Here is a 71,254-nt window from a genome sequence, read left to right on the forward strand (position 1 = left end):
CAATTTGATCGGCCACTCTAGAAGTCTCCGCCAAATACTGACGGAATTGATCATCCGTACAATCAGCTTTGGCTCCTTGTCCAAGAGCGTCCATACGAGTGGTTGGCCAGTAAGATTTCACCAGCCCAAGTACGTGACCTACATACTGGCGGGTGATGGAGACAAACCTCTCGAAGGCTCCGGGCACTTTATGAAGCCTCCCTGCCAGCATCAGCGGTTCATCTCCATCCCTTTCTGGGATATCCATGGCCTCGGCTACCTCCAGGGCGGCATCCTTGACTTCTCTCAGCACCACGAGTTCTCGGTGCATCGAGTCTCGTGACTCTGACAAGGTCTTGACCTGTTGCAGAGTCGACGCTGCCTCCCGATCAGAGTCCTCCTTGATCTTCTTGAGCTTCTCTATTTCATCTGCATTTTGGTACATAAGAATCTTTAGATCCAGTACCAAGCTTTCTTGAATCTTTAAGGATTCCGCACAAGCTGTGTACTCGATTAAAAGAAAATCTTATAAACACCAAGCAGATCTACTAGTCGAATGCATAGAAAATGCTAAAAACTAACATTTCTTCGACTGGGAGAGCTTCTTTAGCTTCCCCTTGAGAGCTGCCTTCTCGGATGAGAGTCTTAACCCTCTCTTTCAGGGCACTCAGCTCTGTTTCATCCTGGGATCGGCCACCCTCCCGTCCCATTGCCTCCTGCAAAATAACAAGATCAGTACACTACTCGATCTACTTCAAAAAATACTCAAAGTTTTCGACTACTTACATCCAGCAGCTTGACAGCAAGCTCCACCTTCTCTCGCGGCAAGACACTTCCCGATGTGACCTGGGAAGTACTAGCCAGCACCTCAGATACAGCCCTTTTGGGCACATCTTCAACCCTCCCTAAAGTATTCCCTGCATTTTGGGAATCTAGAGGAGAAATACACTACTTAATCATATTAAGAGCAACAAAAAGATACCTTTCTTACAAGGTGCTACAAGCTTACCTGCAGGGGTCTCCTCGGGCTGTTTATCACCGCCTCCCTCAGGAAGCTTCTCGTCCTCCCCCTCTTCTGGAAGCTTGTCGCTTCCGTCATCTTCCGGGATTTCCTCATTGCCCCTCTCGGAGTTTGGCAAAGGAGAATCCCGAAGCATGGAGTCGACCATGGCCTCCGCATCTTGAGCACTCATATCAGGAGTGTTCGGGGCTTCTCCAGCTCCGATTTGGAGGCCGAGTTGTCCTCAGCCTCCACGTTCCCTTCCAGGATTGCATCTCTGCAAAGACAAAGTAGTTAAAAACTACTAAACTCAAAATCAGATCCTATGGCTACAAGTTCTAAGGAACTTACGTAGGAGCTCTTCTTAGAGCAAGACCCTTTATGCCAAACTTACGGGCAGGCTTTACAATCATGGCCCGCTTACCCGCATCAACGGTAATATTTACATCGGAACTACTCACCGAAGGAGTAGCCCCGATCCCACTCGACGGGTCCACAGTGGTGGAGGGGACAGTCTGTTCCACCGCAGTATCATCCCCAGAAGATGATATCCGTGGCATTTTAGCCACCGGACTTGAAAAGCAAAATACAAATCAGCAAACCGAAAACCAAAAGTACTCGATTCCAAAATAACTAGCTACTTACTTGTCGCTAGCAGTTTGGGAGGAGCTGCGACGCTTCCTCGCCACGGATCGAGTACCCTTGGGATGCCCATTTTGAGTATCGGTACTCGGAGAAGGGCTGAGATCCCTATCGCTCCTCTCCCTAGCTTCTTCCTCATCTGCACAAACAAGATCATACGTAAGTACTGTTTGTATGATATTTCATATGAACATACTTAGACTTGGTTAGCAGATCGAAAAGTTTGGAAGAACAAAAGGGCGAATAAATGCCTGGCAGTGAAGGACTACTTTTAAAGTGCTCCACGTCCTCCTACAGAAAGCAAAATCCTATCAAATTTATACATAGTATAGTACTCAATTTCTACGCATCGACTACTCTTATCAAGTACCTGCTTCGGTGGATTTGCAGCAGAAAAAGTATCAGGAACAATTGGGACTTTCTTTACGTTCCTCAGCAGTCGTTGTACTCGACTAAATGCTACATCATCCGAGATCTCTTCCTTCGAGTATCTTGATGGATCAGATGTTCCTTGATACTGGAATCCAAACGTCTCCCAAGCCCGCAATGGCTGGATCCTTCTCCTCACCCAGTCGAATACGACTGCTTTTCCAGTCAACATATTTTGCCCTAAAACGGCAATTCGATCGAGTAGTTCAGAGATCTGACTCTCGTCGACTAGCTTTTTATTTCACTCAGGCCATTGGATTGGAGGGCCTGGAGTAATTGGTGGAAAGCTTCCCGATTGGTTCTCGACATAAAACCACTTGGGCTTCCACTCGATTACTTTATTGCTAAGACTATAAGAAATGTATTATCTATCCTTTCTTTGCCAAAGTTGGAGACCCTCACCTCCTACTACATCTAAAACGAACCCGTCGGGTTGCGGCTTCAAATGGAAAAGAAATTGGAAGAGCTCAAAATGGGGCTCGATGCCCAGAAAAGCTTCGCACAAATGCACGAAGATAGAAATATGAACAAAGGAATTGGGGGTCAGATGATGCAGCTGGATCCTGTAGTAGTGCAGGAGCCCAGAAAAGAAAGAAGAGCAAGGAAAACCCAACCCTCGTTCCAAGAAAGAGATGAAAGCAACAATTTCCCCCGTATTTTCATACAGATGATCTCTCCCCAAGGCAGGACGCCATTGGATAACAGATCTGGGAGACAAAAGGCCCTGCTTCACCGAAGATTCCATGTCAGATTGGGAACACTTACTTGTGTTCCAGCCTTCATCACGGGTTGGCTCCACAGCCGCACCCTTCCCCTTGGTCGCCTTCTTGGGTGCCATCCGAAAATCTACAAATCCTTTCACGCGCATAAACTGGCGGAAACCCTAGGACGAGAGTGGGGAACAAAGGGAGCAATAACTTTTAGATCTGGAGGTTTGAGGGCAAAGACAGATCTAAAGCAGTAAAAGCAAATGGCGGCCGGTGGGGTAAAACCTAAGTTACTGTTTCATTTTATAATGGCGGTGGCAAAATGGTAAAAACACTCAACAGGCCAACAGTCCGTTGCAAATCGCAGAAAAAACGGGATTTAGAGACATTCCTTTTTCTAAGATTACATTCTGGAAAAAGAAAATACTCACATTCCTAGTCAACTACTCGACTCTTCTTTCCTTAACTGGGATTACATTCCAGAACAAGGAAAAGTACTCGACACAGTACAACTACTCGATATTACAACTCGGGTACTTTTTCTTACATAACTTTACAAACGACTCGGGTCTGCACGCACACTTTTTGGCTTCCTGGGAAGCCTGCTACAGCTAGATCGGCCCGAGGCTGTGACAAAGTACAAACTTTTTATTTCCATCAAGGGAATAATGATACTCGTACCCTGGGAGAAAAGTTTCAAGAGTTTGGAGGAAGATTACAGTAATCACCTCGCAAGTCCTCTTGTAGCATCTTCTATAGAAATTTCTCCTTCTCCCAGAATACGTTGTGACAAGATTAAGCCTTTCCGCCAGAGATATCAGTTCTTGGGCACCCAGAAACAGGCAACCCCAAGGATGTGACACAACAAGACCCAACCAGTCCACAGAGAACTTGCCTCATTGGAAGATGCTAGGACATGATGTCCAAAATGAATCCAATGAGAGCAAGAGAGTGGCAGGATGAGGTAGCAGGGACTTTTCTTGTTACTCGCAAGTTCTCTTCTAGCATCTTTTGCTGGGACGAACTACACAAATCTCAGGAGGGCGAGAGCAAGAACACTAAGGATAAACCATGGCTGCTACACTTTGGTGCTTCTGGCAAAGGCCTCTCCCCTGCCTTTTATAGCCACAAGGGGGCTTACTGAAGGTTGGAGAACCTGTGACTCAACAGTGCACGTTTCACGGACGCATTCATGGCAGTGTTCATGGCGGCATTCACGGATGCAGTCAAAGATGCAATAATGCAGATTCTCCAAACAGTAACGTTCCACGTGGGTACTGAATAAACAGCCGTACATCCCGGGTTTTATTCCTGAAGTTATTTCGGGTACAATCAGTGTGGCGTATCCAATTGCATCATTTTTCTGAGATTTTGCCCGAAAAAGAGATCTTTTCGGATACCGGATCTGATGAATCCTGCAAATAATCTGAAGGATAAAATCTGATGCCACGTCTTAAAATCCTTAATTCCAAATCTACGCTCGGGGGCTACTCGCAGCAAAAGAGATTTTGATTTAAGGCTCGGGGGCTGCGGGATATGTGCATCAAAGATTTATTTTTCAATTTTTTTGAAAAATAAACAAGAAAAAGACTGAAGTGACCCTCAGCCTGATTCTGCGATTCAACCTAAGGCTAGGGGGCTACTCCATATGGAGCGCGAGTACTTCGCGCACCATATATGATCAAAATTTTGGAGCTTGAGCACCTCACAGCCTCGAAGCAAACGGAAGTATTTGGAGTACTCGACGTATTTGAAGGAAGGGCTAGAAGCAACCAAAAGGAAGCTCTGACTACTTGAAGTACTCGAAGACGCCCAGCCAAGTACTCGACGCCTGCAGGACTCGGCTACAAAGAGCTCGAGGGCTTGTCAGACCCGGGGTAGCGGGACTGTTTATAGGCATAGAATGTTCTAGAGTAAGAGGTAGACCATGGATGTACCTTACCTCTTTTGTAACTATTCGAATAGGCGTAGAACTAGCTGCAGTACAAAGAAAACTACCCGATTGTGTTGTAGTAGGACTCCAACTGTACTCGGCTAGGACTTTCCATGTAACCCTATCCCCCGGATATATAAGGGCAGGCAGGGACCCCCTCCAAACATTCATCAATACTTAAGGCAATACAAACCACACAGGATGTAGGGTATTACGCAAACTCGCGGCCCGAACCTACCTAAATCTTTGTGTTCCTTGTACCATCGAGTTCCAAAGCAGTCGATCCCTATCTACAAACCCTACTGCTAAGGGTATCCCTGAGCAGGCTTGGCAGTAAACACCGACAGCGGTCACAACCGAAATTGATGGCACATCAAACCCGGCTGTTCCACTAATGCAATCATACTAGCATTAAAAGTCATAGCTTCTGTCTATACTTCTTCAATTTAAACTTATATATATACATGGAAAAAGTCTTGTTGAAACAATATACTCTGTAGGCATGGTTAATTTCGTATCGCATATATAATAGAATAGAATTTTTAAATTAAGCCTAATATTTGCAGAAAACCTAAGGCAAAACTAAAATCAACAATGTATATTGACTCCCGCTGCTATTTGCTTTGTGAATTGTCATTGTGTGACTAAATAATATATACTGTAACTAGCAAGTGCACGGTCAATAAAAATTAATAAAAATTGACAAATTTTTGTACCTACAAATATATCAAAATTTGTTTGGCCTCGGCCTCTTTTAAATTTCTTTCCAGTTCCGCCACTGCCTATAGTTCCACCTTGTGTTTTGAAAGGTGAGAATAGCTAACTTAACTTAAATAGTGAGGTTGTGCTCGCCTCTCCAAACTATGTGTGTGCGAGAGAAAGGGAGCCCCACACGCGCGCTCGCCCGCCTCGCCTCGCATGGTGTGGCGTGATACGCTGGCCACGACGTCCGCGGGAATGGTCCGCCAAAATCCGGCTCCTGCCTTGCGGGGGCATGACTTTCTTTTGTTGTTTTATTTTTTGGTTACTTGTGCTCTAAGTCTGCGAGATATGAAAACCTAAACCGACTTGAACTCCAAGTCTGCGAGATTTGGAAATCCTAATCAAAAGTCGGTTTGGCTTCCCTATATAAACGACCCGTTGCCCTTCACCAGAAAAAAATCAACTCGAGTGAGGGTTTTGCCTCCTTCTCGCTGCTGCGCCACCTTCATAGTCTGCACCATTCCGAGCGCCGGCATGCACCGACGATCGGGAGAGCATGTCTTCGAAACCTCCGTCCTCGAAATCCTGCACCGGAAGAGGGCGAATAAGATTTTTAAAAAGCGCCCGGCGCGACTGCTCCAAGATCTTCATCACAGCTCGTCCTTCGTCCAAATCAGGCGCTGCTACGAACCATCATCTGCGGCATCGGCTACTGCACTCCATCAACAGGACCGTCTTAGTCCGGTCAACTTTGTTCGTCTTTCCAAAAGCCAAGGCTCAGTACATAAACTATTTTTCCATCCAGTTCTTAATCATATTCTCAGAGTTAATGATCATATTGTGCCTTGCTACTAGTATGATATAGTTATTCATGCAAGATATAGTTATGTTTATGATTTATTTATTTCGGAATTTAATCATGCAATTGCCTAATATTTGTAACCTCTGACCTAGCAGCGCACAGAACTGAAACAGGAAACGAACAAAGAACTATTATTCTCCATTTTTGTACAGCTGATTTATTGAACGAATACATACTACATCAACAATGTCTAATAAGAGTTCCTTTTCAATGGATTCTACTTCCTGCTCGTATGCGATTCAGCTAAACCTAGTTAGTCGCAACAGATGATGACATGATGACGACTAGTACAATTTTACTCTCGTATCAATGGGCCTTCGACAGATTGGACAATCTGCGACTTGTGGTCCACATTCCGAGCATGTCTGTATGAAAATAAAGAAAAATATAGTTAAAGCATGTAGAGCATGTCTGTATGAAAATAAAGAAAAATATAGTTAAAGCATGTAAAAAATGATGCATGAAGCAGAACATCTGTCCAGTGAATCGCTGTAGGTTTCACCTGGTGGCCACAACCAAATGCCATGTCCCGGGGTTTGGAAAGGCAAACTGGGCACATCTACAGATAGTAAGACGAAGAATTTGTAATTAGATATTAGTTATATTACAGTAAGTCGTACACATGCCATAACAGTAGAAGAAAGTTTACTGACATGTGTCCTTCAGAAAATGGGTTAAATGCCAGTGGCGGAGGAATTTATCCAAGAATGAAAATATAGGAAGTGCATAAGTGACACGAGAGCTACATGTTCTGTATATTCTTTTTAAGCAGGTAAAGCAATGTAAAAAATAAAACCATATGAGTTTATCGAGGAATGAAAACATAGCAAATACACAAACACACAACAGTTGTGTGTTTCCAAGATTTCTTACAACAAGTAAAAATAAGTGTAAACTAAAAGTCTAAAACCATCAAGGATCATCAGGGGGGTAGATTCTTGTGTAAAGTTGATGTAAGATTGAATCAACTAGTAACACCTAACACGAGTTCAAAGTGCTTTAAGATAGGTTAATGTTTCCAAATTCGGGCTAGGAATCAGAACCATTTTGCTTCATCATCAAAGTCTGATCCTTAAATTTTAATTTAGTTGAACAAAAAACAGTCCCGACTCGTAATTTAGTCAAAACTATTTGTATCACATGCTAACCGGACAAACATATTGATCTAATAATTTGAACTCAAGAAAATAAATATGTTACTGCTCCAAAAATCACAACTAACTTTCTCCTGTGTATGTTGCGCTCCACTGTAACCCTGGGTTCAAATTCTTCATTATCAAACAAAATCATTCATCAATTTAATTATTCTAGTTTCAATAAAACTGATCAGAAAATTCAAATACCATGGAAATATTTTTCTCATGTTGCACCAGAAAGAATGGGTGCCCATTTTTTCCCTTTTGTGAATTACCAAAAGTATTCTACAAGGGATAGAATTTGCGGTACCTGGGGTTCTGAAACTCTACTTTCAACTGCTGGTGGGGATGTGACTGATGCTGTGATTGTTGAATCTACAGTTGGCTCCTCTCTAGGACGTGAAGGCACGCTTCGGTAGCTATTTGCTCGAGATGGTGGTGCTCTTGAAACTGTGCTATAACTTGCAAAGGGAGGAGGAAGTGGAACTCGATCAGGCGACTTTGCAAGTCGCCGTCTGGTTATAAAAAGCAAAGATAACAGAGTGAATTAGGTCAAGGACCAAGCAACAAATATGTATAGGTAAATGATCATCCTTTTATTTTTTCCATACCCTAAAATTCCAAGCTCTAATGTTGCTTTGTACTGCAACGGAATTTCCATGAGTGCTGAAAGGGCAAACTCTGTCTCCTTTTTGCTTTGACTTATCTTTTTTGACATGATCGCAGTGAAGTTGACAAACTATGAGAGAAAGTGTCAAAATCACTATTAGTTATTTTTCTTAACAAGCCAAAAAATGTTCCTGTAGTTCTGGAACTTACCTGGAAATTGTCAAAAGACCTAGCTGGTATGTTGTCATCAAACTCCTTCATCATATCCCATGGACCATCTCCAACTCCAACGAGAATTATAGACAAGGGAAATTCGCTATAACAAAAGAAAGGAACATAGTAATATGAGGTATTGAAGCAATGCTATTTGATGAGTTGTGGTATCTAAAATACTACTCTATAAATTGACCACTTCTTTAATATAATGAGATGCAGCTCTCATGCCCATTCAAGAAAAAAATGTAGTACAAACAGATCTTTGTGCTGCTTGTGCAAAGGAAATGTCTAGCTTGTAATCTTGCTGCAAACCTTGTAATCAACTGTATAATGCCTTTCTTGTGGCACTGTGGCTGCACAAACTTGGTATTACTTTACAACAATAAATCCTTTTAATCAAGCAAGTTGAGGTAGGATAGAGATGAAACCCAATGATCTATAGTCAACTTTCATGTATTTTCAATATCTTATAAGTGACTCCAAGAAATGTTGACCAACACAATAAACAATACAGATTAAATCCTTAGAAAATTTACTATTTTCAATATCATATAAGTGACTCCAAAAAATGTTGACCAACAAAGTAAACGATGCAGATTAAATCCTTAGAAAACTTGCCAAAGGTTGTTAGCCCAGTTGGCTGTGGCACAACCGGCGGCACCCGCAGGTAGGGGGTTCGAACCCCCACCGGGGCAGATTTCCCTGCCTGCGGGAAAAAAAAATCCTCGCTATGCTCCTGATGGCTTGGGCTGTGCGACCCGGCCTGGTGTTACAGTAGTACGCTCGTTGCGGTCCCGGCCCAGGTAACGGGTCAGCAGACCCAAGATCAGTAAAGAGCCAGGGTTCGGGGGGTTTTCTCGGTCGGTGTTCGGACGGATCTTCTTCTTAATATAACACCGTGGGGCGGTCTTACCCCACCGGCCGAGTTTTTTAAATCCTTAGAACACTTACTATTGTTTCTCGGAAGTCAGTACCTTAGTACCAAGAGCATTTTAGCACCATAGTGTATAGTCATAATCAGAGTTATATGCCCCGCGACTAAGAAATCCCAATAATATGTTGATTTAATTATAAACACTTCCATGTAAATATATGTGCTGTGTAATCTTCTGTTTGGCATAAAAAATGAAGCACTGCATGTGTTCCCATCTTCTGTTCTCAAGCATTACGAAACATAAACCCCAGGTACATACGCATTACTCAATGACATAAATCATTATTTCATTACCTGGCTTGTACAATAGCATCAACTGTCATTTGCTCCTGGGTACTTAACTGACCAAATTCGGTATCTACACTTCGTGTCACCTGTACAATGATAGTTCAGACACTGGCGTAATAATCGACAAATTCTTTTCAATTTTTCCTCATTCACAATAAGGCAATAATTTGAACAGAAATATTAGTGAAAAAAAAGGGATGGACCAGGGTATACCTGCCCATCAGCGATGATTACTAAAACATGGTATTGGCCACCACTTTGCTCAACAATGGTTGTGGCCATTTCAATTATTGGAGCGAATGATGTAGGACCTTGAAAAATGCCAAAATTGCATGTTCGAGAGTCAGTCCCTCAGTCTTAATTACAGAAGAGCCCAGATTTGATGCAAGAAGTGTTAGAATTGTATATGTGTGTGTGTGTGATAGGGCCCAGGTGTGCTGTGCGCCTGGACCAGGGCCGGCTCATGTGCCGAGCCCAGCTGATTAGGTCGGGCAGGCCATCCCCTGCCTATAAATGTAACCCCTGTGTTAAACCCTAATCAAGCAATCATTCCACGCAATCCTCTCTACTTTCATGGTATCACGAGTCCGGGATCCCCACGATCCCGCTTCCGCACCATAGCGGCGTGGATCGTCGCTGCCGATGGCCAGACTCTCCCCCTCCGCCGCCGCCGCCGCGTCCAAGGCTACCGCAGATGCCACTGCCGCCAAGGACGCCGCGGATGCCGCCAAGGCCCAGGCAGACGCTGCCACCGCCAAGGCTGCCGACGCCCTGGACGACAAGGACGACGCCCACTCCATCGCCACCGACGCTTCCCTTCCCAATGGCGAGGGCGATCTGAATAGCGCCATGTTTCTTCATGAAGCTGCCGCCGTTCTCAATCTGCACGCCCAGGCGGTCGCCGTGCAGAGCATTCGGAGCCTCATCCCCGTCGTCCTCGACACTGTTCCGGCAACTACTCCAGATGGAAGGAGCAGTTCCTCCTCACCCTAGGGAAGTACCAGCTGCAGGATCACGTCTTCCGTGATCGCCCTGCGCATACTTCCCCCGACTGGACGCGGATGGACTGCGTCATACGATATTGGCTCTACGGCACCCTCGCCAACGATCTTGTCGACATCGTCCTCTCCCGAAGCACCCAGGGCGCCACCGCCCGCACCACCTGGCTCGCCATCGAGGCTCAGTTCCTTGGTAACAAGGAAGCGCGCGCTCTTCATCTTGACGCCCGGTTCCGAACTTTTGTGCAGGGCGATTGTCCATCGCGGACTACTGCAAGCGCTTCAAACGTATGGCCGATGACCTCGCCGATCTTGGCGAGACCGTCACTGACCGTACTCTTGTTACTCTTGTTCTCAACGTCCTCTGCGTCCTCAACGAGAAGTACGCCTCCATCGGGCGTCATCTTCGCCGAAGTCGTCCCTTCCCCTCCTTCCCGGAGGTCTGCGACGACCTCACCTTGGAGAAGCTCACCATGGCGGAACAGGCGGCCACCCCCTCCACTGCGCTTCTCGCCGAGACGTCCACCCCCTCCCAGCGCCCTCCTGCACCCACCCAGCGCCAGTCCAGCCAACCTGGCTCCGGCTCTGGCTCTGGCTCTGGCAAGGGAAACAGGGGGGCGGCAGGTCCGACGGCTCCTCCGGCAAGGGCGGCCGGGGCAAGTGCTCCAGGGCGCCCAAGGGCACCAACTCTGCTCAGCCCATAGCAGGCGGCGGCGGCGGCTCGAGCACTCGGTCTTCCACTGCGCCTTCATCGGCGACCAATGCGCAGTGGCCGTCCTTCTACAACCCGACGGGCGCCATCCAGATGTGGCCCGTCCAGCGCCCTCCCGCTCTGCCGCCTGCGCAGCAAGCTGTCGCCCCCGCGCCGAACCAGCAGGCGCTGCAGGCTCAGCAGCAAGCGTTGCAAGGACAGGTTCAGCCTGTCTTGCAACCCTACTACGGCATCATGGTGCCTCAGCACGTCTACGGCACTGCTTCCTGCTCCTGCCCCACAGGCGCCCCCTGGGTTCACTAACCCCATGACGGGCACCTCCTGGGATCAGCAGTCGCTGGCCTCGACCTTCAGCACCATGTCGCTCCATCAGCCCCAGCAGACCGACTGGTACTTCGACTCAAGTGCTACCTCGCACATGACCTCTAGTCCTTCCACTCTTTCACATATTTTACCTCTGCGGTACCCTTTTCCTTCATCAATTGTTGTCGGTGACGGTTCTTTACTTCCTGTCACGGCTACTGGCGCCATGTCTATTCCCGGGCATCTCTCTTAATAATGTCCTTGTTTCTCCTAGACTTATTAATAACCTTATTTCCGTACGCCAGTTCACCTCTGATAACAATTTCCAATTCACCTCTGATAACAATTGCTCATTTGAATTTGACCCCGCTGGTTGCTCTGTGAAGGATCTGGCGTCGCAGAAGGTGATCCTCAGGTGCAATAGCTCCGGCCCCCTGTACCCTCTGTAGCTTCCCTCGGCGCACGCTTTTGTAGCTGCTTCTACCCCCTCGCTGTGGCATCGTGGTCTTGGTCACCCGGGTCATGAGGTCTTAGCAAAAGTTGCTTCAGTCATTCCCTTTTGTAATACAGCACATAGCCAGACTTGTCATGCCTGTCAGCTAGGGCGCCATACTCGTTTGCCTTTTCAGTCATCAAACTCGCGTGCTACTAGTAATTTTGATCTTATACACTGTGATTTGTGGACCTCACCAGTTCCTAGTGTTTCGGGATTCAAATACTATTTACTTATTCTTGATGACTGCTCTCATTATTTGTGGACATTTCCTCTCCGTGTTAAGTCTGACACTTTTTCCACACTGGCAAACTTCTTCTCTTATGTTCGCACACAGTTCGGCATGGTGGTCAAAACCGTCCAGAGCGACAACAGGTGTGAGTTCGACAACTCCAGCGCGCGCACCTTCTTCCTCACCACCGGTGTTCATTTGCGCATGTCCTGCCCATACACCTCGCCTCAAAACGGTAAAGCCGAGCGCATGATTCGTACCATCAATAACGCTGCTCGCTCCCTGCTATTTCAGGCCAGCATGCCTCCATCCTATTGGGTTGAGGCACTTTACACCGCGACACACGTGTTGAACATCCTCCCGACCAAAACTCTGCAGTCTGCCACGCCTCACTTTGCATTGTTTGGCGCAGCACCGTCTTATGGTCATCTTCGGGTTTTTGGCTGTCTATGTTATCCTAACCTCTCCACTACGGCAGCACATAAACTCTCTCGCCGCTCAGCCGCGTGTGTCTTCCTTGGATATTCCGCTAATGGGTACCGTTGCCTTGACATTCAGTCTAACCGGGTCCTCATCTCACGTCACGTTGTCTTTGATGAGACTTCGTTCCCGTTCGCCTCACAGTCTACCCCTGATGCCACGGATTTTGAGTTCCTTTTGGATCAGACTGACCCTGTGACGTCTCCAATCGGACCCGTACAGTCTTTTGCCTACAGGTCCACCCATGGCCCCAGCTGCACTGCCACGTGCGGCCACGACAGGCGCATCGTCTTTTGCGCCGTCCCAGCAGGCCGCTCTGGGGCTGCCTCCTGTGTTGGACGCCCTTTCACCAGGCTCGGCCCCTGGCGCAGCGTCTCTGACCTCGGCCCCAGCATCCTTGGCTGGTGCTCCTGCGGCGCTTGGCGCGGGGGGCGCCCTCCCCTGGTGGCGCGCCCGGCGCGGCCGCGCCCTCCCCGACGCCCCTAGCCTTCACGTCGCGGCCTGTGCCTCCAGCTGCACCGGCCGCGGCCTCTCCGTCCACCGCTCCTCGTCTACGTCCGCTGCGTGAGTACATCCACGTCTACACTCGTCGGTCCGTCAATGGACCGGCCCCTCCTCGCCCTCTTCCACGTGGTGTCGTTCCGACGCAGCCCGTGTCTAACCAACATGGGATGATCACACGTGCGAAGAGTGGGCTGCGGTTCCCATCCATCCACACCGCCTCGACGCTCTCTCCGGTTCCTCGCTCCTACCGAGGCGGTCTTGCTGATCCAAATTGGCGAGGCGCTATGCAGGAGGAATTCGATGCTCTGTTGATGAACCATACCTAAGATCTTGTTCCACGGCCGCCGCACTGCAACATTGTGAGTGGCAAGTGGGTGTTTAAACACAAGTTCAAGGCGGACGGTACACTGGAGCGCTACAAGACTCGTTGGGTTCTCCGCGGTTTCACTCAGCGTCCCGGCATCGACTTTGATGAGACCTTCAGCCCAGTGGTCAAGGCAGCTACAGTTCGCACAGTTGTGTCTTTGGCTCTTTCTCGCAGTTGGCCTATTCAGGCATATTCATCAGTTGGATGTCAAGAATGCCTTTCTCCACGGCAACCTGTCTGAGACAGTCTACTGCTCGGAGCCGACAGGTTTTGAGGACCCAGCTTATCCCGGTTATGTGTGCAAGCTCAATCGGTCACTTTATGGACTTAAGCAGGCGCCCAGGGCCTGGTACAGCCGCTTTGCCTCCTACATCATTCAGCTTGGTTTTGTGGAGGCCAAGACAGACTAGACCTGGGCATCCTCCGGGCCGGGTCGGGTTCGGGTCGGGCCAAAAAAAGCCCGGTGTTTTTTCTAGCGGCCCGTGCCCGACCCGACCCGGTGGCCGGGCCGTAAAATTGAGCCCGCACCCGACCCGACAGCCAGTCGGGTCGGGTTCGGGTCGGGTCGGGCCGGGCCTATGTAAAATGTCGGGTTCCTTCGGGTTTTTCGGGTTTCGGGATCAATTTTTAGCCCGTGCCCGGCCCGTCAGTCATACCGGGTCAAAAATTTTGACCCGAGCCCGCCCATCAAACTCTTCGGGTCGGGTCGGGCTATTTTCGGGCGGGTTGGGTCGGGTCAGTCGGGTCGGGCAGCCCATGCCCAGGTCTAAGACAGACACATCTTTGTTTGTCTTCCACCAGGGCAGCGACACTGCATATCTTTTGCTCTATGTTGATGACATCGTCCTCACGGCGTCGTCACCGCAGCAACTTCGTCGTGTCATCAGCCCTCCAGCGGGAGTTCTCCATGAAAGATCTCGGTAAGCTTCATCATTTTCTGGGTATACATGTGCAGCGCAGTGGTTCTAGTCTTCTTCTGTCCCAGCGCCAGTATATGATGGAGATTCTTCAGCGTGCCGGTATGTCTGACTGCAAGCCTTGTGCCACGCCAGTTGACACAAATCCTAAGCTTTCTGCGGATGGAGTTCCTGTTTCAGACCCTACTGATTTTTGCAGTCTTGCTGGAGCTTTGCAGTATTTGACTTTCACTCGTCCAGACATCGCCTATGCTGTTCAGCAGGTTTGTCTCCATATGCATGATCCTCGAGAGCCTCATCTAGCTGCTCTCAAGCGGATTCTGCGGTATGTTCGGGGCACTCTACACCTGGGACTTCTACTGCGCCCGTCTGCTCAGTCTGATCTTGTGGTTTACTCAGACGCTGATTGGGCGGGCTGCCCTGATACTCGCAAGTCCACCTCCGGCTATGCTGTCTTCCTTGGCGACAATCTCATCTCTTGGTCCTCGAAATGACAGACTGATGTTTCCTGTTCGAGCGCCGAAGCAGAGTATCAAGCTGTCGCCAATGCTGTTGCTGAGGTCTCCTGGTTGCGCCAACTGCTAGCCGAGCTACATGTGCCAGTCAGCCGAGCTGCTTTGGTCTACTACGACAATAGTATACATGTCTGCCAACCCCGTTCAGCATCAACGCACCAAACATGTTGAGATCGATCTACACTTTGTTCGGGAGCGTGTTGCTACAGGAGCTGTCCGCGTTCTTCATGTTCCTACGAGTTCACAGTATGCCGACATCTTCACCAAAGGCTTGCCGTCTTTAGTGTTCACGGAGTTCAGATCCAGTCTTAACGTTCAGGCTGCCGACGATCAGACTGCAGGGGGTGTTAGAATTGTATATGTGTGTGTGCGTGATAGGGCCCAAGTGTGCTGTGCGCCTGGGCCAGGGCCGGCTCATGTGCCGAGCCCAGCTGATTAGGTCGGGCAGGCCATCCCCTGCCTATAAATGTAACCCCTGTGTTAAACCCTAATCAAGCAATCATTCCACGCAATCCTCTCTACTTTCAAGAAGTAATCCTAGTACTATAAATAAAGGTGGCAAGAGTCCCAAAGGGTTACGCACAATTGTTCCCAGTTTTCAAATTAGATCCATGAAATGACAGTTAAATATTTCCAGAAAATAAAAACTAAGTTGAACTTTTCATACCAGAAAGGCGAAGGTGAGGAACAATCTCTCTGTATCGAGCTAAAGCTTCCTGAAAACCATTGCATGGTCTTTCATCAGGATAAAAGGCAAATACATCTTGGTCATGTGTAGATGCTGCATTTTTCAAACAAGAACTATTAGACATGTAATTCCTCTGTATCCCAATAAAAGTAGCAGCATATTACCATCTCCAAAACCATAGCAAGGAATTAAATTATCCTCGTCAAAAGCTGATAAGGTCTGCCCAATGATCGATATTGCCTGTTCATAAGGATTTGGGGTGTCACCAATATGATGCAGGCTCGTACCATTGAAGGAATTCTTTCCTGCAAATGAAAATAGTCAGGTATTCAAAATCCAAGAACAAATGTTTTCTTTCCTTGCAGATAAGTTCACACAAACTACCTGTCCATTCATTACTTTTTGTGAAATCAATTCCTATGATTAAATTGGAAGACTCCAGACCAGCTTGTGCTAATGCTTCGATAACCTGCATTTTTAGTACATGTTAGGATTTGCCAAAACCTAACGCAACTCCGCCTATGCTGACTGGAAGACTCTCTCCTGAGTCGTCTCAGCATAGCCGGTCCCAAGCCCGGGTAAAGGAGGAGGGTTGCGTTAAGTTTTGGCAAACCAGCATAAAAAATAGCCACTCTAATTTTCGGATTTCATCTTTAGCCTACCCCAACTTGCTTGGGAAAAAAGGCTATGTTGTTGTTGTTGTTGTTGTTAGGATTTGCTTTTCACGCCAATGGAACAATATAGAATGAGAGAGCTATGGAAAAGTGAAAGTGTGTTCAAGATGATTCCATAGTGGATGGGCGTAATAGAACACGTGGGCATGGACTCGGCCAGTTAAATGATACTCAAGTCATGTAAGTTATGTTGAATGTCGATATGGACTAGGCCAGTTAAAGGCCGTTTTGTCATGTGGTTAGCTGCTCATAACTGCTGCTGGACAGCTGACAGATTAGCAAGGCGAGGGCTTCCCCATCCAGCGGCCTGGTGCCTGCTGTGTGACCAGGCTGAGGAGAATATAGAGCACCTCCTTTTGGGGTGTGTTTTCTCCAGGCAATTCTGGTTCTCTCCTACAGCACGTCGGCCTTCCCCTGCTGGCACCGACTACTGGCAAATCATCCTTTGACAACTGGTGGGCAAAAGTGGAAGCCTCTGTTAATAGGGATGTACGAAAAGGCCTAAACTCGCTCATTATCCTTGGGGTCTGGAGCATATGGAGGCATCGAAATGATTTTCTCTTCAATGGGGCTACTCCAAATGTAGTCATGGCAGGAGCCTTGCTCGGGAAGAAGTGCACAAGTGGAGTCTGGCAGGAGCTAAGGGCCTTTCCTTCCTCACTGCCAGCAGGGTCGCATAAGGGGCCTCCTTGTGGTCTAGCTATCTAGGCTCGCAGGTGTGCTCCTGGTTGTTTGTGTGTGCGTTGAGTGTGTCGTGTGTGTTTCGTGTGCCAGTGTGGGTGTGGGTTGTGTGTGTTCTGAGTCATGTATTACTCTTTTTCTTCTACTATTAATGCAACCATACACAACTCTCATGTGTATTCGAGAAAAAAGAAATGGTCCCAAAACACCGAGCTGACTACAATTATCTGTTGTAATATTTTTAGGGAAAATTGGCTGTGTAGCATCAAAAAATGACGACTTCCGGAAAATACCACTAGAAGAGCTTGTTCACGTGAGATGCCACTAAAAGATCGAAATGGTAACTGAAACTAGCACTCTGTTAGATTTTGGCACAAACGGTGTTTGATCCAAGGTGTAGAGCCACTTTTTCGAGAAGTTTAGTAGTGCTTTTTGGAGGTGCCTTGCGGAAAAGTGTGTGTTAGTATTGTTGTCTCTTCAATAGCACGTTCCCAGTACATTCATTACATATAGATGGACATACTTGATTATGTACTAGGTACTTTTATGCCTTATTTTATTGTAGAAAGTGAGCTCACAAAGCAGTAATGCAGTCCAATTGCTCAAAAATGGTGCATGCCTTATGTTAATTCCAACATAACAATAATCTCCTAGTGGAAAATTCATGTTTCACAAACTATAAATAGAATTAGGACTTTCACAATGTCAAACTATTCATGTGCTAAGGTTAACCTTATAAGCCCATTTTTTATTCTCAAAGTGAGATACGTGGGAAAATATCCATTGAAACTTTCTAGGAGTAAATGTACTGTAGTAAGTTCAAATACTAGCACCACCAGAAACTTGAAAGCAAATACTCTCTAAACAGCCATATCCTAACATGGCATTTCCTGCTTGCAAGTTTCTTCTCTAGATAGCTCTGAACTTTTAACTTATTCCACTCTTTCTGTGAAATCAGTCAGTGTAAAAAGAAAAGCTACAAATGCTGATTGTGTAAACTATCTAATCAGAATATCGTATCACCAAAGCAATCAGAATCTCTCTCCAGACTTCACCATAAAAGGTCCTTATCATCATCAGTTAAACAGTAAACAGAACACGTGTGTCAGAATTTATGACCCGCTTCAATACTGGAGCTTCAGTTCCGTCCAATACCAACAAAATATTAAAATAAGTTCCAAATCCATGTTCATTTGAAGCATCATCTAGTTTGTCAGTTGACACTAACCAAACATCCCAATATTAATCCCCCTAGATTTTGAACATTTAAGCATCATCGCATACCACAATTAAACGTAACAAATACATACCTCATCCAGGGAGCGGTACTGGTCAACAATCTTGGAGTACTTCCTCTCCAGCCTGGGCCGCTTACCCCCAGCTGCCACCGCCCTCGCTGGCATCGCCCGCGTCTCGATTGCCCTCAGCGGAGGCGCCGACAAGGAATATGCATGGGCCGCCGCCGGCGGCGGACGCGAGTAGGCACTCGAGGACACCACTACGTCCTCAGCCGGCGGCGGCGGCGGCGCGCTACGCCGCCGGAAGCTCGAGGACGAGGAGTACTCATCCGCGGCGGGAGCAGAGGGAGAATACGGCAGCAGAGGCGAGTCCCAGAGCTGCTGAGGCGGCGCCGACGCCGGCTCGTAGGGGTCGCGGCGCGGCGAGGCTGTCGGCGACCTGCGGCGCGCTGCCGCCGCCGACTCTTGCAGCGGGTCCTCCTGCTGCTCGGCTGGCCCCGCGAGGAGGTTGCCGACGATCCGGGTGGCCGTTTGCAGCACCAGGAAGAGCACCCAAAGCAGGAAGGTGCCGATCTTGCCGACCACCACCTAGCGATTTCGCGAAAGGAACAAGAACGGCGCGCAGTCAGCCAAATCGAAATGAAAAAAATCCTCCGCCAGCAAGAACAGAAAAATCAAAGCGAAGCTCAGCTCCCAAGAGCAAGAAACAGTCGGAGCCCAGCTTCCAAGAACAGGAACCGTGTCTTGCCGCGCCCTTGGGGAAGGAGTTCAAGCGCCCAGCTAGTACTTACCAAGAAGCCGCTCATACCGAAGAGGAAGAAGAGGAGGACCGCCGTTTGCTCGGATTGGGGGGGACTGATCGCCAAGTTGGGGATTTGGGAATGGAGTGCTGGTGCCGGTGGTGCGGGCCGGGACGGGTTGTCAGAGCGGTGGACTTGACTAGCCGGCCGAGGAAGAAGAGGACGACGACTCCCTCAAATCTGTGAGCCCGTGAGGAGAGTGACGGTGGTTGCTTTCGGGTGCAGCTACTTTTGTCTGGCCAGCGTGCTTGCGTGTACTCATTGGTTAGCTTAGCTAGGTTGCTGATTCTGACCTATCTTACTGCGTAAGTGCAGGGAAAACGGATTTTATAGGTGAATGGTATCAGAAAGAGAGAATTCCTGTATGCCATTAAAAATTGATCACTCCTTTACTTGCTACTGAAATTGTTCACTTCCTTGTGTGCTATTACACAAAAAATGCATTCCCCTCGATACCATTATCGTCAATTCCGTACCAAAATATCACTATTCTGGTTGTAACTGTCGTCAAAGTAAACTTGAAATGTTATTGTTGCCCCTCCTCACACTGACGAGATTGGCCCACACAAAGACCCCCAAATCCTCCACCAAGGTAATAGCATCTCCAGCAATAGCTCTTAAATTAGACCCTCTAAATGTTAAATAGGGGTTGCCTCTATTAACTCCAACAATAGCCATCAACCTAACACATAATTGAGGACTACCTAGAGACCCCTAGGAAGATGGGGTAAATTTGAAGGCCTCCCCAAAACAGAGGGACAAGTAGATGGTCTGCTCTAGCTTAGGGCTCTAAACTTGAGTTTCAAGATGTGCTCGATTTGGATGGAAGAAGGCTAAAAAGCGATTAATTTGGATGTCTAGTTAGAGCAACCCCAGCAGACCCTGTAAATAGCTCACTATCTCTGCCCATGTCGGCGGCAGCGCCAGCGGCGGATCAAGGCAGGGCGCTGGCCTGCCACATGCGCGCGGGCCGCGAGTGCGGGCGGGTGACCACGTCGGGGTAGGCCAACGCTATAAGTGCATTTCCCACCCTAAGTGGTTTTTGGTGTTGATGACGTACATAATTAAGGAGCTAATAGTTTTATTGAGCTATGAGCAGGTTCAAAAATCATTAAAATAAAAAAGAGCAATTAATAAAGCCATATTTGCTAAAGAGACGGTGTTTGAGCTTCATTGAAGATCTTTTATTGATTCTATTTTGAATTTGAGTATAAAAAATATCGTACTATTAAGAGGGGTGCAAAAGATTGCTTGGAGATGCAAAAGTATTTAACTGAGATGCTAACTATCCTTAAGAGACACTTTGCACTCTTTTGAGCACTTTTTCAGTAGGGATCGGAAGATCCGACCAGGTGTCCGATGTTCCAACCCCCTTCGAAAGCTGTTTACTTCTTTCGATGAGGGGTTCTCGGCCGGCTGAAAAATAACTCGGCCGGAAGTTGCGACAATCACATAGCCTGCACCGCAACGACTAGTTTTTGTAGCTCGGCTATAAATACCCTTTCAACCCTCTTTTGATGTTGACTCCCCATGAACACAACACCTTTTTGACTTCCAAGATCTCTCTCCACTCTCTCCAAGAGCTAATCCTTGAGCTGATTCGAGTTAGGGCTTAGAAACAAGATTAAGATGTGAGCTTAAGTCTTTGACTTGTAAGTGCAGCCAACTTCATCTCAAGAGCACTAGAAGCATCGCCATCCATCGATTCGCATTTGTTACTCTTAAAATTTGCTTCTAGACGATTAGGGATCACCCGTGGAGCGTCCTCTCTTATGTGTGCGCCCCCGGAGATTTGTATTACCCCGTCCTTGGTCGTCTTTGATAGTGAGTGACTCAATCCTCCTTTGTGGTTGACTGAGTGGGGGAAAGGGTTAGCGGACAACCCTGCTCTTGGTGAGCTTCTCAACGGAGAGGTAGCTCCCTTAGTGAGGATGAGCTTTAGGCAGTGCTGGTTACCACGTCTACGGACCCTCTTCTAGGCAGTGCTAGCATGAGAGCCTCGACGACAGCTACACCCCCAGTCAGTTCAGATCCAGCAGGCAGTTCTGACCAGCTGCTCCCGTCCGTCACCGAGGGTTCACCGTCCGACGACGACGACGACGATGACCCGGACCGCTTCCTCGCCGTACCGCGACAGCCGGACCAGTAGCTCGCATTTTTGGTGCTTTGATGCCAAAGGGGGAGAGAGTCAGGGGGAGTTGGAGTCAGGGGGAGAGTAGAGTTAGAGAGAGCTCGTAGTTGCAGGACCTTGATGTTTTATTCTCATTTGATGTTAGTTCATGGATATGTACATTTGACTCTTGAGTATGCCGTGTGTTGAGACATATCTATGGATTTCGTTTGAGCCGTTGAGCTCCTTGGTTCTCTTTCGAGTTTGCTTGAGTTTATCCTGTTTATCTTTCTCGCTCTCTCGTTATTTTTTATGTTTGTGTTGTCATCAATCACCAAAAAGGGGGAGATTGTAAGAATCTAGGCCCTCAAGGTATGTTTCGGTGATTAATGACAACCATTATTGTGACTAATGAGTTTGTGCAGCTTAATGAATCATTACCGCTCATTTGGTCGTATGTCAAAAGAGGCCCCTAAATTTCGCTATCCAAAAAGGCGATCTCGGTATTCAACTCAAATATATAACAAGACTAAGGATCTTTCTAGTCCTAAGTGTCGTAAGGTTGAGAAGGACACTTAGGTTAGTATAGGTTTTATAGTTTTGTAGTGATCGCACTATTAAGAGGGGTTAAGGTCAAGTAACTTGAGCATGGACATGATCAATCAAAAATGGATGCACACTATGGTCACTCAGGTTCTAAAGAAGTTCAAATAAGTGGTTTTCAACTTATATCTCAAGAATATTTGGATTTCACTCAAGACTCAAATAAGAAAAGGCAAAATCAGAAAAAGTCTATACACCAGTTTAACCGACGCTTCCATTTTTCTATACGTCGGTTAAACGAAGTCAGTAGAGTCTGGACAAGTCAATACACCGGTTAAACCGATGTGTTTGAATTTAACATCGGTGCATTAGTCCAGAGTTGGTTTTTCCAGGGTGTTTCAAGGTCTATACACCGGTTAAACCGACGATGTTTGAAATCAAACGTCGATGCAATTGACCAGTGAGATGGTTTTTCCAAGGATTTCAGAAGTTGTACTCACTGGTTAAACCGACGATAGATTTGAGTTAACGTCGGTGCAGTTGTTCAGAGACTTGGTTTTTCTGTTGATCAGTGGACAACTACACTCACCGGTTAAACCGATGATACGTCGGTTAATCTGCCCAAGTTGTAACGGTTAGTTTTCAGAAGGGGCAGTTTACATTCAACGGTTAAACCGACGCTGGCTATTGGAGGATCGTCGGATTAACCAGCGCTACGCAGTTTTCTGGCAGCTTTTCTCCAACGGCTCTATTCGTGTGAGCTGCCTATATATACCCCTCCAATGGGTCATTTTGCACACTCTTGACACCAGGCAACATTCATACACTCATATATTGTTGAGAGCCACCTTGAGCTTCATCTTCCACATATTTGTTCATTCAATCAATCACGAAGCAAGACTAAGGACTTGAGTAGAGAGAAGCTTGTGTGCATCCGTTCTTGGTGATCGGTTCTTGCTCAAGTGAAGGCCCTAGCTTGTTACTCTTGGTGATTGGCAGCACCTAGGCGATCTTGGTGATTGAAGGTGTTTCTTCCGGAGCTTGCCAAGGATTGTGGGAGCCCGAAGAAGGTTGTACGTGGCTTGAGCTCCACCACGCGCGGGATGGTGAACGGAGATTCTTAGTGAGCGCCCTCGTCTCGGTGACTTGGGAGGTGACAAGACTCTTAGTGAGTGTCACAACGTAGATTAGGGGTGTGTGCCAACACATCGACACCACGGAAAAAATCCGGTTGTCTCTTGCCCACTCTTTACTTTCAAGCACTTACTTTCATGCAATTATTCATGTGCTTGACCTTAGAGATCATAGCTTAGCTCTACCTTACTTAATTTCATATCTAGTTGTATCTTTGTAAACTTGTCTAGTTTGCTTAGCTAGCCAGTTGGTGAATTGAGCCTTACTAGTATTGCATAGGTTAAGGTTGTTTTACTTTGTTTTAGAAATTTGAAAAATGCCCAATTCACCCCCCCCTCTTGGTCCATCGATCCTTACAATTGGTATCAAAGCCTCGTTGCTCATTTGGATCATTAGGCTTCACCGCCTAGAGCTGTGGCCAAGATGGGAGGTTCGCCACCTCACTTCGAGGACAAGAACTTTGCCTATTGAAAAGTTCGTATGGCCGCATACCTTGATGCGATTGCCCCCGAAGTGTGGTTGGCAATAAAGACCGGGTTCACCGGAACTCCCACCTCGGAGCAATTAAAATGGAATGCTAAGGCTAGAAATGTAATTTTCGAAGCCATTAGTGTGGATGTCTTTGCTAGAGTAAATGGCATGGACTTAGCAAGTGATATATGGAAAGAGCTATTTGAAATTCATGACGGCTCTACAAAAGTTCGTGAACAAAAATATCACTTGTTTAGAGCTAAGTATAATTCATTTAAGATGCTAGCTCATGAAAATTGCAATGATATGTATTCTCGCTTGAATGTCATTGTCAAGGACATTAATACTCTTGAAGTTTCTAAAATTGACAGTGGCTCCATCAACCGCAAGATTCTCATGCTCCTTCCGAAGCCCAAGTATAACATCATCAATGCTATGCTTCAAAAGGAGAATCTTGATACGATGGAAGTGGGAGAGCTTGTGGGCGAAATTCGCGCTCATGAAATGGGTATCCTCGGTATGTCCGAAGAGCCAACTACAAGCAAGTCAATTGCTCTCAAAACCAAGGCAAACAAGTCCCGCAAGCTCAAGATGGTTAAGCAATAATCAAGCTCAAGCAATGAAGAAGAAGATCATCATGAAAGCTCATCCGATGAAGAAGATGATGGAGAACTTGCTCTCATGATGAGTAAGTTCACACGCTTGAATGACAAGATCAACAAGAAGGGTTTCAACTTTCACCCTAAAAGAAGAATGTTCTGGCCATGGGGAGATATCAAGAACAAAAATTGCTACAATTGTGGAGAAAAAGGTCACATTGCTCCAAATTGCCCCAAGCTGGACAAGAGAAAGAAGGACAACAAGAGCAAGCATCGCCATGATTCAAGCGATGATAATGAAGACGAGAAGAAGAAAAAAAACAAGAAACTTGGAAAGAAGAAGAACCATGACAAGAAGACCAAGCTCTTCCCAAAGAAAAAGGGCAACACCAAGAGAAACTTCTTGGTAGAAAAACAAGAGTGGGTGACCGATGTGTCATCAAGTGAAGAGTCAAGTGATAAGGAAGAAGATATCATCACCATCGCCCTCACCAATGAAGAATCATCGCTACCTCCACCTACCATGTGCCTCATGGCAAAAGGTAAAACAAAGGTATGTAAGGAGGATAGTAATAGTGACAATGATAGTGATGAAGAGCTTGACCCTTATGAGTTTACTAACCTCATTAATGAGTATACATCCGTCATCAAGAGGGAAAAGGGCAAAGTCAAGGTTCTTGAGAGCACTCATGCCAAGTTAGAGCTTGCCCACTCCGACTTGCTTGGCAAGTACAATGACTTGCTCAAAAAGCACAATGAGTCACTTGTACTTGCTAAGCAAGTTGAAGAGAGCCACAAAAAAGCTTAAACAAGAGCATAGAGAGTTGGCTCACAAATATCAAGAACTAGAATTTGCCTATGAAGCAATTGACCCAAGTCTTGAGAACTTTGTCAATGAAACTATTGAAAAGGTCAATGCTTCTACTTCATGTGATGACCTACTCATTAATGCAAATGCCACTAATATTGTGCACGAGCTTGCTCCTTCTAGGGAAAAGGAATTGATGGATAAAGTGGCAAGCCTCAAGAGTAGTGTGGAGAAGCTCTCAAGAGGAGAATACATCAACAAGGAAATTCTCTTCAACAATGCACGTGACTATGGCAAGAAAGGTCTTAGTTCATTTCCGGAGCCAAATCAAGGCACCACTCCTTCTCCGGAGATCAAGACTAGCTTCATCAAGGAAGTTGGTTCATATTGCCAACATTGCCAAGTCACCGGGCACCACACTAGGGAGTGCACCTTACCATCTCGCCCTCTTCCAAACTTACCAAAGAATTACTCATCAATGTTTCAAAATAACTATTTTCTTTTGAGTAAAGTGAAGGGCAAGGTGAAGGCCAAATTCATTGGCAAAATTGCTAAGGAGTCAAAGAAGAAGTTCCCCAAGCAACTTTGGGTCCCAAAAGCTCTTGTCACACATGTGCAAGGCCCAAAGCTTGTTTGGGTTCCTAAAACTCAAAAGTGAATTCTCATGTGTGTAGGTGAACTACAAAGCCGGTGGAAAATATTGGGTACTTGATAGCGGTTGCTCTCAACACATGATCGGCAATGATAGCATGTTCACCTCTCTTGAAGACCCCGGCGATCATGAACATGTCACATATGGTGATAACTCAAGGGGGAAAGTCTTAGGTTTGGGTAGAATAGCTATTTCAAAAGATTTATCTATTTCTAATGTCTTATTTGTAGAAGCATTTAGTTTTAATCTTATTTCTATTGCTCAATTATGTGATCTTGGACTAACGTGTACATTTGACAAGAATGGTGTTGTAGTAACTCTTGAAGAAGACAAGTCATTGGTATTCACGGGGTTTAGGCATGGCAACATTTACTTGGTGGACTTCTCTTCAAAGCAAACAAGCTCTATGACATGCCTCTTCACCAAGTCGTCTCTTGGGTGGCTTTGGCATAGAAGAATTGCTCACATTGGTATGAGTAACCTCAAGAAAGTCCACAAGAGAGGGATGATCACCGGCTTGAAGGACGTCATATTTGACAAGAACAAGCTATGTAAAGCATGTCAAGCCGGGAAGCAAGTTGCAACACATCATCCCATCAAGACGAGCTACTACACATGGATCTTTTTTGGTCCAACTACATACAAGAGCAGTGGTGGTAACCTCTATTGCCTAGTAATTGTCGATGATTTTTCAAGTTACACTTGGGTCATGTTTCTAGGCGATAAGGGTGAAACTCCGGAAGTCTTCAAGACATTTGCAAGAAGAGCTCAAAGGGAGTACAACTCCCCAATTGTGAAGATCCGGAGTGACAACGGCACCGAGTTCAAAAATATGAAGATTGAACAATGGTGCGATGAAGAGGGCATCAAGCATGAGTTCTCCGCCACCTACACGCCTCAACAAAATGGAGTGGTGGAAAGAAAGAACAAGACACTAATCACTCTAGCAAGAGCAATGTTGGATGATTATGGCACGTCCGAGAAGTTTTGGGCGGAAGCAATTAATACGGCGTGTCATACATCCAACCGAGTGTACCCCCACCGACTCCTCAAGAAAACTCCATATGAGCTCATCACCGGGAAGAAACCAAATATATCCTACTTTCGAGTCTTTGGTTGCAAATGCTTCATCTATAAGAAGAAAAGGCTTGGTAAGTTTGAAAGTAGATGTGATGAGGGTTTCTTTCTTGGTTATGCGTCAAACTCCAAAGCATATAGAGTATTCAATCAAACCTCCGGGTTAGTTAAAGAAACATGTGATGTAGAGTTTGATGAATCTAATGGCTCCCAAGAGGAGGTTGTTGGCTATGACAATGTACGTGATGAGGAGATTGATGAAGCTTTGAAGAAGATGTCCATTGGGGATATCAAGCCGGAAGAGGTGCATGAAGGCAATGATCAAGGGGGAGGACCTTCCTCATCTATACCAAGCACCTCTACGGCACCCCAAGTGGATGAAGATCAAGAAAAAGATGATCCACAACCTCAAGAAAATGTGCCAACGCCAACACCCCAAGTCCAAGAACAAGAAGAGTAAAATGTTCCACCACAAGCACAAGTCACCCATGATCCACCCCAACAAGCATCCACGCAAGTACCGCTAGTGAAGCATGGTCGCATCTCCAAGGATCATCCAATTGGTCAAATCATTAGTAGTCCTTCCAAGGGAGTAAGAACTCGCTCTAAGCATGCTTCATTTTGCGAATATTACTCGTTTATTTCTTGTATTGAACCCACTAGCATAGAGGAAGCACTTGAGGACTCGGATTGGGTGATGGCCATGCAAGAAGAATTGAACAACTTCACCCGCAATGAAGTTTGGGTCCTCGAAGCTCCTCCGAAAGACAAGAACATTATCGGCACCAAGTGGGTCTTTCGGAACAAGCAAGATGAACATGGGGTGGTGATACGCAACAAAGCAAGACTTGTGGCAAAAGGGTTTTCTCAAGTCGAAGGTTTGGATTTTGGTGAAACTTTTGCTCTGGTCGCACGACTTGAAGCTATCCGCATCCTTCTTGATTACTCTTCACATCATAATATTAAGTTATATCAAATGGATGTGAAAAGTGCATTCTTAAATGGCGTTATTAACGAACTTGTTTATGTTGAGCAACCTCCCGGGTTTGAAGATCCGAGAAATTCTAACCTTGTTTATAGGTTGCACAAGGCACTCTATGGGCTCAAACAAGCTCCAAGGGCTTGGTATGAGAGGATTCGTGACTACCTAATCATGCAAGGCTTCAAGATCGGGAGGGTGGACACCACATTGTTCACAAAAGACGTCAACGGGGATCTTTTCATTTGTCAAATTTATGTTGACGATATTATCTTTGACTCAACTAATGATTCACTAAGTCATTAGTTTGCTACCATGATGTCTAGGGAATTCAAGATGTCCATGATCGGCGAATTGGCTTTCTTCCTTGGTTTTCAAGTCAAACAATTGAAGGAAGGGACATTCATCCATCAAGAAAAATATACTAAAGATATCTTGAAGAAGTTCAAGATGGAGGAGTGCAAGCCGATCAAGACTCCCATGGCAACCAATGGGCATCTCGACTTGGATGTGGACGGTAAACCGGTTGATCAATCCCTCTATCGTTCTATGATAGGGTCTTTGCTTTACCTTACCGCATCTAGACCCGATATAATGTTTAGTGTGTGCTTGTGTGCCCGCTTTCAAGCTAACCCAAAGGAATCACACATCTCGGCCGTGAATAGGATCCTTCGGTATCTAAAGCACACCCCAAGCATAGGCTTGTGGTACCCCAAAGGCGCTAGCTTAGATCTCTTGGGATACTCGGATTCGGATTTTGCCGGAAGCCATGTGGATCGCAAGAGTACCTCCGGGGGTTGCCACTTGCTTGGGCATTCTCTAGTTTCTTGGTCGAGTAAGAAGCAAAATTCCGTGGCTTTGTCCACCGCGGAAGCGGAATATATAGCGGCCGGTGCATGTTGTGCCCAAATTCTATATATGAAGCAAACCCTTTTGGACTTTGGTGTGAAACTAGATAGGATCCCACTCTTTTGTGATAATGAAAGTGCCGTAAAAATTGCCAACAATCCGGTTCAATACTCTCGCACAAAGCACATTGATATTCGCCATCACTTCTTGCGTGATCACGAAGCTAAGAGAGACACATCTCTTCAAGGTGTGAGATCCGAGGAGCAATTGGCGGATATATTCACAAAACCTTTAGATGAGAGTACTTTTGTTAGGCTAAGAAATGAGCTTAATGTGTTAGATGCGGCAAACGTCATGTAAGTTGCCATGTCATATAGAAAAATGCATACATATAGGACACTTGTCTAACCATGGTAAGATAGTGATGAGCGAGGGTTTAGCTAGAGGTGGTGGTCCACTTGTTTTCCTCTAGGCTTGTAGAAAGGCTCATCATGAAGAAGCTTCACATGGGTTCAAACTTGACAAGTAGATCTTAATTTCTTGTTATGCATTTCTTGTCATATAGATGTGCACTCCATGTTTATTTTACTTTCGCATGTGGTTGTAGTTTGCATTATCATTGCATGCGTAAGGGTCACAAAGGAGATCACTTGATGAAAATGAGACTTGCTTCATATACAAGATCTTAATTCATGAAAAGTGAAAAGAGCAAAGTGTTAGGTGCGTTATTGCCTAGTGAGCAATGTCATGATGAGTTTGAAGCTTTCTATCTTCAATATTCCTATGACATGGCTCATACATTTTATTTGGCGCTTTGTCTCTCTTGCGGCTTTTCCTTATGTTTGAAAAGAAAATTATTTAAGCTAGTGTGCTATCCTATTTATTTTGAGGGGTAAAGTCGCCTATGCAAGTCCATTAACTTGAGTTTATTTGAATCTTATAAGTTTATTGGACTAAGCATAGAAGAGTGAGCTGAGTGAGGGGTTTTTCGGCTTCACCGGTTAAACCGACGCTCAATGGATTTATAACCATCGGTTTAACCGGCGTTACTAAAGTTGGGTCTCAGCTCAGGCAGTTTCAGGCGTTTAACCGACGTATACAAAAGTCAGAGCATCGGATCAACCGGTGATCACAAACACATAGCAGACCTGTCAATCAACCGGTGTGAGCTGCCATCAACCGACGAGTACAAATTGCATATCATCGGTTCAACCGGCGTTCAGTTTCAGATCTGCAGGAGTCTCGGGTGAACTGCACCGACGCAATCAACCGGCGCTCAAACCCTAGGCGCCGGATCGACCGGTGTTAAAGAAAATCGCGGGTCCCACCTGTCATATATGTGTCTTGTCCGCGGACGCCTGCCTCTCTCCTCTTGTTTTCCCCGACTCCGCATCGCCGCGACTCGATCCTCTACGCGTCGCCGCCTTCCCATCGCGCCGCCGCCGCCGTTCCACCTCGCCGCCGCCTGCACACCGCCTCAACCGCCACATCTCGCCACCGCGCAGCAGCCCACCTGCTCTGCGCCGCCCGCGCAACCGCTCTGCGCCGCCGCCTGCGCGCGTAGCCACCGCCGCCGCCGCACCATGCCCTCACCGCCACCGTGCGTCATTGCCACTCCGCGCCACCACCACGTTCTGAGCCTCTGCTCCCACGCAGTACCGCCCACGCAGCCGCGCCTCCATGCCTTTCACGCAGCAGCAGCACCCGATCAGCGCTCACCAGGTGTTCGAGGATTTGACTGATAGAGATGGGTCAAGAGAAGAGGAAGGGGAAGGAGGTCGTGGTCGAGAAGCCCGCTCGCAAGCGGACTCGTGCTGAGAAGGAGGCCGAGAGGGCCGAGATGGTGGCCAAGGCCGCCGAGGAGCAGGCATCAGGCCGTGCTCGTCCGTTTCAGATCAGGGAGGACCCCAGAGGCAGAGGCAGAGGCAGAGGCAGAGGCAGGGGGATGGGCAGAGTCAGAGGTGCCAGGGCCACCAGAGCTGCGACAGCAGCAGCAGCAGCGACAGATTCAGATGGTTCTGACTCAGAGGCAGCACAGTCAGAGGGGCAGAGTTCTCCACAGCAGTCGTCTGAGGGAGGTTCCCCGCCAGCGACAGAACGTCGCACTGGACCGAGGACTCGGGGAGGACACCAGCCACAGGAGCCCCGCAGGTCTGCAGCAGCAGCAGCAGCTCGCAGAGCCGAGGCCCTAGAGGCCGAGCGCGCAGTGTTCCGTATGGACACTGTTGTGCGTCTGGAGCCAGGTGTGATGCTCCAGAACTTGACCCGAGCCAATGCGGCCAAGGTCAAGAGGCTCAGGTGGAGTGTTGAGGAGGAGGTCTGGTTCCCAGTGACCCGAGACAGCAGAGTCGACAGGAGGTTCTGGACTCTGCTACAGGCCAGCTTCTACGAGACTTACAAGCGGAGGGGCCACCGGATCTTCCCGCACAGGGTACTTGACTGGGTCTCACTGAGGACAGCCGCAGGGGGAGCAGACGTGAGAGCACACTTCGCTCACTTCAGAGGACTGCCCAGGCTGCTAGAGATGGAGCAGAACCGTTATATCGAGGACTGGGTCAGAGTATTCTACGCCACAGCTTGGATAGCACCCGAGCGCAGAGCCGTGCACTTCATGTTTGGAGGGCAGGACTTTGGATTGTCGAGGGCGACCATTGCTGGTATACTTGGAGTTGACCTGGTCGACGTCTCACTGCACGAGAGGGTTTACGGGGACTCAGATCCACCCCGCAGGGCGATGGTTGGCGGGATTGCTCCTTCTCACGAGGCGATCTCTCAGTGCTTCCGCCAGCCGTTCCCAGCCTCTTACGCCAGAGTGCCGAGCTTGCTGACTCCAGAGGCATACGCTGTTCACATGGCACTCCGGAGGACTCTGTTACCGAGGAGTGGCTACCCAGAGGGGTTCACAGGTTTGCAGCAGCTCTTGCTCCTACACATCCTCACTCACGAGCCATTTGACATAGTTGACTTTATTCTGGCTGAGATCGAGGATGTGATCACTGATGGGATGGGTGTGGTGCGACAGTTTCCTTATGGGCACTGGATCAGTTACATATGCTCTATGATAGTGCCAACAGAGTCACCCATCAGCGCCCCTTACCGTCACGACGAGGCTCCCAGGTTCCCTGTCTACCGACCCACAGCTCCACAGGACAGGAGGAGGGGCAGACACGCAGATAGAGCTGCGATGGCACGACTGTCACCAGAGGTACAGGCACGAGTGGCAGAGGAGGATGAGGCACTCCTGGCAGCCGAGGCATAGCTTCCCGGGGGAGATGATGAGATTCACTGGTCTGAGCTTGAGTCAGACTCCTCCAAGGACGTAGAGTACTTTCCTCCAGCTGCCCCAGCCAGTCACGACCACGAGGCAGGAGGGTCCGGAGAGCCAGCTCCTCCGACTTCAGCAGCTGCTACAGTCTCTGAGTCCCAGGTGACTCAGCCGTCCGAGCTCACTGCACTACTACAGCAGCTCGTGACTCAGCAGAGGGAGGACCGACTTGCTCAGGAGGAGGCCAGGAGAGCCCATGAGGCTCAGATTGCAGCTATTCAGAGAGAGGCAGCCCGAGAGCGTGCAGCAACAGAGGAGCGTTTTGTCGGCCTCATTGACAGAGTTTCACAGAGGACAGACGCTCAGTTCCAGCAGATGCAGCATGGCATGATGGTGATGTTCGGGATGATCTCTCAGCTTTACTCTCACACCGGACTCGCCCCACAGCAGCAGCAGCCCGGACTTCAGGGTGTTGGAGCACCTCAGCTTGCAGTCACACCAGCTCCTCCTCCTCCAGTCCCTACTGCAGCTCCAGCCACTATAGCGACACCGGAGACCACGTTCTCGATGTCCGCACTCTTTGGATCTGCCGGTCGTCCGCTCTTTTCACCACTGCCAGTGACCACACTCTTTCAGGACTCTCCGTCAGCAGTTCAGTCGGTCGCCCTCCCTACCTCACTTCAGGCAGCACCTTCAGGGGGAGGAGCAGTAGAGGAGTCCCTGCTTCCATAGTCGACGCAGCCGGCAGCCTCAGCGGTCACTTCTTCAGATGTTGATACTTCTTCTGCTGGCCCGGTTACGACTTCTACGGATCCTCTACCAGGCAGTGCCAGCACGAGAGCCTCCACGACAGTCACTCCCCCAGTGAGCTCAGACCCAGACCAGCAGCTTCCGTCTGTCACCGAGGGTGAGGGTTCTCCATCCGACGACGACGACGACGACGACGACCCGGACCGCTTCCTCGCCGTACCATGACAGCACGACCCGTAGCTCGCCTTTTTGGTGCTTTGATGCCAAAGGGGGAGAGGTGTTAGGGGGAGCCACAGAGTTAGGGGGAGGGTAGAGCTAGAGAGAGCTCGTAGTTATCAGGACTTTGATTCTTTGTATGACATTTGGTGTTAGTTCATGGATATGTACATTTGTCGCTTGAGTATGCCGTATGCCGTGCTTTGAGACATATCTATGGATTTCGTTTGAGCCGTTGAGCTCCTTGGTTCTCTTTCGAGTTTGCTTGAGTTTATCCTGTTTATCTTTCTCGCTCTCTCGTTATTTTTTATGTTTGTATTGTCATCAATCACCAAAAAGGGGGAGATTGTAAGCATCTAGGCCCTCAAGGTATGTTTCGGTGATTAATGACAACCATTATTGTGACTAATGAGTTTGTGCAGCTTAATGAATCATTACCGCTCATTTGGTCATATGTCTAAAGAGGCCCCTAAATTTCGTTATCCAAAAAGGCGATCTCGGTATTCAACTCAAATATATAACAAGACTAAGGATCTTTCTAGTCCAAAGTGTCGTAAGGTTGAGAAGGACACTTAGGTTAGTATAGGTTTTATAGTTTTGTAGTGATCGCACTATTAAGAGGGGTTAAGGTCAAGTAATTTGAGCATGGACATGATCAATCAAAAATGGATGCACACTATGGTCACTCAGGTTCTAAAGAAGTTCAAATAAGTGGTTTTCAACTTATATCTCAAGAATATTTGGATTTCACTCAAGACTCAAATAAGAAAAGGCAAAATCAGAAAAAGTCTATACACCGGTTTAACCGACGCTTCCATTTTTCTATACGTCGGTTAAACGAAGTCAGCAGAGTCTGGACAAGTCAATACACCGGTTAAACCGACGTGTTTGAATTTAACGTCGGTGCATTAGTCCAGAGTTGGTTTTTCCAGGGTGTTTCAAGGTCTATACACCGGTTAAACCGACGATGTTTGAAATCAAACGTCGGTGCAATTGACCAGTGAGATGGTTTTTCCAAGGATTTCAGAAGTTGTACTCACCGGTTAAACCGACGATAGATTTGAGTTAACGTCGGTGCAGTTGTCCAGAGACTTGGTTTTTCAGTTGATCAGTGGACAACTACACTCACCGGTTAAACCGATGATACGTCGGTTAATCTGCCCAAGTTGTAACGGCTAGTTTTCAGAAGGGGCAGTTTACATTCATCGGTTAAACCGACGCTGGCTATTGGAGGATCGTCGGATTAACCGGCGCTACGCAGTTTTCTGGCAGCTTTTCTCCAACAGCTCTATTCGTGTGAGCTGCCTATATATACCCCTCCAATGAGTCATTTTGCACACTCTTGACACCAGGCAACATTCATACACTCATATATTGTTGAGAGCCACCTTGAGCTTCATCTTCCACATATTTGTTCATTCAATCAATCACGAAGCAAGACTAAGGACTTGAGTAGAGAGAAGCTTGTGTGCATCCGTTCTTGGTGATCGGTTCTTGCTCAAGTGAAGGCCCTAGCTTGTTACTCTTGGTGATTGGCAGCACCTAGGCGATCTTGGTGATTGAAGGTGTTTCTTCCGGAGCTTGCCAAGGATTGTGGGAGCCCGAAGAAGGTTGTACGTGGCTTGAACTCCACCACGCGCGGGATGGTGAACGGAGACTCTTAGTGAGCGCCCTCGTCTCGGTGACTTGGGAGGTGACAAGACTCTTAGTGAGTGTCACAACGTAGATTAGGGGTATGTGCCAACACATCGACACCACGGAAAAAATCCGGTTGTCTCTTGCTCACTCTTTACTTTCAAGCACTTACTTTCATGCAATTATTCATGTGCTTGACCTTAGAGATCATAGCTTAGCTCTACCTTGCTTAATTTCATATCTAGTTGTATCTTTGTAAACTTGTGTAGTTTGCTTAGCTAGCCAGTTGGTGAATTGAGCCTTACTAGTATTGCATAGGTTAAGGTTGCTTTACTTTGTTTTAGAAATTTGAAAAAGGCCCAATTCACCACCCTCTTGGTCTATCGATCCTTACACAGGTTTAACTTCTCTGAAGAATTTTTCAAGTTTTACAGGTACGCCTATTCACGCCCCCTCTAGACATCATCAAGATCCTTTCAATTAATATCAGAGTCTAATCTCTTGATTAAAACTTAACCACTATGGGATTTCGATGCCTCAAAGCGGGGATGATGTCGACACCGCCAAGATCGCTGCACAAGCCACTACCGCTCTACCAGCTACCGATGTTGGTGTTGCCGGGAGCTCCGGCAACCCCTTCACCTCCCCGTCCACTCTCCAATTGTGGTGTCACATCAAGCAATAATTCGAGCTCAAATGATGAAGACGAGGGTGAGATGTCCATGGCAAGGAGAAGAAGAAAAGAATTGATGAACGTCAAGATTGAGAAGAGGGCACGAAAGTTGATGAAGAAAAAAATCTACTACTACACAAAAAGAACGAAGTTCTGTTTATCCCTCCGATGCATCTGCGATCATCCCCTATCCGATCTGCGCCTCTCACCCCCACTCAAAATGGCGATGCAAATCTTCAGGCAGGCTCGGCCCCTGGCCATCGCCGTCGCGCCCTCCTCTGATCCGGTGTTGGAAACATCCGCGATCTGCACACCCTCGCCCAACCCTCGATCGGCGATGCAATCTACACATGAAACCGATTTTGGATAATAGTAGTCCTTGTCTCATATAACTAGCTCCGTGCCGTGTGTTAATGCCGCTCATACTTTGCTATCCGCATGATTCATCCATGTGACCATACTTTGCTAACTCGTTAAACATCTGGGTGTCATTACTCACTAACTGAATTTTGTTTTTTTTTTCAGAGGTTGGCACCTTTTCCAGGTTCAATTGGAAAAAATGCACAACTTTTTATAGATAGATACGTACCAAGAATCATGCAAAGCACATATGAGATAGAAATCAGCTTTTGTTTAGCTGGCTCCGGTAATGTTATTCATTGCGTCGATCCTCATATAAAGACAACTACAACTTTTGCATGCCTGTAATCTCCGTGTTGCCAGCTAAGAGCTAAACTCTCTCAAAGACACTGAAGCAAAAGAACGTTAACCAAACATGAAGCAACGGGACCCAATAGCATCGTAAACATCAAATAGGTTTAATCTAAGTTATTAAATGTGTTTTACTACATTTTTATTTGGTGTGTAGACATCATTATATTTTCTCTATACTTCCTCCATCTATAAAAGAATGCAATTATAGGATCCATGCTGGTCAAACTAATTCAAGTTTAACCAAATTTATAGTAAATAGTATTAGCACTTGTATCTCCAATAAATCCATTATGAAAATATATTCTATAACTAATCCAATGATACTTATTTTGTATCATGAATGTTATTATTTTTTTATATAATCTTAGTTAAAGTTCAAACTATTTGACTTGTGGAAAAGCAAGAATTGCATTCTTTTGTGAATGAAGTACTTGGTTAAAGCTAGAAATGTTTTAGTTAGGACAAAATTAAAACCTCATATTTTAGAACGGGGGAGTGAGTGGTAGTTACTACTGTGTAGCAAACAGTTTCAACCTCAGTCATGGCATATGAACAGCAAGCGCTCTGCCTATCGCATCCATCCCTTGCTAACGAGCAGCATTAGGTCCGGTTTCAAATAGACCCGAAGCAGTACCATAATAAATTTTCCACTGCCAAACTTTACATACAAAACATAAAGCTTCAACTTGCTCCTGATCTTTCTCCAAAAGAACGGACGAGCCCGCAGTTACATAGGAATAAACTTGGGTTCCTGCCGGTATCACTTCCCATTCTTTCGATTGGGTGGTTTACCCCTCTGGTTGTTTTTGCCCCTCAACATTGCCATCGTGGGGCCGAGGGCACTGCTCCTGAGCGCCCTATAAGACCAAGCAGACGTACTAGGATTTCGTTTCCATGTTCCCCAACCATTCCCCTGAACATCAGTTTTGCCATTGGAGGGCTCGACATTTTCCCAGACTGTATTCTTCGTCTTTTCTGCACAGCATGTTTCTGAATTAGTGTGTAACAAAAAATGCTCGACATGGAAGCAAGATACTTAAAGTAGCAATCAGTACCTAGTGTGACTTCTTTAGTGTTGTTTGGCACTGTGCCTGGTTTCTGACAGTCAATGTGACCTTCATTATTGTCTAAGGTAACTGTCTTTCCAGCCATTGATCCACCTTCTTTGCATGTTTCTGCAGAGGGAGTCCTGACAGTCCCTGGTACCGACTCAATACCCTTCAGTAGCCTTACATCAAGAAGTGACGAGTACTCGATCTGCAGAAGATATTAAGCATGATTTATACCGGGTTCGACTAGCTGGTAATAAGTTTATAAAGTGGAGAAATATTGATTACCTCCAAGGAGCCATCTTCCTTGTAAGGTGACAAGTCCACAAACATACCAGACTCATCCTCAGGTTTGTTTTCCTCAGTGACGATCGGATACTCGGGAACAGGTAAGAGAATGATACGCATTGATACAAGATCATATATCAGAACTTTTCCGACCTGAAACAGCAGCATGAGACATGCCTTAGTTTTGCCCACAATTTAGCACAGACAGTTAGTCTAAACTCCACAATGCATTCCTTTTCATATTTTCCCAAGCCCCAAGCATGCAAAAGTTGCTCAGTGGGATTTGGATTAATATCACTTCCATTTCAAACAACTGACAAAAGTAAAAGTATTTAGACAGTGCTACTGGAATTATGTCATACACGGTAAGAAGACAGCTCTGGACACAATGAGGAAGACAGCTCCACCAATCGATATGCAATGAAATCTCCCTCCTGAAAGGTGCGGAAGACAGGTTAACCACGAACAAGAACAAAATTGATAATAACATAGATACTAAGATAGCAGATTTTTGCAAAGCATGTTATATGACCTTATTATCTTTTTTTTCTAAGTGCATCCATTGATATTCAATGATGCAAGAGAACAATTGCAAATCACATGAAAGGCAACGGATGCCAACTGTGATGTTACCCCATTGTTTGCTTTCTCAAGTATATATAAAGATTGGATGGAATATTAATCAGTAGTACCATTTAACATGTTATTTAACTGAATAGAGCAACCAACAAATGAATGCAATTATGTACTATGGAACCAGCATTGTCTTTCTGGGTTTATATATTAATATATCAATCATAATTAATTGATGAACAGCGGACGTAATCAGTAGCCTCCTATCCAAATTCTAACGATTGAAATACCTTTGGAAGTCGCGTTAGGGGGTAAAATCTCTCAAAATCCAAGGGTTCACCATTAAACTTCTCTTCAATAATCTTCACACTTGACGTATCAATATTATTGCTTTCATCATCCTTTTGATTACTGACAGCACAAGAAACATTTTCAGTGATCTTACAGTCCATGAAATGATGGTTAGCTTCCATGCTGTTTCCATTTTTCTTGTTTGAGCTATTCATTCCCCACTTCTGGCCCTTCTTTTTGCTCATTGTTCCACTCCATTCGAAATTGCCCTGGAACCACAAGCAAAAACATCAATGAGAATGCAAGTCTAAGCAGTTGCTAATCATTTTCCATGCTTTCATATGAGGAAAGAAATTTCCATGGTTATTTCTCCAAGGCTTAAATAAATTTTCCATTTCATTTATTTACTTTAGGTATGTGCAATGAGTACTTATTTAGTTATTTGACATAGATGTTTTGGTTGCTCAATCGTCCAATTCTTCTTTACCCCAGCCATTCCTTAAAAATTATCTTCTGAAACAAATGAGTAATATGGTATCATTAACTGCAACTATATCATTATAAGCTAGAGGAAATATAAGGCATACAAGATTATATAGACGAACATGTACACAAACTTAATCTTGTACAATAGATCAAACTTTGAGTGGCCCAAGTGAGATGTGAGAATTCCTCCATCCCTCTTATTTTCACCTTTTTATTTGACTTAAAACCAACTGGTCCTAAGTCTGCAAAAGACGGATGATGGAAGGCCGACCCCTACTCAGACCAGATCCAACGTAAAAGATTTGAGTTTGTGCACATATTCACCAATATACTATTTTGTCTATAAGATAATAATGCCAATTTCAAAAGAAAAAAAAAACTGCACCAGCACATAAGAGATTAATTGAGCACAAGTTATCTTCTCACAGAAATGCATATTTTATCAGAATAAATTTAGTTCAAGTGCTAGATAAAAGTTTCGGTAGTAACATCCAGAGGCCTATGGTGAAGAATAAAAGAGAAGGGAAACAGCGAGGAACCTGCATTTCCTTTGCCGGTGACTTGTCAGGTTGTCCACCTAAAAGCAGAGTATATATTGAGTTGACTTTAGAACAACACACAAATATCAAGTACCAACTGAAGATTTTATAGCGGCATGTTATAACACAAGAGTTCTGCGTTAGCCAGAACCATTAGCAAAGTAAATAGATGTAAAATAAGCATGTCACGAAGGGAAAGTGGAACTTCAGTTCTAATGGTTATATAAGAGAAAGTTATAGCTGCAATCATCACATACAAAATCAGTTTCTACTGTGTTGGTGTCATCGATCCCAACTATAAAACCAATTTGTTGAACTATCGCCAGTTTTCCTTCTTTTTGCGCATTCATACTAAAACTAAAACCAAGGTAGAACAAGCTGGAAAAGAAAAACAGGAGATCATGCAGAATCTCGAGTGCGCACTTGTGTCAACAACTGGCCTTCTATGCCATCTTTTTATTAATATTGCGTCCACTGTGGCAGCCTTAAGAACAGCCTTGACCTCGAACTCTCATTAAAAAATACTACAATTTTTGCACAGGCACTACTTGAAACTTTTTTTTCTTAATTTCAGTTGTAACACATGCACTATAAATGCAGATATAATTATCAGAATCATGAGGTCAGGCTATGAAAAAGTCTACATAACCCCCCGAGAAGTATTGGAGTTCGTCTACTTAACCCCCTCAACCATAAAACTGGATATTGTACACCCTGAACTATTCAAAACCATCTAAATAACCCCTTAGGCAGTTTTGAAGGGTGCTTTTGATGATGTGGCCCTTATATGGATGCTGACATGGCAGTGACTTACCGAATGACATGTGGGTCATCCATATCAGACAAAGAGAGAGCAAATTTATTGAAAGTAGAAGGCACAAATATCTGATTTCAAAGTGTTATGTTACACTTTGTAGATAAATTTATGCATGCTACGTACACAAGTCTATCCATGTCACCATGCCACCTAAGCAAAACCACCCTTCAAAACCTCCTAGGGTGTTATTTAGACAGTTTTGAATAGTTTAAGGTGCTTCTTTGCACCATGTTAAATGGTCAAAGTCTGATAAATTTGCCTGTCGCCTTCCCACATCTCAAAGTGGACTACAGAATCTTAGGAAGGCAGCTATGAAATATTCCAGAAACAGCAGTGCACAGTGCAAGAGAAAGGCTGAGGGGGATTTTTCAATTAAAGAATAACAAGACCAACATGTTTAACCGGTGATAATAATATAGGTCACCAACATTTGTACTTCAGGCTACTGACAGAAACACAGAGATAGCATTGCACTTCATCATAAAGTCAAAGTAATACATATGCAGACATAATCATGTGCCCTGTAAACAAATCCTGCCTAGCAATGCATAAGCTTGGATTAACATAGAAAGGGGAATGCAAAACCATACCTGCTGGTTCAAAGCGAATGTGACCGGGCCGAACCACAACTGGAACAATCTCATCTGATGTATCAGATTCTTCCTCATCTGTTTTATGGCTTGAAAAAGGAGCATGCAACCCGTTTTGATTGCTTGATGGACCAGGCAAGCCATCTTGATTGCTTGATGATGGACAATCAGCAGCTATTGGTGAATCCTCATGCACATTCTGCAAAGTATATATTGTAGATGAATAAATTGATCAGCAAAACATAAATATAGCAGCTTAGTCAACACAATATCTGTCAGCTATTGGAACGCTGTTCCAAGTGCAAATTTGCCACCCATAAAGGCCTTCATCCAACAACCGGAATACAATAGAACTCATGCTCATCTTAATAAACTGCAACCATTTTGCCCTAATAACGCTTCTCTGTAAACGAAGAATCTAACCTTCAATCCCACCCCTCAAAAAAAAAAAAAAAACTTCAACCCCCACACGTCCAACTACAACTTTTCCACCACTGTTTGGACATCCCAACATATAGTCTCCTTCACTAAGGGGGTAAGGTAGTTAGGTGGTTAACTGCGAAGAGGCAGTTTAGGAAGACAGGGCAGTGAGGCAGCCATCTTGTTAGTGAGAAGAAGGCTACAGAGGTCAGATCAGGGCTACTAAGAAGAAATGGGGAAGCGATGTTTGGTTTCACATATAGCTTCAAAAACTAGCTTGACAAGCATTTTGAAATAGTCCCTATGGTGTTTCAAGTTCAATCAACTAGCTTCATTTTAATATTGTGTTACTGATCCAGCAAATCTTGCCAGTTGCCAACATTCAGATTCAGCATGAAAGATGACCATATAAAAGCTAGAAAGTAACATAGTTATCATCCTTATCAACCGATACCTTTTCTGTTTGCAATTTCGCTTTCTGCCTCATTTGCCTTTTGATTTTCTTGCGACGAGCACTTCGACTCTCCAACTGACAAGATAAAATATAAAGCAAAGAGAGATACATGTGTTAACTAAATTAAAATATACAGACGTAACATCATAAATTAAGAATCAATTTTTCTCTATGTTGATTAACAAATCAAAATAAAGGGGGAAATAGATGAACAGGATTAATCCCAGTGTGAAATCTTTGTGAAGCTGGAAGCATAGACTGAAGGGGAGAAAAAGATAGAGATTGACAACTGTCACAATCATATGGGCCTCAATGTGCATTTGCAGGAATGAACCAGATAGGACTATGACCAAAACTTAGCCTTACCAATACAATAAGCAAAGCTACAAACAATAAAATGAATTAGTCATATTCCAATAGCCAAATACAGGAAGCACATGAAAGGGTTTTGGAACAATAGAAGCGTAGGTTTTCCAGTGACAGATGACATGGCCTAATAGCACACTCAAGATATATTCATGGGAATGCGTGACTACTGACTTCGGCCGCGCCTAGCATTGCTTCGTTAAAACAACATATATAGCAGTCTTCTTGGAAATATTGGGTAATTAGCAATAGCAGACTATCTTATAGATGTACGCAGAAACTTCCACTACACTTGTTAAAACGATATAACTGTATTTCACAAAACTAATTGCAAAACAAGCTAAGGTCAGTTTGACTTTGCTCCAGGTTTTTAGAAGGACCTTTGTTGTACTTTATTTTGCACTTTTGCTAAGTAAAAGCTCTTTTAACCAACTAGTCCCAGCAGACAAACAAAGAATTGGATATAAGTAAAATGATGGACCTAATACAACGTTAGCTTTCATCCTGATTAAAACCCAGAGCATACTGGAATCAGAACTTTCAAGATAAGATAATGGCAGTAAATATAAGTAATGACGGGAATAATTGCTCTATTCCTCCAACCCTAGATGGGGCGGCTAGGACCACCGCAGGGGCGGCGGCGGCGCATCCAGAGTCCATGGCGGCCGCACCCTGGGCGGATCCCGCAGTTCCCGCCGCGCCCGCGCCCGGCCCTGGAAGGGCGGCGGCTCGGGACCAAGCGCCAGGACGCGGGCCAGAGGCGGCGGCGGCTGCAGGGAAACCGGGCGGGGCGCCCAGATCCGCGCGAGTGGGAGCAGAGGGGGAGGGAGGGGAGGGGAGGGAAGGAGGAGGGGGGAAAGAAGGGGGCCGGCGGCGCCGGCGGCCGGCCGGCCATGGCCGGCGGCGGCGGGCACCAGGGGCGACGGCGGCTGGAAACAGATGAGGCTGGAAACAGAGGAGGCGTGAAACCCTAACCTAGGCTAGTGATACCATAATGACGGGAATAATTGCTCTATTCCTCCAACCCTAGATGGGTGGGTATATATAGATCCAATACATGGGCCTCTACACACATGGGCTCAATATACTCCAACAATAAGATGATTGAAAGTCTGACACAAAGGCCCAAAAACATTATTACTATTATAAGAGAACCACTGAATTTGATGGAGGGAAATCCACACATGAAAAGATATCATAAAAAATTAGACACGAAAGATATTTGATATTGTGCATCTTTTGCAATGAGGTAAGATAGATTAGTTATCAGCACCACCATGGATTATATCACAAAAGATGACTAACATCTATGAATATCAAAATTGATGATTAGGTACATAACACAGAACCAGGAATGTTGATACAAACAAGAGTGGTGTCATGAATCATGCATACCTTTTTTGTGTCACCTTGAGCATTACAGTCTGACACCTCCATCTCACATTTCATCTCAGTTTGATTGTTCCTAAAAAATCACGATATGAATTTTCTGCAGGGATATGATAGAACAAACGACGACTAAAAGCTACATAACCCCTTATAGATCCCTATACTGTCACTTGGCAATATGCCCCCACATTGTATTTTTGTTTACTGATCACACCATGCACATACACTCCTTAACCCCCAAAAATGAAAAAAAAAACACCTTCCCATGTGATTTTATTTGCCATTCCTGTCATATTTCCTCACTCATATCTTCGTTTGATGTTGAAGACAATCCTGCATATTTTATCTTTTTTCCTATGTTCAAGAATATGTGCCTGTTTGGTTCATGCCTGATCTTACAACAACTAAACTTAGGGAGCACGGCACACAACACTTTGAGGCGAAAAAATCATCGCCACAATTGAGTCTAACTTGGGGAAGAAAATGAAAATGAGTTTCTGGTGTGTAGGACATGCCACATATATGACAGTGAACCAAAGAGCTGCCTGAGAAAGCCAAATCAGGGTTTTTCAGGAAAAAGAATAAAGTCAAACCTGCCTTAACTCGAGCTTGGAAAAGTTTCCTCATTAACCGAACTATCCAAAATGACAAATGTAGACTTATAAGCATGGTTATTAGTAGCTATCTATAGATTTTTATAGAACTTGTTGTGAAGCCACAAAAACAACTGAAATACTAAATATCTACAAAGTAGCAAGCCATGTTTCACTATATATGCTACAAATAGCTTTTTTCTGGATAATGCGGTGAAGCCACAAGAACCACAATTTATAATCTCGAATATAAGAGGGTATATGGATATACACCATTCTAATACACAAAAATTACTTATTTTATGCCAACTGTTTGAGCAATATTATGATTAATTGAATTGTTCTCATATTAACATGGTTGATGATCAAAATAGAATCAAATATTCAACTACAATGCAAACTCATGATTACCGTATCACTGAGACCAACTATGGCATCAATAAGATAACAATATACTTCAATGAGGTCTTTCACTAAAAAAAACTCGTTAATAAGACCATTACAATTAAAAATCTTGTAGATATAACCAAAAAAGTGGATTGTTACATGTACCTAGCGCTGGAAATTTGCTGTTTATGGTCAATTTTATTGAAATGGGCAACCAATTTGCTTTACAAGAACAGAAATAACCAGTTTTACATCAGAATTTAAGTAGCAGAAAGAAGATACCAGAGGAGAGGCATTGGAACAAAATAGATAACTCTAGACTGATGACTAGTGGCAAATTCATCAGGAACAAACTGCTACATGTTTTCTTTTTGTAAATTGTCACATAATGATATGGCGATAAACACCAGAGCAATAGAATCAAACTGATTATGGTCAATGGGATTATAAAAATAAATTATTTCTCAAATAAGAGTGACACAAAAATAATCTCTGGCATAGCCGCATAGGAGTTCAGATAATACCTCTCTATTTTTTGCTGTTGCACCAAGGGAGCGATTTCAGGTTGTAGTGTCTTAGTTTCAATATCAATAGCTGATGACTTCAACTTTTTAGATACACTCTTATCCTGACATTGATGAACATTATCCTGCTTGCCGTCATCTATGTGATCTCGAGAATTTGTCACCTCCAGCTTCTTTCTCCTGCGTTGAAACACCAATGAGAGAGCATGGACATATCACTGAACAGAATAGACACACTGACACCAACCTATGCTTCTAATAACAGAAAACTTTTATATGAGCATAAATTAGCTTGTTCAGGTGAGCAAAGCCACAGTTTAGGGTGTACCCAGTGCCGTAGGCAAAGCCAAAGTTTAGGGGAATTAAAAAAATCAGATACAACCCTGTAAATAGGAAAATGGAAAGGACATCCTACCAAAGTGATATTCTATATTTGGCAAAAAGAAAAATGCTAAAACAAAAATAGAGAAGATACTTCATCTCAGGTACTCTTGCAACGTCATCATGCCACTTTCTCTTTGAACTTGTACCATTATTTTCTGTGCTGTGGCTAACAGTTGCATTTTCTTCAGGCTGGCGATCACCATGTTCCTCTTCTTCTTGGTTCTTACTGTCATCCTTTTGATACTGGATGGCAAGGATTTGGTAATCAACTGGATGTGCCCTCTTCTCTACTACCTCAGGATCTTGAATAGATTGCATATCAATGTGCCCTACCAGCTTCTTGCAGGATTTTTGTATAACCCTGGCAATACAAAAGAAAATTAGGAATTGCAGCCATCATTTCTGCAAGAAGAGGTCCACTGTTGTGTGATAAAAACAGATGCATAATGCATGGAAATAGTAAATCAAAAATATGAATGGCTTTTCTGGTAGCTAAATAACAATACAGCCCTTCAGTGTAACCTTTTGATAAGACAAGACAGTATTGCTACTTCAAATAGACCACAACTCATTTGATACTCCAGCTCTATGTTACCACTAGGCATTTTCTGTTCTTTTTTAATACACAATGACCCACGTTTGTTTTCAAGGGAAATAAGTACCCCAATATCATAGTACATACATATCGTCTGGCCTAGTGTACGATATTGCTTGCCATATGGATGCCCCAGATTTCCCAAATAAATATAATTTTGGGGCATAAAAGTTGATTAGCATTATATCTCTGCTTCATTGTCAATGTACGCAGAGGGAAATGGTAGAGATAATCAGATACATGATAATCAAAACCTAGCACCCTGCGCATTGCACGTTGTGCTCTGTGCAGACACAATCCCACAGCCCAACCTTTCATTTTTAGTGAGGATTTGAGATGAACCGAAATACCAAGACGCTACAATAGGAAAAGGGAATGATAAAAAGCACTGCATTCCATATATTAGAAGATGTTCGAAGAACGAATTAGTTCACCAACAAGCAGCAGCTACCTTATGATATCCTTGTCCCTGAAGATGCAGGTTGATTCGAATGGTGGTAAGGCAAACCCATCCATCTGCGCACAAGAGACCATTCATTCATTATATCCGCTTCTTTGTACAGAATACAGACATAACAAGAAATGAAAAAAAAAAAGAATCAGATCAATGTTCACGGAAAACCTAAAGCATTCAGTATGAAGCCATCACTCTTGAAGAAAACCCGCAAGAAAGCCAAAGGGGAAAAGGATCCGAACAAGGGGGATAGATGACAGGGCCCCTACCGAGAGGATGACGCCGCTAGGGCAGGAGCGACGGAGGCGGAAGCGCGCAGCGACGTGGGCGGCGAGGTCGGCGACGGTAGCGAGCTCCGGGCGGAGGAGGAACCAGCAGCGCCTGAGGCCTTCATCCCTCTCTGCACGCCGGAGGAGGCGGCGGTTCTCGAACACCAGACGGAGCCTCACCGGCGCGGGCGCCTCCGGCGGCGGCCTAGCCATTGGTGGTGGCGTCCTGGTCGGTCTGGGGAGGGAGGGTTCTGGGTTTTTCTTTGCCTTTTCTTTTTCCAATTCTTTACATAGGGTCTGCGTAAGAAATTTCAGAATTTGGGTTCAATACGCACGCTTCACTAGATCTGGAGCTTAGTTGGCACGCCTTTCAAAATTTGACACGGCGAATTACTATTTTAGGTGTTTCTTTCTATTTTTCCTTTTTTCACTTATTTACTCTTTTTATTTTTTTCCCGGGGCATCTGAAATGACCAAAATACTCTTTGCCTCTTATCCTCGTCTAGGATTCACATGGGCCAGTGCACAGAGCGCTCGCTCAGTCAGAGGAAAGGACGGAGTCCTAACCTAACGACGGCGACTGGTCGTCACACACCCTGCCCCCACCCCACCGTCGGCGACCGGCTGTCGCGCACCCTACCGCCGCCCCAGCCCCCACCCGGGACTTGCCCTAGGCCGCCGCGCGCAGTAGCCCTTGACGGGAGGCGGGCCCTTGCCCTTCGTCCACCGCCAGCAACGGCCGCCCCCTCTCCCACTCACGACTGGCCCAGGCTGTCGCGGCCCCTCCATGCACTGGCGCGACGCGTGGCGCGAGACCCGCTCCGCCTCGACAACCACAAGCTCCCCGCTGCGACCGGCCCCTCCATCTCCCGCGCCGCAGCGGAGGCGGTGCGCGCGGACCACCCTCCGCGCCCGTTTCCATGCCGCTGAGGCCTGGTTCTAGGACCTCGCCGCCGGCGCGCGAGTGGTGCCATTGCGCGCTCGCCGACCCGCTCCTTGCCTCCCCGATGCTCGAGACCCTCGCCCTCGGTCTGAGGCAGCTGGTCGTCGACGGTACCGGCGCCCTGCGTGGTGAGGCAAGAACGAAAGAAAACCCATGTAAGGGCATGGGTATTTCGGTCATTTCAGGTGACCTGTAAAAGGAAAAGAAAAGAGAAAATGAGTGAAAAGAGAGAAAATGGAAAGAAACACATGAAATAGAATAATTTGCGGCAAGGGTGTAAAATTCTGGAAGACGTGCAAACAGTCCCAAATCTAGTGAGCCGCATGTATTGAGACCCAAATTTTAAAATTTCTCGGTTCGGGTGGGGAGAGGGCGCTCCTCCAAAAAAATGGCTCGAACCACTTTTTAATGGGAACCAAGGTGTTTTGAAAAATATTTAGCAAAATATTTTTTTATTGTTTAATATATATAGAAAAAATTAAATAACCATACGACTCTTATCTTTAATCTATACTCTTCCTTTTTACCTTTTCTTCTTTATTTTTTCTTCCCTTCGGTCTCTCTCCTTATCCGCTGCCCAGCTCCCGGCCCCGACACCGCCTCCTTCCTCTCCGTGGCTCTTCTGCTCCAACCCGGCCTCCTAGCTCCCGATTGCTGACACCGCCTCCATCCCCTCCACCGCCGCCTCAAGCTCCGGTCGTCCGCCATCGAATCCAGCTCCCGTTGACGCTTGGCCTCCCGCTGTAGCCCGCCACCATGGGCGACCTCCTGCCATAGCCAGCTGTCGTGGTCAGCCTCCCGCCCATCCTGCCGCGCATCTCTCGCCGCTGCCCAGCCTCCTGTAGCCGGCAAGGCTTGCCAGGGAGCAGTGGCCGGTTGCCGCAAGGAGTCGCACCACGTGAAGAGGTCGCGAGGAGGCTCAGCGCATGTCTGCGGGCAAAGGTAGCAGACGAGACGACGGAGGAGCCTCCAAAGCCGTGCGGAGCTACAATTCGTGGCTCCTCGCCCTCCCTCCAGCTCCAGTCACCGGGTTTCCTCGGGGCTTCTATGCGGGAGCCGGACCCAAAAGCACCGTTTGGCAGGGCTTTTGAGAAGCCAGTTTTGGAGCCGCGCGAGAAACCCTGCCAAACAGGCTCTAAGAAAGTGATGGGCTTCCTAGCTTTTTACCATACAGGCTCTAAGAAAGTGATGAGCTTTCTAGCTTTTGACCATAAAAAAAATTAAATAAAGAGCAAATTTCTTCCGTAGTTTTTGGACAGTTAAAAGCTTAAAAAAACTGAGTTTATATATAACACTGAAAATAGACAATTAAACTGAGTTCATCAAGATGCCCGGCTGGTTGCCCATTGCGTGATGCATGGTCTGGTCGAACATCTCTTGGAATTTGCATGAATCTTCGGTAAGTGACCTGACGCGGCGTGGGAAGAGCAGTCTTTAGGATGGCCATGTCTCTGGTAGTAGTGCTGAAAGTTGGAGGCATACACGTTGTACTCCTCCATGACCTTATCCACCTGTTGCTTCCGCCCATCGTTGAGATCTTCTGGCAATCGGATCTCTGCGCAACCACACACGAGGATCTAGGAGGTCTGCTTAGCATCGCGTAGATGCTTGGTGTACTAGTCAATTTGATCTGCAATTGACAAAGGATGGAAAACATTAAATACTGAAATGTATCGGCTGGTGTTTTGCATCGTTCCACAAGGGTATCGGCTAGAGATCTGATACGAATAGAAAAGCAATCGGCTAGGGAATAACCAATTTAACTTGTTCAAGAAGTGTTAATCACTTAACAAAGCTTGTAAACAATACCTAGATCCAGAACCAACTGGCTATAGTGACCAGAATATGGTAACAACCGATAGATACAATTGATCTAACCTGGATAAATGTGATAAAAGCTAAAAACAAGCTAGACTATGCGAATTAATCTAACAAGATCAAGCTAATATCGATAACTGGTGAATAAAATAGATCTAGATAAAAGTGATGCGTTGTAAACCTAAGATCTAAGATTTCGACAACTTTGAGTAAAACAGATAGAAAAAGAAGTGATGCACTGTCCACCTTGGGCCTATCCACGTTACTCGACTCGAAACTTACCAACAAACTAGAGATCAAAGATGATGTAGCCCTGCTAGCCGGGAAGAATTCATAAAAAGAAAATCTACTTCAACTAGGGTTTGGCGAAGTCGCCGACAAAAAAAAAAGTAAATGCAAGGTAATGTAAAGAGTCTGTTTGATTTGATGATCGCTGTTTACAAAATCCTAAGGTCTGCAATTTATAGCTTAAGCTAAAATTCCTAGTCAATAACTTCTAATCTTCTATAACAAATGACTTCTAAACTTTGACTCGGACCTAACACGATAACTTGCTAACGTAAGCCATCATCCCAATCTTCGCTCTACAAGGTACGATGCCACATCGGGCCATTTGCTCGCCCTGCTTCTTCTAGTTCGGTTTTGGCATCGGCCACTCTTTGACATGTTTCAAAAAAAAAAACGGTGTCAACACATACCCTATAATTTCAGAATAAAAATATATTTTGCTATGAAATTCTGGAGCCACGATTGCCTTTCTGTTTCCATACGTGCGCCATCAACACTAGTCCTCACGCTTCGTGCGAGTAGTAGTTCAAATACCATGTTTACCCTCGACTCTCCCACTTCGCCACCGATTGCAGCAGCGTGGCTCTTTAGCTTCCGTCTTTTCACTTCTGGCCTTTTTTCCTCTTATCGAATCCAATCAGTGCGACGCTTCGGCTTCTTCAACTGATTCATCTTCCTCTTGCATCTATAAATAAGGTCTTTCAACCGAGCAAGATGTACCCAACTCAATTTTCTACCGCATTCTCTCTTCCTCCACGCATTCTCTCTTCCTCCACGATAACTTTGAGTAAACCAGATAGAGAAAGAAGCAATACGCTGTCAACCTTGAGTCTATCCACGTTACTTGACTCGGAACTTACCAACAAGATAGAGATCAAAGCCGATGCAACCCTATTAGCTAAGAAGAACTCGTAAAAAGAAATACTCCAACTAGAATTTGGCGAAGTCACCAACAAGAATAAGTAAATGCCAGGTAATGTAAAGAGTTTGTTTGATTTGATGATTGTTGTTTATAAAACCCTGAGGTCTGCTATTTATAGTCTAAGCTAAAATTACTAGTTGATAACAACTATTTACAATTTGACCGAAAAGAAACAAACCTTCTATAACAAATGACTTCTAATCTTTCACTAAGACCTGACACGATAACTTGCTGACGTAAGCCATCATCCCAATATTCGCTCTACAAGCTATGATGCCACATCGACCCATTAGCCCATTTGCTCGCCCCTTCTTCTGCTTCGGCATCGACCAGTCTCTTTGACATGTTTTCAAGAAGGTGTCAACAGAAACATTTATAACAAATTTATGCAACATTCTAAGATAGTTGTTGCAACATCACCTCACATCTCAAACATACTGAATGACCACTGCAATGATCATATATCGATGCATCGGACAATCTTAAAACAACTATTACAATATCGATAATCAATTGAAACTTCCACTGCAATAATAATAATCAACTTAAACTCCTGCTACAACCTCGTATGTCTATCACAACAAAAATAAGTCCACCATAATATCTCTTATTGAGATTGGAGTATCTTTCCAGGTGCAACATCAACTCATACCTATCGTAACAAATTATGCCCAAAAAATTCCCACCACAATAAAACACATTGGGTAATCGGGGTGTCCAATTTTTTATGAGCATCGGACGTCGTAATACTGATATCATTAACTTGCTTCGTTGTAGGCACCACTACACATTGGTTTGGTCCTGCAGCAGGACGCATGGAGGCCGTCGAGCACGCCCTGCTACTGTTGAACTTTAGCACAAAAGGTGGGATAAATATCTTATATGATTTAGAGATATCGACACTTGTCCAGCATGAAGCACCATTCAGATGAAATCTTAGCAATGTAGGGCATAATTGATCATAGATCAAGAAACAGCGTCTAATAGAAATTACGAGTTCTAATGAACAGAACAAACGAAAGTCTTCCCATATTGGTTGCAAAGATGAAGCTCATTCACTAAATACCCTGGCAAAAACAACTGATCATTCCACAAGAAATATTAGGTTGCACCATACAATTTAGAAATTTCTCTTCATTTCCTTTCAGATCTCCAGCGATGAATGTCTGATACATGTTGACGAGACAAATAGATAACTTGTTTATTTGGTTACCATGAAACCAGATAATTAGGGGATAAACAAAACATCCTGCCATCTGTTGGAATGAACTGGGATCCTGTAAATCTAAATTGACTATCTCAAGAATGTTAAATCAATGGTGACCCTAGTTCAGTCTAATCCATGGATGCATTCTAAGGTAATACATGAAACGTTTTATCTATGCAGGGCCTATGTAACTACATTCTTCTACTTCATCTCATCCTGCAGAGTAGCCTATTTTCTCTGCAGATCCTCCTGCTATCCTTCTAGCAGTTTAACCTTCTTTGGCAGCCTGTCAAGTGTGACCTCATCAGGACACGAATTATTGCAGAACCTTGATTTTTCATGCTCCTTTGTAATCTCAGATCCGTTTGAAACTTTTACCATTGGAATAGCCTGAATATCAGAATGGTTGGCAAAATTTTCAATGTCAACACCAAATAGTTTCTTAGTAGTGTTCCAAGCTAGGTCAGAATTGCTGGTTCGATTTCTTGTAGGAGAAAATAAACTGGGTGAACAATTCACAGATGATGATGAACTGCACTCTGAGGTCAATCTAAATGGAATATTGGTATTCTGTAGAGGCCCATGATTGATAAACATCCTATCCTTGTGATGCTCTTCTTTTATTCTCGAACTGCTTGGTGGATCTTCTATGTTGAGATCAAGACAATTGTGCTGGACTACACTCTCTTGGTGGAATCCAACAGGCTTTTCAAGGTCATGACAGCCATCTTGACTGCCACCAAATCCAGAAACAGCATTGACATCAATCGTTAAACCAGAAAATTCTGTGCTGCTACCTGAGTCCAACTTCCTCTTCTGCACATTACCAGATGGGCGAACTAAGCCTAGGTGGTCCTGCCCCCAAAGCAAGACCGCAGTTTGATCACCCTCCAAAGCTTCTACAAGAGTATTAAGCTCCTTCATGCTATGTCGAAAGAATGCAACTTTCCTGTTCATTTCACATGAACAAAGAATGTTTGTATGGTTTAAGCAAGCAAAGCGGTTTGGTGAGCACTGGCAACTGACAGCAGACAAATGGAGATCATAGAAGCATGAAAAGCACTCCCGGTCTGTGGAATCATAATCCTTGTCCATCTTCTTACTTTTCAGATTACCATTCACCTCCCTTGCTGCACCCTCCATTTCAACTCTTGTCTAAAATAGAAAACAGATATTATGAGTATATTTATCATTTAAGAGACAGATAATAAGTTCTAGTGTTAGCGAGATCCAAACTACTACCTTAACAGCACTTGTCAGGACTCCATCTTTCCCACACACGTTCAGCCATCTGTATTTCCCCTCACCACTCTTGCAATCAAAAAGGTTCATCCAAAGTTGTTTCACAGCTGCTTTTGCAGTCTTCAGTAGTAACCTGTCGTGTGATATTGATGTCTTGCGGTGCTGCCCTCTATAGAGCTCAACAGCACACTGTCCATGAGGCAGCCAATCCACAGGAGCAACATTTACTGCCTCTGCACAGTTGAAACCAGAGTTGAATCCAGAATGGTATGCTCGAGGTAGTGTCAGAACAAATTCACCTGGCTTCTGAACAGCCCGGTAAACAGAAACTCCTTCTGATTTTAGAACAGATGGAGATAACTGTGTAACCTGCTCCAAGAAAATTCAGAATGAAACAGGATGAGATAAAGATGTTCTAGCACAGAAGAGGAAACCTTCCTCGGATAAACAATTAAAAATTATACGATAAACACTCAACAGGCTATCTATATCCTCTCATAATCCAGTCAAAAAAATTCTAAAAAATTATATGATCCATCAGGCAATGATATCATGTATGGCATTTGTCGGTACCCTGGGACTGGGGTACCCCCTCTTGCTGCGCCTAGGCAAGAGCCTTGTAGTTATCCTTAACTACGTCCAGCAGCCGGACCCTTGCGGTCCGGAGCCCCGCTCACCCAACAGCGGTCCCGGACCTTCCCCTGGTTAGGAAAGGTCCGGGAGCACCACGTGTCCCGGGAAAAGCTGGCGGTCAGCCCGAACAGCTGGAAGCTCCGGACCTCCTCCCGAAGAGGACCGGATCCCCAGGGAATCCCGGACCCCCCATGGGGTCCGGGACCCCCTGTATAGTAACCGGACCCCTCTCCAAGGAAAGGAATCGTCACCCCGCCTCGGGGTGGTCCGGGGCCACCACGTGTCAACAGGACCCAGACGCGTATATAAGGCCGCTTGGTCTCCTTCTTAAGACTCACCTACCGCGGCATTCATTACGACAGGAGGACGTCCGCATTAATGTAGCAGAAGCCGAGGCGATACTTTGACCAGGGGACACTATTGATCGCGTATTACCAAGATAGTGGAGCTGCTGGCGCCGCCCACGCCGCGCCTGCCAAGTCTGCCATAACAGATGGATACGACGGCTCGGCTTCACCCATTATGACGCCTACATAATAGCCTCCACAGGCTACGCCGCAAGCTACGCACCCCCAACGGACACCTTGGTGACGGGACAAGAGAAGACCACTGTAGCGCTAGCAGGGCGTGGGAGCGTATCGGAGGAAAGATTCGTAACCACTGTACCCATCTAAATACTCTGCGTAGTATGCTGCGCAGTCACGTTGGGCCCACTTGTCGGGGCCCCAACGTCCTATGTATCCGCCCCCTTGGTCTATAAAAGGGGGCGCCCGCTAGAAGGAAGCAAAAGCTGGGTGAGAGCCAAGGCCCGGCAGAGGATAGACTCATACACAACAGAGATCAAAACTTCTCCCAGTGGACGTAGGGTATTACGCTCCGGCGGCCCGAACCACTCTAGATCGTGTGTTCTTGTGTACTTATCTCAGGGCTAGATCAGCCCAATCGCCTAGTACCTCCCCGAGCACTCCCTCTCTGGGAATAGGCGGGTGCGTTCCGTCACCCGGCTGTGGGTACCCTAGAAATCCCACGACATTTGGCGCCGTCCGTGGGGAGGATCAGGCGCTGGCTGGATCTCCAGGCTTCTGGCGCCGTGTTCATCCTCTGCAACGACGAACGAGATGATGAAGAGAGGCATGGTGGCACCTACGCCGCATGTTACTACGCTGTGGCACCAGCGCCCTCGGTGCGACGGTGCACGGCAGCGGCGCCTGCTGTGCGTCGCCACTGCGACGCCTCAGAGCCGGCACGATGGTGCGTGGGGGCGACTGCCTGTTGCGTGCCGCCCCGCGCCATCCCATTGTCGGCTCAAGGTTTTCTCTCAAGCAACGGCCATGCTTCCTCTCCGGCGGCAGGACGTCGGTTCAAGGTTTTCTCTCAACATGGAGCTCGGAGCCGACGACCATCCCGGAAGAAGTTGGCCGTGTCGTCCTGCCGTCGCCAGCACCGGAGATCCGCCTCAGCGTAGCTCGGTGCTGCTGCAGACAAGGCCCCGCCGCCAGGCGCGGGGGCCCCTGGCGCTAGCACCAAGGACAAGCCGGCGAACTTACCGCACCTCTCCGCGCTTCGCACCGGTCCTTCTGCTGCGCAAGGGCGTCTGGTTTCCATCGGCAGACGACGACGGCGGTAGGGGGGCCTCTCCCACTCAAAGCCAAAGAATTTGTCTCATGCTACCTAAGCATATGACAGCTCTTAGGCAAGGAGTGGCCCCCCGAGCTCCCGAGGTGATGCTAGATGATGCAGTTCAGGCACATCTAGAGCGCCTTCGCCTCCGACGACTATGAAGAATTCAGGAGTGGCCGTACCACTTCCAGCCGGAGAAGAAATCGCTGTATAGCATGCAGCCGTAGGTTACTCCTAAGAAAAGATTAAGAGAGTTCCTCCTTTGTAAAAACGTGGCGCCTACGTGTGTGTCCAGAGCGGTCAAGGTCTGACCTTGTAAACCCGACCTCTGGCCCTATCACGCAAACAGGACAAAAAGCGGTCCGGAGCGGTGGAGATCCGACCTCGTAATCCCGACCTCTGATGTATACCGTGATAACCACAATAATAAAGGAGATTTATTTTCTTAGTCATATCTCGACTCCATCCCTGATTACATTCATTCGTTCTGGTTGGCTATTTCTTGGTTAACCATCTTTTCCCCCCAAAACAGAGTCTTTTCTTTTGCTGTTAGCAATCCAAGTTAAGTTGCCGGCTTGAACTCAGGTGAGGACGCTCCTTCTAGCTGGAAGGCAGTCCGGACCCCTAAGGACCTGCTCTGGAGAAGTGGTACTCGTATCCTGGGGTAGAGGAGCTCCGCGTAGCTTAGCCTGGTAATGTACCCTAAGTTTACGTACTTCACTACCTTGATACAAGTACTCTAGTAACCGAGACTGCTATCTTTAGAGGTCCCGGGCTCCCTTCTAGTATAAGGCTTGGTTTCTTGCACCTTACTGTGAGGTCCGGTGACATATTCCTTTGGTTCGTCAGCAACGACTCAAGTCCACTCCGGTGGCCCGCTCCGGCGGAGACCGCTCGCCACGGTCGACTCAAGTCCACTCCGGTGGCCCGCTCCGGCGGAGACCGCTCGCCACGGTCGACTCAGGTCCACTCCGGTGGCCCGCTCCGGCGGAGACCGCTCGCCACGGTCGACTCAGGTCCACTCCGGTGGCCCGCTCCGGCGGAGACCGCTCGCCACGGTCGACTCAGGTCCACTCCGGTGGCCCGCTCCGGCGGAGACCGCTCGCCACGGTCGACTCAAGTCCACTCCGGTGGCCCGCTCCTGGCGGAGACCGCTCGCCACGGTCGCCTAGAGCCAGGTCCGGAAGGTGGTGCATGCTCCCTGAGCGATCCGAAGGTCTGTGTAGCCGCTTAGCTTGGTTCCGCACCCTAAGCCTACACCTTCGTCGCCCTGTGGAGAGCACTCTAGATCCTGAACCTGGCAACCGGTGTACCGATCTCAGGGGTCCGGAGCACCCGCTCTTTATGAGCGCACCAACGTAATCAAGTTTGCGTGGAAACACATCTCGTTAGTGGCCCCACCAGCGGGTTCGTGCCTCTCCCGAGGTGGGCCCGGGGGCCACTGTCGGACCCCCTCTTGCTGCGCCTAGGCTCCCTTGTAGTTATCCTTAACTACGTCCAGCAGCCGGACCCTTGCGGTCCGGAGCCCCGCTCACCCAACAGCGGTCCCGGACCTTCCCCTGGTTAGGAAAGGTCCGGGAGCACCACGTGTCTCGGGAAAAGCTGGTGGTCAGCCCGAACGGCTGGAAGCTCCGGACCTCCTCCCGAAGAGGACCGGATCCCCAGGGAATCCCGGACCCCCATGGGGTCCGGGACCCCCTGTATAGTAACCGGACCCCTCTCCAAGGAAAGGAATCGTCACCCCGCCTCGGGGTGGTCCGGGGCCACCACGTGTCAACAGGCCCAGACGCGTATATAAGGCCGCTTGGTCTCCTTCTTAAGGCTCACCTACCGCGGCATTCATTACGACAGGAGGACGTCCCGCATTAATGTAGCAGAAGCCGAGGCGATACTTTGACCAGGGGACACTATTGATCGCGTATTACCAAGATAGTGGAGCTGCTGGCGCCGCCCACGCCGCGCCTGCCAAGTCTGCCATAACAGATGGATACGACGGCTCGGCTTCACCCATTATGACGCCTACATAATAGCCTCCACAGGCTACGCCGCAAGCTACGCACCCCCAACGGACACCTTGGTGACGGGACAAGAGAAGACCACTGTAGCGCTAGCAGGGCGTGGGAGCGTATCGGAGGAAAGATTCGTAACCACTGTACCCATCTAAATACTCTGCGTAGTATGCTGTGCAGTCACGTTGGGCCCACTTGTCGGGGCCCCAACGTCCTATGTATCCGCCCCCTTGTCTATAAAAGGGGGCGCCCGCTAGAAGGAAGCAAAAGCTGGGTGAGAGCCAAGGCCCGGCTGAGGATAGACTCATACACAACAGAGATCAAAACTTCTCCCAGTGGACGTAGGGTATTACGCTCCGGCGGCCCGAACCACTCTAGATCGTGTGTTCTTGTGTACTTATCTCAGGGCTAGATCAGCCCAATCGCCTAGTACCTCCCCGAGCACTCCCTCTCTGGGAATAGGCGGGTGCGTTCCGCCACCCGGCTGTGGGTACCCTAGAAATCCCACGACAGCATTCATGAAAAAAATGCAAAATTATCTGCTCTAAATTTTAAGGCTTATTAATAGCTTTGGCAGTATTCAATTGCGTTATTATGTTGGAACAAAAAAATGAAGTAGGTCACTACGTAGAGTTCTGCCAATCACATGACAGAAAAAGATGGTTACCAGCTCATGAAGTAGATCAGGCTGTTCTTCAAACAGTTTTGGTAAGTTCTTTCTCATCGATTCTTCAAGCTTCACTGCTTCACAACCGGGAACACCATACCAAACTTTTGGTTCACCAAAATGCATATAATTCAGAGAATAAAGAAAATGGTCTTCAACATGCTGCAGGAAAGTAACAAAAGGAGTTATCTGAGAACATGCTCCATGAACAAAGGATGCCATAAATCACTTACACAGCAACCATCATATCAAGCTAATCCACATAGAGCATGAACAGCATGCACAGACTAGACAACTATTTACGTAGTCCAACCCCAATTGAATCTCTTTACTGAGTCCACATTCCATGAGAGTAATATGGAAACAGATTAGCTAAGAATCATACCCAGCAAAATGAAGAGAAGCACATTCCCACATAAAGCCATGGAATTACAACACCAGATATATCCTCATTTTCAAATGAGATAACAGAGCCAGGCAGCCGTGGCAGATTATTCAAGTTCCAACAAGACACAGCATATGGATCCTGCATATTTGCATCTGAAGATAATTTAGGAAACCCACTACCAAAAGTTGCAGTGTCCAAATCGGCACCATAATCCACCTAGGCAGAGAAAATCTGATATTATCAGTAAAAATTTGATAAATACATCAGAACATAATCTATGTATAATCTACCAACATACCTCAACTTCATCAGTAGACCCTAAGACTATCCGCCAATATTCTCCCTCAATTTCCTCCACTGATGGTTCCCATATTTTTTTGTGGTTTTTAATTTCAGAAAGAAAAATTTCATCACTCCCTTTCATTCCAAAATATTCCTGCTTGAACTCATCAGCATATTTATGAAACTCCTCTAATGTAAAATCAGAACCAGATTGAAAGCCAAACTTGTCTTCCGAGTCGGTCTTAGAATTGGGACGCCTGTGTGTCATCCCAAACCTAAGTCTCTTTCTTCTCTTTCTTTTCCTCTGAACTCGAGGCTGTGTTCGTTTTTTTGTGGGCTCCCTGTTTTGAAGCTTGTCAACTTGTTGAACTCGGGCATTGAACTCCATAGATTCCCAGAAACTCTTCTCCTTCAGAGAACATGGAGGTCTCCAAGAAGATGGTGGAATAATACGACAAATTCCATATTTTTCTGCTTGTGGACGAATGCTAGAAATGTACCCGATTGCATCCTTAAATTCCTGTGAGAAAACAATACTATTCAAATGATACTATAATGCACTCCTTCCATTGGTTCTTTAACATTAATATATAAATTACTTTATGCAAGTATCCAACACTGCTTGGCATTAACAAATTTATAGTAATAGTTCTTGGAACAAACATTTAGTTGTCTCGTTTCTATATGTCCAACCTTGACAGTTTTAATATACTGGTGGTCCAAATTTCAAGAAGTTTGACAACACAAAACCTAAATCATCAATAGAAATTGCACAGCATTATCTTATAAAGCATATCGCATTGCATTTTGTCGGCATACCTCTTCAGTTGGAGTGAAGATGGGAGCATCATCAATTTCAGGTCTCTGCGATTCACCTGGATGCCACTTTCCACATGTCTATCCACAAAATCGAAGAGAGAGAATGAAGGCAGCATAAATTAGACATATAATAATCACATAAATGTTGGGACTTGGAAATGGCAGATCTGAGCTAAATAATTTGAATATTATACAAGGTCTTACAGTTGTAGGTCCATCAAAGTCTTCCTCGCTATTTCTTGATGAGCAGTGATCCTGAAACAAATAAAAGTTAGCCATCCCAATGTTAACCTTCCCGGATAAATATTCCACTATGTTTGGAAAATATGCAGAACTTTCTACCTAAACTTTTAAAATAGCATGTGATGATTCGATGACAAGAAATAGATAACTCTAGCTGCTGCCATACATTATAGCTTGTCCAAATAATGTACCCCCAATTTGCATTTGAGTCCATAAACTTATTCGAACTCCTAATTTGCATGAGTTCATAAACTGGTTGAATCACTAATGGTATCATCCGTTCACAACAGTTAAACATGACCAAGTTGCATTTTTCATATACCTATCTATCTTGATCTAAATAATTCACAGATGTGCAATGGCAATCCCGAGCAGAATGGGAGCAACAAGCAAATAATTGATTAGGGCCCTGTTTAGATCTTTACATGTAAACGCAAAAAAGCCGTAAACGCATTAAAGTGAAACGGAATCTTGCTAATTTGAAGCACTAAATGAAGTCTATTTACAAAACTTTTTGCATGGATGGACTGTAAATCGCGAGACGAATCTAATGAGCCTACTTAATCCATAATTTGCAATAGTGATGCTACAGTAACCATCCGCTAATTATTGATTAACCATGGATTAATTAGCATCATTAGATTCGTCTCGCGATTTACAACCCATCTATGCAAAAAGTTTTGCAAATAGACTTCATTTAATACTTCAAATGACTTGTTTACATCTTTACAAGTTTTTGCAAAATGAACTAAACACACCCTAGATAGGTGTCCTTCACCAAATGTAGAAACTGACAAAATAAGTTGCGGCAAGAATCTATCTTTTCTCCCAATTAGGGCAAATCACTGGAATCCATCTTTGTTCAAGAATCTTATGAGACTCGATCTGTGCATCTGACTATCGTGAGTTGATTAAATCCTAGCAATTGACAAACATGCAAAATTTCTCCTCGTTAGGTCACATTCTCTGATCTAACTAAACGTCATCTGAATTCATAACTCCCTAAAGAACCTGCATAAAACACATCCCCCCCCCCCCCAAAAAAAAAGAAGAAGAAGAAATTGCGCATCTCATTGCTATTGATCCAATCAAAGCTTTGCCGTCCAATACAATCAGGATTCAGTACCCAAACAACTAGCCTCGCATAATTCCACCCACGAAAATATGCAGCACATATTTCATCTCATCAACGAAACAGGCCCATAATACTAGTTCCCCAACCACACAAAGAAAAAGGTTTCTTGATACATAGCCGCCCATAATAAACAGTTCCTGATGAACAAGTAAAAGAGAAAGGAAAGGAAACAGAGCAAGAAAGGAATCCGCGGTACAAACAATGCCTGATCTGCGCACATATCTGCAGAAGAACCGTACCAGCGAGGCCGCCGCGCCGCCGCGCATTCGCCTATTCTCCCCCCGCCGCGCGGGGCCGGCCTCCTCGGGTGAGGCGGAGGAGGAAACCATGGGCGAGATTTGGTGGGCTGGGGACGACGCTACCGCGGAATAGACGACCTCGCGCTTGGTTTTACGGACGGGAAGCTGGGCGGGGGTAACGACCTCATCGCACGTGCCGCGCACGAGGGGCCCAGTCCGACGTCGCTGCCAGGTGGGTCCCGGTACGGTGTTCGGGTCCGACTCGCTCTAGGCCAGCCGGGATGGAGGCGGTGGTGTGGTGGTGCGTTCTCACGGCAGGAACTAGGAATAGGATGGAGGGCCGGATCTGGTAATTCCCCATACCAAACCACTATTTAGTGATATTGCTTTGGCTCTATCGACAAGAAATGCTGTTGTGAAGCTTTAGAGTTAATCAGAGGACAGCAATGCATTATCGACAAGATTCGCAATGTAAATGCATAATGGGTCACAGCTACTACGATCGATTAAACGTAAGCTGTAAATTCAATAGGGCCAAGGCAACCTATAGAGATATTTAGAACCAGGGGTAACCATCACAGTCACAAAAGAAAGTTTCCCAAACGATGGATCGAGAAACGTGGGACGCGGTACGTGGTACGTTGTTTAAGAGTGATTTTAACACTATTGGAAAGAAAATATACCTGCGTTCCTGGTACGGGAACGACGTTTCCGGTACCATGTGACTATGGTACATTGTCATGTACGGAACGATTGGTAACGGTACCAGGTACTAAAAGGTCTACATTAGTACCGGTTGTAGCGAAAATGACCTCTCATGCCATATTTCAATATAATGTTTTGGCGATTAATGACACACACAACACTTGGACTAATATGATTGTTAAGATGAACATTCCCAGACTTTTAGGTTCAAGTGATGACAAAGAGAAGGTAGGCATAGCTAGGCCCGAAGGGCCGCCCCTACGGGGGTTCCGCTACCCGGTTAGCGGACGGGGGTTGAGGGGGAGCCGTCCCTCGCGGGTCTCAGGGCAGCCCCCTGAAATCTCTTCAGTCCAAGGGACAAGAATTGAAGAGACCGTGAAGAAATCCAAGTCAAAAAGATCAAGACAAAGTAAATTTGCTATCACCAGTTAAACCGATGATGAGCAAAATTGTACTCATCGGTGCAATGAACTTGGCACCGGATTAACCGGCGTTGGGTGTTTTACACTCACCGGTGTAATGGACTTGGAGGCAGAAGAAACAACAGAAGTTTTACAGGCGCCGGTTAAACCGACGATCAAGGCAAAGTGAGCGTCGGTGCAGTTGTTCAGAGACTCCATTTTTCGGGGGGTTTCTGAGATTACATACACCGGTTGAACCGACGTTAGTTTTAGGAGCGTCGGTCGATTGATCAAGTAGCCGTTGGAGCAGTAACGGCTAGTTGCTGGGAAAATACACTCACCGGTTAAACCGGTGATGACAAAAACTAGAGCGTTGGTTTAACCGGCGTTAAGGGATTTCGTCATCCTTTTTCCCAACGGCTAGTTTGGAGGGTTGGGCTATATATATGCCACCCCACGGCTCATTTGAGAGTGCTGGAGACCAATGAAGTATACAAGAGCCAAAGATCATCTCCAACCACCATAGTGCTTCATTGTACATCATATAGGCTTAAGCACACTTGTGAGAGTGCTTAGTGCTTGTTTAGGCTTAGTTCTTGAGAGAGCAAGCTTGAGAGAAGTCTTGCTGCGGCAAGCAATCCTTGTGATCCGTCGTGTGACCCTCCGACTTGGTGTGGAGTGGCAACGATACTTTGTGCGGGGGAAGAGGAGACCCCCTCCTTGGTGGAGAAGCTCCAGTAGTGGATTTCGGCCGGGTGACCGAGAGAGACGGTGGCGGTGCACGAGACTCGGTGTCTTGTGGGCACTTGCCTTTGCTTGCCGGCATCGCCTTGGTGGCGTAGTGCAAGACGGTGATCGGAAGAGCCTCGGTGTCCCGTGGACGTAGGCGTTTGTGCCGAACCACGTTACATGACCGTGTCTACTCGGGAGTTTGCATCCCTCTTGCACTTACCTCTTTACTTACCATATTACGTTTCCGCATTTACTCTATCTTGCATGCCTTACTTTCCTAGTTAGTTTGTTTAGGATTGGCTATAGGTTGCAAGTTTTTTGGGGTAAGTAGAGAGTAGCAAAGATAAACCTTAGTCATAACTAGCATGTATAGGACGTGTTAGGTTTATCTTATGCAAGTAGATTGAGCCCTAGGTTAAAAAGCGATTAGCGACCCTATTCACCCCCTCCCCCTCTAGGGTCGGACACCCCGGTGATCCTTACACCGGTGGTGGTACCGACCGATACTAATGTCTCTACTATTGATGCTCGTTCTATACCGAAATCGATCGTTAACTCAATCAGCAAATTTATCAAATAAAGGAGGTCTACCGTTTCCTGCATGCATATTTGTTTAAAATAATGCTGCTTCCCTATGCCCCGCGAAGATTTTAGTGGTATGTAGAGAATTGAGCAGATTTTGAAGAAAACACGCCTAAGGTGGAACAAAGGCAAAAACTTCGACGAATCACATGTCACCACCTGTCGGTATTTACCGCCAAGCCTGCTCAGGGAAACCCTTAGCAGTAGGGTTTGTAGATAGGGATCGACGGCTCTGGAACTCGATGGTGCAAGGAACACAAAGATTTAGACAGGTTCGGGCCGCGAGTTGCGTAATACTCTACGTCATGTGTGGTAGTTTGTATTGCTTTAGGTGTAGATGTGTTTCGAGGGGGTCCCTGCCCGCCCTTATATATCCGGGGGACAGGGTTACATGGAAAGTCCTAGCTGAGTACAGTTGGAGTCCTTCTACTACACAATCGGGTAGTTTCCTTGTACTGCAGCTAGTACTACGCCTATTCGGGTAGTTACAAAAGAGTTAAGGTACATCCATGAGCTATCCCTTACTCTAGAACATTCTATGCCTGTGAGTAGTCCTGCTGTCCCGGGTCTGACAAGCCCCCGAGCTCTTCGTAGCCGAGTCCTGCAGGCGTCGAGTACTTGGACGGCGTCTTCGAGTACTTCAAGTAGTCAGAACATCCTTCTGGTTGCTTCTGGGTCTTCCTTCTGATGCGCCAAGTAGTCCTCCAAGTACTCGTGGTTGCTCCGAGGCTGTGAGGTGCTCAAGCCCCGAAATCTTGATCATATATGGTGCGCGAAGTACTCGCGCTCCATATGGAGTAGCCCCCGAGCCTTAGGTTGAGTCACAGAATCAAGCTGAGGGTCACTTCAGTCTCTTTTCCTTCTTTATTTTCTAAAAAAATTGAAAAATAAATCTCTGATACACATATCCCGCAGCCCAAGTCTTGAATTTAAATTCTTCCATTTAGATTTAAGAATCAATGTAAACTCGAGGCAAAAACTAAAAACTTCCCTGGGAAGGAAAGAATCCGTTGGCATCCCAAATATTCACAAAATTGCCCTTGAAGATCATATAAAGCCGATTGAAAACTTCCAAGGGTTTTACCCCTTGACATCCTGGCTGCCGTCAAACTCAGATTCACATTTGTCTCTTCTCAGTCAAAATCCAAAAGCCCCTCTCGTAGCCCCCAAGCGAAAACTCGTGACTGTGAGATGGCTCCCAAGAAGAACAAGTCCAAGATTGAAGAGGGAACGATCACCAATATGTCCACAGGTTGGCGAAAAAGTAAGATGTTTGAGTCACTGGTCCGGGAGTTGGAGAGTATGGGTCTCCTCCAAGAGCAGGGCGTAAGCCAGTGGCGCGCTGGTGAAGGAGAAGATTACCCCATGGAAGGTACCCTTGAGTCCATTATGTTTCGCGATTTTGTAGAACGTGGTCTCACTCTTCCCGTGTCAGAATTTTTCTATAGACTTCTTCAGTTTTGGGGAATTCAGTTACATCATCTCACTCCCCAATCCATCTTGCATCTTTCAATTTTTACTCATTTCTGTGAGGCATTCCTTGGAATTGTCCCCTATTTCCATCTTTTCCAACATTTCTTCTTCCTTGTTCCAATCCCTAATGCCACCAATCCCGCCGCCGTCGGGGGATGTGAATTGGTACTCCGCCCTGAGAACCGAGGCGAGTACTTGGTTTATGATCCGGCGGGTCAAGGAGCCGAATGGAAGAAATTCCGGTTTACATGTTGGGAACTTTGAATCCCCACTTCCAGAAAAGGACTGCTGGTGCCCCCAAGTCTAGGAGAGTTGGTCGAGTAGAGGACCTGGTGACAAGCAAGTTGAAACCATTCTTCGTGCGATTGCCATTATTAAGAAAAAGGGAGTCACTGGAGATCATGTGGTCTTCTCATTTATCTGTCGCCGGACGCAGCCTCTCCAGCTGCGAAAGCATCCTACCTTTAGATATGAAGGTACGCAGGATCCCACTAGAATGTCCTCAGAACCAATGGCTCAGTCTGAAGTAATAAAGAGATGCTGCAAAGTACTCGATAACTTCGAAAAGTCTTTGACGCTTCCAACACTCTTCTCGGCACAAAATCCTCCCGAGAATGCCTCGGTACGTGCTTTGGATACCATGTCGAGTACTTGTAGTCAACTATTTTTGATCTTCTGACTAAGTATTGGCTTCTTTCCGCAGAAGAATTATAAATCCTAGTATTGTATGCCTCCGACTTCTGCAAATGTAGATTCTGACGACAGCAAGAAACGGATGGTGGCTCCCGGATCAATGTTGCAGAGGAAAATTCCTCGTCTCAATGCCGGCCAGTAAGTATATAATATTTTGTTGATCATGTCCCGTTTGCCTCAGCTTTCTTATTCAAAATTTTGCTTGGCTAGGGTCCAACATCTTTCAGCGCATGAAAAAGATCAAGTCCAAGACTTCCGCAACTAGGTGTCGAGTGTTTCAGAAGGAACTAGTTGATCAGCCCTCGATTCTCCTGTAATTGAGTTGATCGAGACCCCGGCTGCTAGTTTCCCGAGTGCAGACATAGCTGAGAGACCAAGCGAACCAAGCCCTGAAACATCTGATACTCCTGCGGCTGCTGAAGGAGCCTCCAAAGCTAGTGGATCTGGGAGTAGTGGAGCAGAAGGGTCAAAAGGTCCTTCCGTTCGACTGGTACCATTCCAGTCTATGCCTCAGTCAGCCCAGGAAGAGTTGGGAAATGAACTATTTGATGATCCACTGTTGTCTCTAGACAACATGAAAAAACTTGCAGATTGTATGCAGTGGAGCTTTAAATTTACCAAGATGAGTCTTCTGCCACTACTTGTCTTTGTCGAGTAGTTGTTGATATCTGACCAGATTCACCTTGTATGTCTCAGGATGTAGCCAATCGATCTTTCTTGAAGTCTCATACTTTATATAAGACTGTAGACAATCGGAAGATCTTAGAGGAGCAAAAGGCCATGATTGCCAAACGACTAGATGAAGCCCTTGCTGCTTGGAACAAACTTTATGAAGCAAGTCAGCAGCATCATCTGGAAGTTTGTGACATGAAGCGCCATATTAAGAGCCTTGAAGAATAAAAATCAAAGCTTCAAGAGGAAAATTCCAGGCTTCAGAAGCAATTGCAGTCTGCCCAAGCCTATAAGCACTCGATCTTTTGTCCTGATTTTGCTTTGTCATATCAATTTCTGAGATATCTTCCCATCAGGTTCTCCGGAAGGCCATACTTGATTAATAGCAGCAGCTCAAGTTTTTGTGGATGTGGTTGATGCTGAAGAAGAGTCGTCAAGTAGCAAGTCTTGGTGGAGCGTTTGGAAGAAGCTTCCCAAAATTTTTTTGATGTCATGACAACTACTTCCAAGAATTATCAAACCCACATGATAGGAGTTGTCAAGTCATACTTGCCTCAGTTTAATTTAGCTCCGATAGTTAAAGGAATAGCTCCCAGTTGCTCTAATGAGAAATTCCAAGAGTATTGTAAGGAATCAGAAGTGATTGCGGAGGAAATTCTGAAGAACATGGCAGAGTAGATTGCTTGTAACAACTCTTATAATCTAGAGTGAACTCTTGTCGTTGTTCATAGCTTGTATCTTGTTAGTGTGTCTTCAGAAGCATAATCTGATACCATAGGATAAGTATGAGCTAGTCGATCAATCGAGTAGAATACTCGCATGGAGTAATACTTAAGGTTAATCAGTTAGGATGAGTCCCGTCGGACCATCCATATAGAAAAAACATGTAAAGATATCCAAAAACTACTCGAGCAAGCGAGTAGTATGTCCTAACCAAGGACTGGAGTAATCCGTAAGACAGAACTGTTAGGTACGAATCCCGTCGGGTTGCCCAAGATGTAAATATCGAAGGGATATCCAAAAATTACTCGAGCAGGGCGAGTAAGGTGTCCTTTAACCAAGGACTAGAGTAATCCTTAAGGCAAACCTATTAGGTATGAACCTCGTCGGGCTATCCAAGACGTAGATGCCAGAAAGATATCCAAAACTTACTTGAGCGAGGCAAGTAAGGTGTCTAACTTGTAGACAGGAGTAACTACTAAGATTGACCTGTTAGGGCGAACCCCGTCGGGTTGCCCAAGATGGACAAAATGCAGTAGTATCCATAACATACTCGGACGAGCGAGTAGTTTTGCATTTACAGCAATGCTGGAGTTCCTCATAGTTGACCTGTTAGGATGAACTCCGTCGAGTTACCCAAGATGGACAACTAGTAAAGGTATCCACTCATCTTCTCGAGCTACGCGAGTAGGTTGTGCCCTTTAAGAGAAAGGATGCGGCTTGTTTAGTTGTTCTGATGGAAAACTGTGTAAGCTTATCCTGAACTGGTGATGCCGTAAAATTGCCTTTAATGTAGTCGATATGCCAATAAGGATCCTCACTTTATTAAAGAAATCAACTGACACCACTAGGCTGCTTGGATCAGGGATAAAACTTGTGCAGGTGCTCGATGTTCCAGGAATTCGGTACCTCATTGCCATCTGCATCAGTAATTCTGTATGAACCTGGTTTTGTAACCTTAGTTACGATGAAGGGACCTTCCCATCTGGAGTTTAACTTGTGCAATTCTGTCTCATCCTGAATCTGGCGAAGTACTAGATCTCCAATGTTGAAGGATCTTTGCTGGACGTTGCGATCATGATAGCGTCTGACTCCTTGAAGATATCTAGCCGATTGAGTTAAGGCATTGACTCTGGCCTCTTCGACTGAATCTAACTCCAATTGTCGAGCTTCATCTGCTTCTCCTTCTTGATAGGCTTCTACTCTTGGGGATCTCCACATGATATCAGCAGGTAGTATAGCCTCTGACCCATAGGTAAGGAAGAAAGGAGATTGTCCAGTTGCTTTGCTAGGCTGGGTTCGTAGCCCCCAGACTACATGAGGTAGTTCTTGAATCCACTTGCCGCCTTTCTTGGTGTTGGCGCCGTAGAGTCTTTTCTTCAAGCCGTCGAGTACTAAACCATTGATGCGCTCAATTTGTCCATTTGCCCGAGGATGAGCTACTGAAGTATATTTGACCTCAATGTAGGAGTTGTCACAGAAATCCCAAAAAGATTGTGACGTGAAGTTGGAGCCAAGATTTGTAATAATGGTGTGAGGAAAACCAAACCGATGGATAATGTCAGAGATGAAGTCCACTGCTCTATCTGATGAAATCTTGACAATGGGCTTGTACTCGATCCACTTGGTGAACTTGTCGACTGCTACCAGCACATGATTGAATCCTCCTGGAGCGACGGTTAATGGTCCGATCATGTCCAAACTCCAACAGGCGAATGACCATGATGGAGGGATTGTTATCAAGTTGTGTGCTGGGACGTGAGTCTTATTGCCAAAGAATTGGTAGCTAGGACACCGTCTGACCAGGTCTTCTGCGTCCGAGACAGCTGTTGGCCAGAAGAATCCTGACCTATATGCCTTGCCGACTAGTGTCCTTGATGCAGCGTGGTTGCCGCAAACTCCTTCGTGTATTTCTTGGAGGATATCTTTACCTTCTTCAAGGGTAACGCACTTCATGAGGTTGCCTGAAGCAGAGCACTTGTATAGATTGTCACCAACGAGGACGAAACTCTTGCTGCGCCTGGTGATGCGGGCAGCTTCAGCGCTTTTAGGATCAACATGTGGTGGAAGCTTGAATTCCTTGATGAAATCAATAAACTGAGTTCGCCAATCTTCAGCAATCATCAGCACTTCTCTGACTGTGGCCGGGGCCTCCGTGTCAGTGGCTTGTTGGTTTTATTCCTTGACTGATGGGTGGTGAAGTTCATAGACAAAAACTCCTAGTGGAACAGCTGCTCGAGTGGACCCAAGTTTGGAGAGGACATCAGCTCCCACATTGTTGTGGCGATCGATGTGGTGGATTTCCAATCCTGAGAACTTGTTTTCGAGCTTTCTGATTTCTGCAACGTATGCATCCATTGTATCCTTGTTGACATCCCATTCTTTATTGACTTGTTGAACAACGAGTAGAGAATCGCCGTAGACAAGTAGTCACTTGATGCCGAGAGATACTGCTAGTCGGAGGCCGTGTAGTAATGCCTCGTATTCAGCTTCATTGTTGGAGACCTTGAACAAGATTTGGAACACATACTTCAATTGTTCTCCCTTGGGGGAGATGAACAAAACTCCTGCGCCGCCTCCATCAATCTTGAGTGAGTCATCGAAGTACATCACCCAATGCTCTGGAATGCTCTGGGGTGCTACTTTGATTTTCCCGCCATTCAGCCAAGAAGTCGACTAGTGCCTGTGACTTGATTGATGTTCTTGGCTTGAAGTTGATTTCCAAAGCTCCCAGTTCAACTGCCCACTTTGAGATTCGTCCAGTGGCATCCCGATTGTGGAGTATATCCCCCAATGGGAAGTCAGTTATGACTGAGATCTTGTATTCGTCGAAGTAATGCCGGAGCTTCCTGGAGGTGATTAGAATTCCATACAGAAGTTTCTGAATTGATGGATATCTAACCTTTAATTCAGAGAGTACTTCGCTGATGAAGTAGACTGGTCTCTGGACACCGTAAGCGTGGCCTTCCTCCGGGCGTTCGACTACTATCACCGTACTGACTACATGGGTAGTCGCAGTGATGTAGAGGAGTAATTCCTCACCGGGTAGTGGGGCTGTTAGAATCGGCGGTGACTGGAGATGATGCTTGAGATTCTCGAGTGCTTCCGCGGCTTCTGTAGTCCACTCGAATTTATCTTGTTGCTTTAGGAGTTTGAAGAAGAGTAATCCCCGTTCGCCAAGCCTGGACAAGAATCGATTTAAGACTGCCATGCAGCCTGTAAGCTTCTGGACGTCCTTGATGGTAGCTGGGGCGTCCATGGCCATGATGGCATTGATCTTCTCTGGGTTAGCTTCAATTCCTCGGTTGCTGACGATGAATCCGAGTAGTTTTCCAGGGGGTACTCCAAAGATGCACTTGGTTGGGTTGAGCTTCCAGTGGAATTTTTGGAGGCTGTTGAAGGTCTCTTCCAGGTCAGTGATGAATTGATCCTGGGTCTTCGTTTTGACAACGACGTCGTCAACATAGGCTTCAACATTGCGATGTAGCTGGTCGGAGAAGCACAGCTGTATCGCACGCTGGTAAGTAGCGCCAGCGTTCTTCAACCCGAAGGACATGGTCTTGTAGGCGTATGCCTCGTAAGGGGTGATGAAGGCCGTCTTGATTTGGTCTTCTTCTTTTAGGGTGATCTGATGATACCCTGAGTAGCAGTCGAGGAAGGATAACAGGACACATCCTGCTGTCGAGTCGATTACTTGATCAATACGTGGTAGCCCGAAAGGATCCTTCGGGCAATGCTTGTTTAGATCAGTGTAGTCGACGCACATCCTCCACTCATTGTTGTTCTTCTTCTGGACGAGCACAGGGTTGGCCAACCAATCAGGGTGGTAGACTTCCTTGATGAACCCAGCTGCGAGTAGTTAGCCAGCTCTTTCTTGATGGCTTCTCGCTTGTCCGGTGAGAACCGCCGTAGCTGTTGCTTTTTTGGTGTTGCTTTAGGGTCGACCTTCAAGGCATGCTCGATCAACTCCTTTGGCACCCTTGGCATATCCGTTGGTTTCCACGCAAAAATGTCTCGGTTGGCCCTAAGGAAGTTGACGAGCTCGAGTTCCTATTTGTCACCCAATCCTACTCCGATGATGGTTGTTTTGGAGTCGTCTCCCTCTTGTAGCTGGATAGTCTTGGTGCCACACCATTGGTTGGTTTAACCGATGATTGGCTTGGTTTCTTGGAAGGCATCGACTCCTTGAGTGAGAGTTCTTTAGTGGCAGCGAGTATTTCGCTGACAGAGCTAGGAACCTGGATAGTAGAAGCATGATCTATTGCTTCCTTGTCGCACTCGAAGGACTTGAGGAGGTCTCCCCGTAGTGAAAGGACTCCTGTGTTGCCTGGCATCTTGAGAAGCAGGTAGACATAGTGCGGCACTGCCATGAACTTGGCTAGTGCAGGTCTTCCCAAGATAGCATGGTAAGAGGACTCGAAGTCGTCTACTTCAAATTTGATGTACTCTGTCCGAAAGTTCTGTTCTGTACCAAATGTGACTGGGAGGGTGACCAAGCCAATTGGTGTAGAAGAGTTTCCAGGAACGATACCGTAGAACGGAGCCTTGCTTGGAGTAAGCAGACTCATATAGTTGAGGCCCATCTTTACCTATGTGCTTGCAAAGATTAGGTTGAGCCCACTTCCACCGTCGATGAGTACTCGAGTAAGCTTGGAGCCCTGAACGACTGGATCGAGTACTAGCGGGAACTTTCCAGGTTCAGAGAAGCTGGTCCACTGATCCTCCTTGGAGAAGGTAATGGGGACCTCGCTATATTTGAGTGGCCTCTGAATTGCTGGTTCGACTGAGAGGATCTCTCTGAGTAGGAGCTTCTAAGCTCACTTGGAGTAGCTAGAATCT

The 71,254-nt window shown here is 46.1% G+C and overlaps 3 protein-coding genes across 3 annotated transcripts; all 3 read right to left on the reverse strand.

Moving 5' to 3' along the window:
* Positions 1-6,359: 6,359 nt before the first annotated feature.
* On the reverse strand, positions 6,360-19,248 carry LOC120666037 (E3 ubiquitin-protein ligase RGLG2-like). Its single transcript, XM_039945823.1, has 12 exons — positions 19,031-19,248; positions 18,312-18,827; positions 16,031-16,115; positions 15,811-15,951; positions 15,626-15,739; positions 9,651-9,748; positions 9,444-9,523; positions 8,210-8,315; positions 8,002-8,129; positions 7,701-7,905; positions 6,757-6,813; positions 6,360-6,619 (listed from the first exon to the last, which is right to left on the reverse strand). Exons 1-12 carry the CDS (start codon positions 19,043-19,045, stop codon positions 6,539-6,541), a joined length of 1,626 nt encoding a protein of 541 aa, XP_039801757.1. The 5' UTR covers positions 19,046-19,248; the 3' UTR covers positions 6,360-6,538.
* Positions 19,249-35,999: 16,751 nt separating this feature from the next.
* LOC120666038 (coilin-like) lies at positions 36,000-46,256 on the reverse strand. The gene is made up of 13 exons (XM_039945824.1): positions 45,983-46,256; positions 45,711-45,775; positions 44,756-45,025; positions 44,281-44,460; positions 42,783-42,852; positions 41,022-41,096; positions 40,148-40,346; positions 38,741-38,778; positions 37,715-37,984; positions 37,214-37,285; positions 36,852-37,004; positions 36,570-36,771; positions 36,000-36,489 (listed from the first exon to the last, which is right to left on the reverse strand). The coding sequence occupies exons 1-13, from the start codon at positions 46,193-46,195 to the stop codon at positions 36,275-36,277; spliced, it is 2,022 nt and encodes a 673-aa protein (XP_039801758.1). The 5' UTR covers positions 46,196-46,256; the 3' UTR covers positions 36,000-36,274.
* Positions 46,257-51,012: 4,756 nt separating this feature from the next.
* On the reverse strand, positions 51,013-60,732 carry LOC120666039 (lysine-specific demethylase JMJ18-like). Its single transcript, XM_039945825.1, has 8 exons — positions 60,438-60,732; positions 59,025-59,075; positions 58,821-58,898; positions 58,018-58,521; positions 57,717-57,935; positions 57,332-57,493; positions 52,403-52,771; positions 51,013-52,315 (listed from the first exon to the last, which is right to left on the reverse strand). Exons 1-8 carry the CDS (start codon positions 60,525-60,527, stop codon positions 51,413-51,415), a joined length of 2,376 nt encoding a protein of 791 aa, XP_039801759.1. The 5' UTR covers positions 60,528-60,732; the 3' UTR covers positions 51,013-51,412.
* Positions 60,733-71,254: the final 10,522 nt, after the last annotated feature.

The sequence above is a fragment of the Panicum virgatum genome, chromosome 3N, assembly GCF_016808335.1.
Source record: "Panicum virgatum strain AP13 chromosome 3N, P.virgatum_v5, whole genome shotgun sequence".
Lineage (NCBI taxonomy): Eukaryota > Viridiplantae > Streptophyta > Magnoliopsida > Poales > Poaceae > Panicum > Panicum virgatum.

Excerpts from the sequence above, each read along its gene's own strand:
- LOC120666038 (XM_039945824.1), bottom strand. The coding sequence starts at position 46,195 with ATGGCTAGGCCGCCGCCGGAGGCGCCCGCGCCGGTGAGGCTCCGTCTG. Across the intron at positions 42,853-44,280 it reads CAACAGCAAAAAATAGAGAG|GAACAATCAAACTGAGATGA; the intron begins GTATTATCTGAA and ends GTGATTTTTTAG. Across the intron at positions 38,779-40,147 it reads CATTCGCTTTGAACCAGCAG|GTGGACAACCTGACAAGTCA; the intron begins GTATGGTTTTGC and ends CTCTGCTTTTAG.
- LOC120666039 (XM_039945825.1), bottom strand. The coding sequence starts at position 60,527 with ATGGTTTCCTCCTCCGCCTCACCCGAGGAGGCCGGCCCCGCGCGGCGG. Across the intron at positions 57,936-58,017 it reads GGTCTACTGATGAAGTTGAG|GTGGATTATGGTGCCGATTT; the intron begins GTATGTTGGTAG and ends TTCTCTGCCTAG. Across the intron at positions 52,316-52,402 it reads TCCTGACAAGTGCTGTTAAG|ACAAGAGTTGAAATGGAGGG; the intron begins GTAGTAGTTTGG and ends TTTCTATTTTAG.
- LOC120666037 (XM_039945823.1), bottom strand. Across the intron at positions 15,740-15,810 it reads TTGCTATGGTTTTGGAGATG|CATCTACACATGACCAAGAT; the intron begins GTAATATGCTGC and ends TGAAAAATGCAG. Across the intron at positions 9,524-9,650 it reads TAATCATCGCTGATGGGCAG|GTGACACGAAGTGTAGATAC; the intron begins GTATACCCTGGT and ends ATCATTGTACAG.